This window comes from Lolium rigidum, chromosome 4 (genome assembly GCF_022539505.1).
Source record: "Lolium rigidum isolate FL_2022 chromosome 4, APGP_CSIRO_Lrig_0.1, whole genome shotgun sequence".
In the NCBI taxonomy this organism is placed as follows: Eukaryota; Viridiplantae; Streptophyta; class Magnoliopsida; order Poales; family Poaceae; genus Lolium; species Lolium rigidum.
The window spans coordinates 262164201-262235913 of NC_061511.1; the positions used below are offsets into that span (position 1 = coordinate 262164201).

General features: G+C 45.7%; 3 protein-coding genes and 1 pseudogene across 3 annotated transcripts; 3 read left to right on the plus strand and 1 right to left on the minus strand.

The window, feature by feature from the left end:
* Positions 1-11456: 11456 nt before the first annotated feature.
* LOC124707639 lies at positions 11457-12131 on the plus strand. Its single transcript, XM_047239305.1, has one exon. The coding sequence runs from the start codon at positions 11745-11747 to the stop codon at positions 11949-11951; it is 207 nt and encodes a 68-aa protein (XP_047095261.1). The 5' UTR covers positions 11457-11744; the 3' UTR covers positions 11952-12131.
* Positions 12132-21643: 9512 nt separating this feature from the next.
* On the plus strand, positions 21644-26218 carry LOC124707640 (DNA repair endonuclease UVH1). Its single transcript, XM_047239306.1, has 9 exons — positions 21644-22570; positions 22712-22941; positions 23033-23127; positions 23386-23538; positions 23717-24490; positions 24755-24865; positions 24971-25231; positions 25398-25621; positions 25711-26218. Exons 1-9 carry the CDS (start codon positions 21663-21665, stop codon positions 25922-25924), a joined length of 2970 nt encoding a protein of 989 aa, XP_047095262.1. The 5' UTR covers positions 21644-21662; the 3' UTR covers positions 25925-26218.
* A 1854-nt stretch (positions 26219-28072) lies between these two features.
* LOC124707641 lies at positions 28073-39315 on the plus strand. The gene is made up of 28 exons (XM_047239307.1): positions 28073-28889; positions 28977-29184; positions 29277-29600; positions 29815-29962; positions 30037-30174; positions 30858-30939; positions 31569-31837; positions 31920-32033; positions 32122-32360; positions 32582-32809; positions 32894-33046; positions 33600-33737; positions 33844-34074; positions 34163-34290; positions 34686-34806; positions 35022-35186; positions 35679-35826; positions 35965-36065; positions 36263-36391; positions 36697-36744; positions 36814-36921; positions 37030-37104; positions 37221-37271; positions 37335-37481; positions 37573-37703; positions 37844-37931; positions 38058-38117; positions 38218-39315. The coding sequence occupies exons 1-28, from the start codon at positions 28414-28416 to the stop codon at positions 39013-39015; spliced, it is 5046 nt and encodes a 1681-aa protein (XP_047095263.1). The 5' UTR covers positions 28073-28413; the 3' UTR covers positions 39016-39315.
* Positions 39316-41651: 2336 nt separating this feature from the next.
* LOC124648677 lies at positions 41652-43150 on the minus strand (annotated as a pseudogene).
* Positions 43151-71713: the final 28563 nt, after the last annotated feature.

Consider the following 71713-nt stretch of genomic DNA (forward strand, 5'->3'; position numbering starts at 1 on the left):
CTGTGCGAAGAACCTCACACGCATCTCGTCTGATGCTGAGATCGTGCCTAGCTGTGCCAAATATCGGCTCACATGCTCGATGGAGCTGGAACCGTCTGATCCATTAAACTTGGTGAAATCAGGGAGCCGATATTTGGGTGGTAGTGGGATCAATTCGTACTCATTGGGGTACGGCTTGGAATAGCTGATTGTCCTCCTTTTCAGCATCATGCCGAACTGGTCTTTCAGAATTGTACAAATCTGATCCGCGGTGATGGGCTGCGGGCGTCGAACTACGAAGGTTCGCCGGGGTGGCATACTTAGCCAGCCATGCTTGCTTTTCCAACTCTGAGCCAAGCTGCGGGAGCTGAGCTCCGGAGGTTTGTCGGAGTGGCGTACTTAGCTAGCCACGTCCGCTTCTCAAGATGCTGTTCCCGACGTTCCTCCTGCTGTTCCGAAGTCCCTGCTGTTGCGGCTCGGTTCGAGAGTGCCCGATTCATTGCGGTCGGCACGTATGCGCACGTGTATCCGTGCGGGATCTCCTTGGGCGCCTCATGCAAGAATTGGTAGTCACTAGGGTCACCACCGATCTTGTAGACGACGTATGCCGATGAACTCGGCACTTCCAGTGCTGCCAACGCAAGCGGCAGCGGTGGACGGGACTGGAGTGGCATCTCTCCTTGGTAAGTCCCCGAGCCGGTCCCGACGGAGAATGCCGATGGCTCATGATTTCTGGATCACGCGCGAGCGACACGCTCCAAAGTGTTCACCGAGGCTCTCGGAATGGCGGTGCAGCGAATGAGCCACCATGAAGTTGATCTCCCGACGCGGCGACACTGGTGCGTTCTTCGACGGGGTGGACAGGTCCACTCCATCGAGCGCGCCTTTAGGTGAGAACCCTTTCCACCGATGCCATGTGAGCGGGTTTTGTGAAAAGAGCCGATGAGGTCGGCTTCGAGGACTGCTTTGATCTCGTCATGCTTCTTCTTGAGCTCATCAGACCGATCCTCGTACTTGACCGGAGTGTCTTCCGCCATCTCAGATGTAGATGGCGATGCGGTTGATGTCGAAGATTGTCCCACCGGGCGTGCCAGAATGTGTTGCGGTCAGAAACCCACCGGCGGGCAGCGACGGGCAGCACCGTAGAGCCGGGAATCTCCCGGGACTGCGGCTGGCCTCTGGTCCCTCCGAGCGACGGCCCGCAAAGCCTTCGGCACGCACGGCCGATGCTGATGCAGAGGCGTGCCACCTGACCTATACCTGGTCGGGAAGGTGTTGGAGAATGCCTCGCTTAGTTTCCTGCATGGCATACACGTAAACGTTAAATACGAGCCTCGATCGGCTCTCGGGTTGTCTCGTGAATCGGCTCAAGGAGCCAATCCACCCATGATGCATACGAGGTGTACGATCAGATGGTGGTCCTGCTTGATCAAGATAAAGCTAAAACGACCTACTACGATTTAGGGTTTTCACCGCATAATCGGAACATCCTACTCGTGATCGAGCCTCGCGGCCACGCACGGTGATCGTAAACCGACCCTAGACAAGGCCTAAAAACCAACACGAGGTTGATCCTCGGAACGTCCTGTCTAGGGCTAGCAAACTACACCCTACGCGCCACTGGATCCTTCGACCCGTTTGTAAGGCCTAACAATGCAGATATTAAACTAATCCTTGAAGAACAAGGAGCAATCATAACGGATCGGATCTACTAGATAATGATCAAGCGGGGTGCCGCCCTTACACCCAAGATAGGTGTAAGGGCGGCTAGATGTCTAAGGGTTGCACGACGATAGCATATGATATGAAGAACAATGCTAACCCTAAAACATCTATGATAAGTACGCTGCTCGCCATCAAAAAGGCTTCAGTACGAGCAGCGCATGGACGACGAATAAACGTGTGCTGCCTAGATCGCAAGATGCGATCTAGGCAGCATGGTGCTTACCCGGAAGAAACCCTCGAGACGGGGGAGTTGGCGATGCGCCGAGATTGGTTTGTGGTGAACGTTGGTTGTTGTTTATTTCATAAACCCTAGATACATATTTATAGTCCGGGGGACTTTCTAACGTGGGAACAATCCAAACCGGGCACGAGCCCAAACTCTGTCTAATCGACACGCATCCTACTATGTTACAGATACACGGGCAAACTAGCCCAAATTTGGTATAGAAGGCCGATTCATGTATTTCTTCTACATATATTCTTTAAGTCCATCTCCAATCGCGGCCCACCTCTGATCCGGTCAAATTCTGGTGATAACAGACGCAAGGGTCATCGACAGAGTATTAGCCGGAGAATTATTCGGAAGCTTGTCCAGAGCCTCGGCAGGGATGTCAACAGCTTCTGCGAAGGACGAAATAAGAGGAGTTCATTAACTAGGGATTGAATTTGCAAAAGAAAAATAAATGGAAGAACGAAAAGGGAATTACTGAGCAAGGCCAAGGATGACTGGCGAAGAATATCATCCTTCTCGATCACCTGAGCTTCGGTAGCTAGCCTGGATGCCTCCTCATCCTTTAGCTTCTTCTTCAGCCCCTCGAGTTCCTCCTTTAAGGAGTCAACCTCCTGGCGAGCCTCGGCAGCCATTTTTATTGCGCCCTCTAACTTCGAGGAAGAAGACTCGACCTCCTTTTTCAGCTGGGCCTTGTCAACTTCCAGAGAAGTATATTGAGAGGCAAAAGTCTCTAGAGAAGAAATGACGGCTCGCGAATCCTTAAGAAATAAGGAAAAATAATTATCAGACGGAGAACTAGTAATTTGATCGAGGTCCACTCAGGAGATGTTGCACTGAAGCAGAAAAGACTTACAGGTTTCCTGGAGGAGAAGCTGCAACTGCGGTAGTCGAAGGAATCTCCTTCCCCTTGGAAAGAGAAGAAGTTGTCGACATCTGGGCCGTAGGAGCTGCAGCAGGGGTTGAAGCCTCGGAGGCTGCGGGATTCGGCAGAATGGAGCAAGATTTAGCCTTCTTGGACGGAGGATCGATGAAACCCTCGTCACTACAGAAGTGAAAAATTAGCAAAGTCAGAATCGGATGCATATGGAAAAAATAGAACACAGCCCTGGGAAAAAGAAGCAAGGACTTACATATCGAAAAGATTATCTTCGTCGGCAAAGCCGCCGGATGGTCTCTTCGAGGGCAGCGCCTTGGCCTCCTCCACAGCTGCATCAACAAAGGCAGCACGATCAGCGTCGTCATCATGCATTGACCCCGCTGTGTCCCTTATATCATCGGCTGAGGATTGAGGATTAATGAAGACGGCTTCAGGATTCATTGGATCATCATGTTCGTCCTTTGGACTTGCATCCTTCAGTATGAGATCCGACGGGGAATGAGGATTCCCTTTCCTCGGAAGTATTGTTCAACAGGTCTTGCAAACGTTCGGGAGCTATGGGGATCTGTCGAAGTAACAAGTAAGGACAATGGTAGTTACATTGATCAAGAAGAACAACACAGTAAGAACACAGAGGGAAAAATTTACCTCGGTTGGTAGATGATCAGCATCAAATGGTGGATGGGAAGATATCAGTGGGATTGAATCTTCCTGGCTAAAGAGAGTGAGGCGCCGGACTTCATCGAGCAGTTCCTTTTCGGATAATTCAGCGATATTTGCTCTAGTCTCGTCCTTGGGACCCGAATACAACCACATCGGTTGGGCCCTAGACATGATCGACTGAACTCGACGTTTCAAAAACACGGTGGCTACTTCCATACCTATCATGGTTTGACCATCGGTTTCCTTGATCCGAAGAAATCTGTCAAACAACTTGTCGACTGTTGGTTTTTCATTGGGAGAAAGGATATTTTTCCAAGACTTCTTAGGCTTGGCTTCTAGAACATCGGAGAATTGAGGGAGCTAGGAGACGGCTGCTGATGAATCTTTAATATAAAACCACTTCAGCCTCCACCCTTGCACATACTCTTTAATCGGGAAGTTGAAGTAGTTAACTTCTTTGCGAGCAACAAACCCAACACCGCCAATGACAAAGGATCCACCACTGCTGTTGTATCTTTTCACGAAGAAAATCTTCTTCCACAAACCAAAGTGGGGCTCAATGCCCAAAAACGCTTTGCAGAGAGTGATAAAGATGGCAAGATGAAGGATTGAGTTGGGGGTCAGCTGCCACAATTGAATCTCGTACACTCGAAGGAGGTGGTGAACAAATTTGTGGGCAGGGAGCGAAAGACCTCGGTACAAGAAGGATAAGAACATCACAGTAAAACCGGGAGGAGGATTGGGCCGTGAAATCGTACCTGTAAGAATAACATTCCCCTCATCAGAAGAAATTATCCCGAGGCTCCGGGCCCTCTTCTCATCTCTCTTCGTGGTGGTAGAAGCTGGCCAATCGCCAGGAGTAGGCCCAGCCGCAGAACTTGACGGCGCTGGCGGCGCCGGAGCTGGTGGAGGGGCATCTGATGCGCTTCTCCGTGGCGGGTTTGGAGGAGCCCTGGCGGCGGCGCCACTGCTCGGAGCGCTGGCGGCGAGAGTGGGGTTCTTCTTCTTCACCATTATGAGATCCGAGGAAGATCTGGAAACGGCGGCGGCCGAGAAGTAGCTATGAACGAAGAGGACAAATGAGGAGGAGAAGGACGCGAGGATGAAGTGTGGAAAGGGGAGAGTTTGCCCTGAGAGATTATAAAGTACAAGGAAACCTGAGGATTGAGCGGGCACGTGTCGTTGTTTCCAATTTATTAAGGGGACCTCTCTTCATCATTGATCACGGAAATCGAGGAGACACCTTGGTAACTGCACGCAAGTAGCGGTGATTTCCTGAAACAGAACCACGCAGAAGTAGGATGGGCCCGACAGGTCGCGTCCTGTCAGTCGGAACTGCAGCAACAATTACGTCATTAGTGACGTTGCAAAGCTCCCTTGAGGTACCCGAAGAAAAGCGAAAATGTCGGATGGTCAACTTGAGTCTACGCACCGATCGCAAACATCCGTACCTAGACTCGGGGGCTACTCCCATCGGGAGCGCTGGACGCGCACCCGATAAATCTGGACTCGGAGATTATCTTGCGGAGAAGAACGAGAAAAGAGTATCTGAAAAAATTGTTGGAACATAGCACCCTACTCCCATCAGGAGCGTAGATGTTGCACCCGACAAACTTTTTTGCACTCCAGGATCATGCCTGGGGACGTGATTCTGTGTAGGGTAGCGTTGTTTTTCCTTCGGCAGTTAACCAGCAAAGCTAGGCACGCTACTCAATATCCTATACGCATTAAAACTGTCAGAATTTGAAGCCCCGATGTAAATGTATCGGATGACTTATGAAGAGTTGCAGAAAGCTTCAGCAGAAGAAGACATTCGAGTGGCACAACTTGAGTCTACGCACGGATTGCAAGCATCCGTACCTAGACTCGGGGGGCTACTCCCATCGGGAGCGCTGGACGCGCACCCAATAGAAGAAGAAGATGCTATCACGAGGAGGACAAGAATTATCAAGGAAGAAGAACATTTGGTGGAGGCATGCTTTAGTCTCTACCCGAAATATCTTCGGCTAGACACTCGGGGGCTACTGACGTGGGCATTACCCTTCGGCTAACTGTTATTGCCCTATCCTGTGCGGCCCAACCGGAGGCCCATGAAGACACTCGATGGCAAGGTGGGCCACTACGGCGGTGCCGAAGAAGATTCCTTGAAGAACAAGATGAAGAAACGAATCAAGCAAGGAAAGTCTAGAACTAAGATCTTTTGTAACCTTGTCGTACCCGGACAGATCTCTCGAGACCTAGCTCCCTATATAAGGGCCAGGAGAGGGGCTGCCGAGGGACACAATCAATCTTAGTAGTTTTAGCCACAATAAGTCCAGAGCTAGGTCCCCGTAGTACTTAGCCTCTCGACGAGATCCCAGCCGAAACCTTCGGCACCCCATTGTAACCCGATATTTTCATAATCAAGATCAGACAGGCATGACGTAAGGGTTTTACCTCATCGAGGGCCCCGAACCTGGGTAAATCGCTCTCCCCGCTTGTTTGATAACCGATGTCTCGTATCAGCCTACAGGATTCCATCTACCCTAAGCCCCAAACTGAGGGCATTGCCGAGGAGTACCCTCGACACCTGTCCTCCCCATCATCGTTCGATGAAAGGGGTGCCACCACCGCCACTGGAGTCGGCATAAGCGGCGGCCTAAGGGGCGGGGGAAGGACATCCGCTAGGGGCTAGAGGCTGGGGGCCTCTGCTGCCGCCCGGGAGGGGGCGGCAGGGGAGGGTTAGGGTTAGGGGAAGGGGCTGGGCTCTCCACAATATCACATTTAGGTATACAACATTGTGGCGTTGGAAGAGGTAGTAGAAGGAAATATCAAGTGAAACCATTTGGTCCTCTAAAAAAAGGTGAAACTATTTGGTGGAGCTCTTTGTTTTTTTTCTCAAATATCGATCGATCTATTAATATGGTAGTACAAAGAGCTCTAAAAGTAATAAGAACTTGGTTCTTGAACCACCTATCGAATACTAAACGAACTAGAGCAAGCCTAAGGTGCACTGTTGTCCTCACTCCTCTCTCATCTGAGTAGGACAAAGCTTCTCGTAGTAGATTTTTTTGTAAAGATAGACACGAAGGCGTTGTGCTAAGACCCCAAAGTACTGGTGCACCAGAGAAATAATCATCGCTAAATATGTAAACAATAGATTAGAAGGGCCGGGATTGTAACCACACCAATTGACATGAACACCGACTAGGTCTTGGAAGATCTGTCAGGAAGACAACTCCACATAGCCTCCATCGGCAGTAGGTTTTCCCAAAAATAAAAGGAAGCTCCAATAGTCCTTGTCACTTCTTGTTTTTCATGCTTTACTTAAACCATGTCAAGTATATAAATTACATCTTTTTGCTAGCTAGCTAGTCTTCTCATTTATTTTCAGAAAAAAATTGCTACAAGATACCATTTTTTCTGGCGTTTGCCAAAACACACCGTTCGATTGTGTTCTTGCCAGGTACCATTACAATTTTATGACACATTTGCTAGAACATACCACCTGACTAAAAATGAAAAGTTTTGCATCTTATCTTCAAAATCAGTCATAGCATGATCATCACAGGAAAAAGTGTAAAATTTTCCATTTTTTACCCAGGTAGTTGTTCCGACAAATGTATCATAGAGTTAATGATACCTAGCAAAAACATAACCGAGCGGTATGTTTTGGCAAATGCCAGGAAATAACGGTGTCCTCTAACAAAATTTTCCTTTATTTTCAAACGGACCTAGATAGCTAACTCGGTTTCCTTCACGTCCAGTTAATCTCTTTCCTAGTCTACGTTTCAAAGGAAAATATGGATACCTATAGAAATAACATAATCTTGTAGTTATAAGCCATGACAAAAGTGATATTAGTTTAATTTTATACACATATATTGTTGTGTGTAACACTTTTTAGCTTTAGATCTCAGATGTTAAGAATAAAATCATTGGTTTCTAATTTTTAAGCATATGTGGACAAACTGGGTGTCTCGAAAACAGCCTTATATTACTTTTGTACACGTATATTATTGTACGTAGCACTTTTTAGCTTTAAATGTTAATAATAAAATCATTGGTTTCTATTTTCTAAGGACATGTGGACTAACTAGATGCCTCGAGAAACATCCATATATTTATTTTAATATATAATTGATAGATACACTTAGGCTAGCCATAGTGCTAGTATCATACCTAGTATCATGTATCCTAGCCCCACCAAAAATGCTGATGTGGCAGGTAATTATGGATGAGAGAGGAGATTAGAGTATCATAGGTAGATACTGTATCCTAGCGCACATCACGAGAAAAGTTAGTATCAAATAAATCTTGTACACAAATTTGTATTGAGATTCTACAAATCAATTAATGTAGCAAAACTATGATACTAATCTATGATACTATGCATTATAGATCTAGTATCATAGAAAAGTATCATATGCATGATACTACTATATGATACTACCCACTATGGCCAGCCTTAAATATCCCTTTAGGAGGCAATTAAATGCTAACAAGTGGGCCAGGTGGTTTCAGTTAAGCCAAAGACTGATGACGGTGCATCTAACAGAAGCACCAGATATATTCCTTTGTAAATTAACGAGTATAGGGGACTTTATTGTGAAGTCTATGTATGCTGATATGATGAATGGATATACAAGATTTCTCGGAAAATATATGGAAGCTAAAAATCTCGCTAAAGATAAAGGTTTTGTGACTCGGAGGAGACCATAGAACATCTTTTTTCTTTCATGCCCTTTCGCACATCCTGTTTGGATCGAGCATTGTTCACTTGACTTTCAATATTGCATCACCAACTAATACCACCAATATGTTTGGTAATTGCCTAAATGGTATTGACAAGAAAATGAAAGCTAGGATACATGTTGGTGTCTCGGCTATTTTTTGGTCAATATGAAATTGCAGGAATTAGATTGTATTTAATAGGATTGTATTATAATATTATTCACTTGGTTGTACATTAGATTCAGCTATGGAGTTTTCTCCTCCTGGAGGACCAGCGGGAGAATTTATGGTTACTGGATGCACCGGCTGCTGATGGTTGTTAAGGATATTTATAGTTAGACTGGCTGGCGGATTTCTAATAGGATCCTAGATGCATAGGCCATTTTTCATTTTTCATCAAAAGCTTTTTGTATCGACCCTATGTGATCCTTGAGATGTAATACTTTGAATTCTGAACTTTGCACTAAAGGGTTGTGTGCATGAATTGACGCGGAGACTAGGGTTCTATTCACCTTTTCTAAAACAGAATTGCATACTTATTATCGAAACTATCACTGCCAACAACCTGTTAATGAAATTAGGCATTGCCCAAGCATTACTTTTGTTGAAGTTGTGACAAATACGTGTATAGGATACATGTTGGATTTGGACTATGCTGGGTAGGTTATATGTTGGAGTCAAACTATGGAATATGAGCCTGGTATATAAATCATCCGGGGTAGCCAAAATAGACTAGATGAAAGCTAGGTTAGACACAAGGTCATTTTTTGGGAATGGTCCAGTGCCCGTGGCAGGGGCGATGTACCGGCGTGGTGTTTGTAGATCTAATGTGTTTGTACACAGTGGCAAACTTATATTTGACGGTACTTTGATAGTACCTGGGAAGGAGCGCCCATAAAGCACGCCCAGTAGATTTAGGCATGTATTGTTAAACTGTGTTACCAACATCATCCCTCGTCTACTTTCTGGAATGGTCTAATCACTTATTATGCTAAGAACTGCTATTAGAGCTCCGGTTCAGATTGGCTTCATTGTGCGGATGACATAGAGGAAGGTGGGGTAATGGTGGTTCTGGTGGGAGGCGGGCTTTCTGTCGGAGCGGAGGCTGGAACGAGCGAGGTTCCTTATGTGTAGCGTAAGGGCCGAGTTCTTGGTTATGGGGGAGCACCATCAACAAAGGAAGAAATTGATCACAAGTGTGACGTGAAAGGACGAGATGTCTCCTAGAGGGGGTGAATAGGCGATTTTAAAAACTATTACGGATTTGGCTTGTAAGAATGTGGAATTAAACTAACGTTTATTTTACAAGCACAAAACTTAAATATGCTAGGCTCAACTAAGTGCAACAACAACAACTCAAGCTAAGCAAGATAGGCACAAGATATATGTAACACAAGTGATAGCAAGATATAAGTACATCAAACATTATGGTTATCACAAGGAAAATAAACTCAGGTATAGAGATAACCGAGACTATTTGATGACTGAGGAACATTAGGAGGAAAACCCTGAGCTAGCATCATCATCGGATTGAAAGCAGCTGGGGGAATTTGTTGATTTCCATAAAACTGGGACCATTGACTCATTGGTACATTCCACATGTTCGGCTGCATCATGGGGAACATACCTGGAGTGGAAGCTCCCAGGTGTTGCATCATAGCTTGAGGAAATTCATTCTTGACAAAAGCTAGATCTGTAGATACACCTTGAAGCGGAGCCGCCGGCATGACTCCAGCTGCAGGAGCCACTGGAGGAACACGTCCGCCACCTGCGCCACGACCACCACCTCCGCCACCAAATCTTCCTTCACCACGACCACCTCCCGCCATCTTGACCACCTCGACGAAAGATTTTCTCCCCTTCTTTGTTCCCCACAACTCCACAAAGCTGATTTTAGTAGGAATTGGGAGGAAATTACCACGAGCAGGGTAGAAATCTTCAGGAGAGAACGACCTAGGTTGGACCAACTCTCTCCTGACCCAGAAGAGGGTCTGAGAGGCAGGTGGAACCCTAGATCCAGGCTGAACGAAGCCAGCTGATCCAGGCGGAGCTACTGCTCCTATAACCAAGGAAGGTTGCGTATTTCTAAAACCCGTCTCCCCAGGAGGAACATCAAGGGCCAAAAAATGACCAGGTGGACCGAATCAACGGCTCTCCAGGGCAGGCAAACTCGAGCGGCTGAGCAGTGGGGCCCTCCACAGGGGTCCCGCCCCTGCTCCATCTCCACCCTCTCCGGCGAAGAACACCTCGCCGGAGAAGGGTCGCCTCGATGAATCCTCTCCGCCCGTCGCCGCCCAACAGCACGCCGACCAGGACCAGTAGCCAAACTTCCAAGCCTCGCCTGCACCGGAGATGTCATCTATTTTTCTTTGAGATCTATGCACAATCTTTGTTTTTTTCTTGTTTCTCTCTAACAAAAGAGAATTAGAACTTGGAACTTTCCAGGTTAACATTATATCGAAACAACAACATAACAAAAAATATATTCAGATTTTTTTGATATCATAAAAACTTGAACTAATAAAATTATTCCATGAAATCTCCATTTTAGATGTTTCTGGTGCACAAAAAATCTGGAGTTATTTTTAGACAACTTAGTTCCAATATATCTCTTCAGCTGCAAAGTTTCAGGTTTGTACGTTTTGTCATCTCGGAAAAATGAAAAAGAGAAAAAAATCGAATGGACCTCGACACAAGAATGAATGGCCTGGATGGGGGTGTGCACCTGTCATGTTGCTGCTACAACTTTCTCCAGAAAAATACCCTAGCTAGGGGCATGACATAAACACATTTAGTGAATAGCAACTTGGTTAAGACAAGAAACTTTATGAACCAGATAGACAGTCAACTGTCCTTGTCGCTTCTATTATCCTTTCTTAATAAATCTCCTAAATTCACCCCTATTTTCCCGAAAGATCAGGGCCTTTTACCGGAATGCTACTTGACCCTGAGTGATAGTATGGCAGATGAGCTATCAGTTTTCGATATAAATATCTCTAAAGGGAAACCTGTCTTTTGCCCTCTGCGTACAAATATCTCGAAAGTTAAACTGCGTGTTGGCCTATATAACTGTACTGTGGTCGACAAAAATTATTCACTCTATCACAAATATCCCAGCATGTAGGATGAAGCAGCGCAAGTGCAAGTATCTGAATCTTCTATCACCTGGGCACCTTATTCCTGCAGATAGAAGCGAATAAGGTGCACATGTAGGCCGGCCAACTGATGAACACTCATGCGCCTATAAATACCATGGAAAAAAATAGCGCGCTATTTCGGCGCTAATAGCACGCTATAGCGTTTCTAGATAGCCGACGCTACTTTATTTCGGCGCTATTGCGTGCTATAGCGTGTTATTAGCGCGCTATAGCACGCTAATAGCGTATTTTTCGGCCGACGCTATTTTGTTATAGCGCGCTATTTTTTTCCTTGATAAATACCTCCCCACCTCCTCATCACATCCTCATCCATTCCTCAAGTGAGCACTTGGCTTCAGCACACAAGATATACATACACAAAAGAAGCTGAGAAGGACCAAGGAGAAGATCAGGGGTGATGGAGTACGAGTACCAGTACAGCAGCGGCGGCGGCAGCGCCAGCAGCTTCGCCAAGGAGAAGAGGCCTCCGGCGAAGAGGGGCCAGGTCAAGCTGCAGATGGCGAGGACGCTGAGCAACCTCGTGTCGCCGAGCGGCGCTGCTGCCGCCGACGGCTCGAAGCAAGCGAACCGCAACAGCTTCAGAAGGGAAACAAGCTACAACTGAAGGAAGGTATATATTAGGTCGGTACGGCGTGGAGGACAAAGTGGTGTTACTACTACTAGCTAGCTGTTTTTTTTTCAAAGGATTTTAGCAGGATGGCCTCTCTCGGTTTATGGAGAACCTGCTTGATCCACTGTACTGTAACTTAGCTCGAGTGGAAACGAAAGGAAGTTCCATGTGGTATACCGACTTTGGCTATACAGACATCTGGTGGATGGAGTCTTTGTTCTTTATTATGCGGATGTATCACCCTCATGGATCATGACATAAAAAAGTAAATTATCTTGCCCAAATATTAAGTTTCACGAAAGTAAAAAAATCTGTTTCAATCAAGCTAGGAAGGATGATGATCACTATAAGCAACCGTTTGGTTGTGCGGACGGAACCCTCCAATTATGTTATTGGGTACTTCATCGTAAGCTCCATAATAAGGATTGTAAGGAACTGAAAATCATTTAAAAAAAGTTGAGCAGCTAGGGGAGCAAGCTCATGTGCTACGGTGGAAGATGTGTTCTTCTTAACTTTGTACTCATTACTCATTAGTCTTCGGATGTGATGTGCCTCGTCATCGGTCTTGTGGCGTGAGTTGTTTCTGCTCTTGTTGGCTCTTTGGCTCCGACGGATATGCAATTCGCTTTGGAGAAACAGGTTGAGTTCTTTGAGGAGGTCGGCTGTTCTCTTCATGAGATTGTTATTTCCTTACACCGCTGGATGCTAGTGATTGGGAGCTTGTTCGAGCGGGCGGAAGCTATGCTGGGTAGGCTCTCTCAGACTCGTGCTGAGCCTTTGGTTCTGACTGATGTTGGCAAAGTGGACCTGAGCGGAGCAGGCCTTCATGGGTATTTCTCTCCTTGTGCTAGGACGTGCTCGACAATCAAGGCTCCGGTCCTCCTGTCGAGGAGCTGAGTCCCGGATCGCACGAGTTCTCGTGGCTTTGAGAAGTGTGGTGCTGCAACGTTGCGGCCTCTCCCTCGCCTGAGTCCGGCAGACATGTGGTTCCTATTGGTGATGGGGTTGCTAAGTCTCGGTTGTTGCCAACGGTGCTCGGAGTTATCGTCGCTATAGAGGTTAGCGACTTTCTCGCCACCTTGGTTGTTACCTTCCCTGGTTCCACAGTTGGTTGACGGGTGCCTTTCATTGTCGTGGTATGTCTCTTTCAGCACGGCATTGGAGTGTCGTGTTCGAGTGTTTGTTAGTGTCGCTTTGTGGTCTATGTGGGTGTGTTTCTTGTGTGGGCTTGGCCCGGTTGTTGCAAGTTTTCTCCGGATTTTCTCCTAAAAATTGGACAACCTCTTCTTAATAAATGTGAGGCAAAGTTTTTTGCCTCCGTTTCAAAAAAAAAGTCTTTGGATGTTTATGTTATTTACTTTCTCAAATTGGTGTGAAAGAAAATATATTATTACCGGTCCTGATTCTTTCTAGCAAGCTAATAAACAAGAAAGTTGTATTATTTATATTTCCAGATTCATAATTAACTTTATAATTTTATGCTATAACTATATTGGTTTCGAATATCACGATTTGGAGTAAAGCCTAATTATACGAGTGGAACTATGAACACCAAAATATATCCCTAATCTTGCCTCTAAGACTTGTTCATATATTATCGATAGTGTTGTTTTCGTGACTATGGGCATAAGTAAGTTGTTACGAGGATGTCGATGATATATGAGAATAACATTGTTTTGAGTAGAGCCAACCTGAGATTGGGTGGTTAGGAGGATGGTTGTATCCTTAGCCCACCAGAATTCAAACACAGGTTTAACATCTGTGTGTCTCATAAAGACGGAATATTCATTCAGTAGGAGGTGATGTTCCCGTCGACAGCGAGGCGCTTGTGGTGACTTCGTCAATTTTAAGATCCAATCTGTCGGCTCAGTCTTCCGGAGGTGCTCATAGGGGTAGGGTGTGCGTGTTGCGTTCATAGGGGTGAGTGTATGCACGCGTATGTGAGCGTTTACGTTTGTACTGTGTTTCTAAAAAAAATTGAATACATTGTTAATATTTCTATTGATAGTTTCTCATGAAAACTATTACCGTTTAAGCTAGTCTTGTTAGTCCACGAAAATAACAAGACATGAATGGAATCCACTTGGACCACTTGAAAATGCTATAGTTACCGGTAAATTTTTACGGGATAACATGCGAAGCACAACTCTACGAGTTATTTCTGTGGAGCTGCCACACCTCATTCTCCCAATGTCCTGATTCCACGTCAGTCCGTAACAATTTTTTTGTAAGGGCATGTAGTACTAGTCCATGTCATCTATAGACAATGATATAGACAGTGTATACAATAGACATCCTTCATACAACAACAAAAATGGTGTCTGTAAGCTGTGTGTAAGAAGTTACAGACTGTCTGAAACTTTACAGAAAGCCTCCTTCTCTTTCCTTATTCTCTTTCTTCCACATCACCAAAATCACCTATAACTAGCTCTTATAGATAGCTCATCACCATTGTATATGCCCTAAGAGTTTTCCCGTAGGTTTTTTTTTTTTGAGCGAAAGATCCAATCTTTATTAATCAAGTAATGTTCAATGGTACAAAGAGAGGATCAGGAGTTTGACCAAGCCACAAGTACGTGTCGGCCAGTCTCTAAAGCTAAAGCGGATCTAGCAAAATTATGAGCTTCTACATTGAGAGCCCTTCCTTCATGTATCACCCTGGACTCGTTGAAAACCGGCGTCGCTCTGCGATTTCCTTCAGCAATGATCCATATGAACACATGCTACCTTCGTTGATCTCTCGCGAGACAATTAGACAATCTGTAGCCAGCAGAACATTTGCAATATGTAAATCCTGCACCAGAGCTAACCCTTCAGAACATGCAAAAGCCTCCAACGTTGCCGGGTCGTTTATCCCTTCAATCACTCTTGCCGAAGCTCCCAAAAAGACACCATTTTCATCCCGACATATAGCACCGGCAGCACCAGAAATTGATGATTTGGAAACAGCTGCATCCACGCTCACCTTACACATGCCAGGAGGCGGAGCTACCCATCTAGTCTGTTTTTGCCTTGGCCGGTTCAGAGTGTTAGGATGATCTCCACGTCACCGATTCCAACGGATCGGTAACAAGTCCTTGACCTCGTTCGCGCCCTGATCGGGGGCGTCCAACTCTCATATGGTTGGTGGGCCCCTGTGACCTACGCTATATAAAGAGGTGGGGGCCGGGGCACACGGTACGAGATTCACCGCGCCGCCAGTCACCCCACCGACATTCCCTACCGATCTAGGGTTAGCGCAGTGCTCACGGGAAGCTCTGCCACCGCCGCCACCGCACGCTCACGCCACTCGCGCCGTCGCCATGGACAACGGCTCGAGCTCCTCCTCGAAGGGAGAAGGTTTGTCTCCCACACCCCTCTAGATCTCTCTCGGATCTGGCAGTATGCATACAGTCACAGTACTCTACCGTTAGCATCTAGCCTAGAAGATCCAACGGATAAAACATTGGTATCAGAGCTTCCTAGTTCTAGATGTTTTTCGGGTAGATTGTTAACAGCAAACCCTAGTTTTCCCTCTCACCGAACAGAAAAGAAAAAAATCACCGGTCAGGGCCTCGGGCCGCCGGCAAAGCAAGCGCCGCCGCAAGGCCGCGCCGTTCCTCTCGATCCAGGTGCGCATCGGCAAGCCGAGGCACCCGGAAGAAGAACCACTCCCTCTCCACCAGCTGTTTCTGCGGCTGTGCGAGATGGGGGCAAAGAAAAGAAAAGATTCTCACCGTGCTTACCGTGCTGCTGCGCGTCGCCGGCAAAGAAAGTACCCAGCACCGCTGCTGAGCCATTTGACGCCGGTGCGCCCACCGGGCGCACGCGACGGCAAAAGGGCTAGAGGGGTGCCGGCTGATGTCTCCTCGTCGCCGTTGACCTTCGGGTTTTGGTGGCGTTAAGGGAAAGAAAAGGGAAGGGCCGCGCCGCTGCCGTCGCCGGACAGAGAGCGTCGGGCGGGGCGAGCAGCCGGGCGGGGCGAGCAAGCGCCTCTCCACCGCCGCCGCCGCCGCTGGTCAGATAGAGTGGCCAGAGAAAGGTTTTGGGGGCAAATGAGCTAGGGTTAGGGTTTCTGTCGGTTTGGGCATTCTTTATACCAGCCGAAAGCGACGGTGGACCGTCGGATCGTATCCGACGGCCAGGAGTGGCCGCCGCGTGCGCACCGTGTGCGGGCCGCGTCGGCGCCGCGTGCGGGCCGCGTGGGCTGCGCTGGCCAGGCCGCGGGCGGGCCGAGGAAGGCCGCGGCAGCAGGCCGCGTTAGCAGGCCACACTGCGAGCGGGCCGCGTTTGCTGGCCGCGTGGGCGCCGCGTCTGCCAGCCGCGTGGGCGGCGCGTTGCTGCGCGTCGCTCGCCGCGTGCGGGCCGCGTGGGCCGCGACAGAACAGTCAGTAATTACAGTTTTTTACAGTTTTATTAATTACAGAGACATTTTTAGGCAGTTTTGGGTCATTTTTTGGCCAAAAATTTGTCTAGTTTTTTCTGAATAAATAGGACCAACGAAATATTTGTTCAGAAATGAAAAAGTAAAGGAAATGCCTCTGAAAAGTTCAAAGTTTAAAGTTTAAAATTTACAGTTTCCGCTGCAAATAGTAATGATATGTGCATTTATCTCTATTTCTGCCCAACGGTGATATAGTTTTATTTGCATTAACAGTTGCATGTTTTAATTCGGACCAACGTTGGATTATAATTTGCAATTGTACTGTTCTCACTTCTTTGTGGTTTTCAGGAGGGTTCTACTTGATGAGCTGCATCAAGGATGTTCCCACCCTTAGAGGAGATAACTACACAGAATGGAGGAAGAAGGTGGATTTCGCCTTCGTCTGTGCTGAGGTGGACTGGGTGGTTGACACACCGCAACCCATCAAGCCTACCGACCCCGTCGAGCCGACGGGGATACCGATGATGCATGGGCTAAAAGAAAAGGGACCATGCTCCCGTGGAGATGTCCTACACTCTAGAGAACGAGAAAGTGGCGGACCGCCAACAAAAAGTGCATGGCATTCATAAAGAATACAATTGAGAACGCCATCGTGGGCTCAATTACGAGTGTGCTTCTGGCTGGGGAGTACCTAGAAAAGATAAAGAGCCAGTTCATCGGTTCTTCAAAGACATATGCAACCCAGTCTGTTGAAGCAGCTGGTGATGTAAAAGTATACTGGAGGTGCACATGGCATCAGGGAGCACATCCTCAGGATGAGCAACCTGGCTGCAAAGCTGAAGCCCATAGATGCTGACCTGGAGCTGAAGCCTGCACTTCTGGTTCACTTGGTGATGGATTCATTGCCACAACAGTTTGACAACTTTGTCATCAATTACAACATGAGTCCTGAGAAATGGGACATTGAAAAGACCATTGCCATGTGTGTGCAAGAGGAGGATAGACTCAAGGCACAGAATGGAGGTACCATCAATTATGTGAAGGACAATAAGAAAAGGCCCTTCACACCAAGCAACAATGGTTCTCCTTCAAAGCCATATGCAAAAGCCCCAATGCAGCATCATCAGAAGTTCCAGCACAGACAGCACCGCGTGAACAAAGACCGATGCCTTCATCAGTCGGAAGACTCAGGCACTACAAGAAAGACTGCCCGGATTGGCTGAAAGAATTAATGGCAAAGAAAGGTAACAACTTAGTTTCCTTTATAAATGAATCCCTGTATACACGAGTTTCGAAATCTACTTGGTGGATTGACTCGGTGCAACTTGTTCATGTTGCAAATTCTTTACGGGGATTCCATTCGACGAGGACTATGAAAAGAGGCGAAGGATGCGTTGAAGTCGCGAATGGAATTCAAGCGAAGTTGAAGCTGTTGGCGACGTCTTCTTGGAGCTAGCTGATGGCTTGACTATTCTGCTTAGAGATGTCTTATTTGTTCCTTCCATACATAGAAATTTAATAAGTGTATCGCGCTTAGATAAAGATAGTTATCAATGTTATTTTGGACATGGCAAATGTGCCATATGGTGTAATAATTCTTATGTTGGGGTTGCTATACTCCATGATGAGCTTTATTTATTGTCTTTGCGTGAAAAAGTATTGTCTGTGTGTAAAGTGAATGAACAAATACCCTCGTCGGAAAAAGAAGGAAAGAAAAGAAAAAGAACCGATGAATCATCAAAATTAAGACATTATCGATTAGGCCATATTTCGAGGGGGGTATAGAAAGTCTCGTTAAAAATGATATTCTTCCTTCATTAGAATTCTCATACATAGAACAATGCATCGGTTGCATTAAAGGAAATTTGTAAAACAAATTAAAAAGGGTGCAACTCGAAGCACCGCAACACTAAAAATAATTCACACCGACATATGTGGACCATTTTCTTTGAAAAATGTGGATGGCTATGATTCGTTCATAACATTCACGGATGATTACTCCCGATATGGTTATATTAATCCAATCAAAGAAAGAACGAAGCGTTGGATAAATTCAAAATATTCAAAGCTGAAGTTGAAAATCAGCATGATAAAAGAATAAAGATAGTCGGGTCCGATCGTGGAGGGAGTACTACGGTCGACATACTCCATATGGCCAAGTCCCTGGACCTTTTGCAAGGTTTCTACGGGAGACTGGAATAGTCGCCCGAGTACTCGATGCCGGGCGAACCTCGAGCAGAATGGGGTAGTGAAAGGCGCAACCGTACCCTTATGGATATGGTGCGCAGTATGATGAGCTATTCCACCCTACCATTGGGATTGTGGATTGAGGCGTTAAAAACCGCTATTCACATTCTAAACAAAGTACCAAGCAAATCGGTGCCCAAAACGCCGTATGAGCTATGGACAGGGAGAGTACCTTCTCTAAACCACCTGAAAGTGTTGGGGAGCCTTGCTGAGGCCAAAGTATTCAATCCAAATATCGCAAAGTTAGATACCAAAACAGTCAGCTGCCATTTTATTGGCTATCCTGAAAAGTCAAAAGGTTATCGTTTCTACGCCGAGAGAAATACACAAAGTTTGTGGAAACGAGACATGTTGTCTTCTTAGAGGACGAAATGATGAGGGGGAGCATGGTAGCTCGGAAAATTGATCTTGAGGAGAAGAGGGTGCATGCACCTAATCCGATGACTCCGGAACCATTTTTTTGCGCTACCATGTGCACCTGTACCAACGATCTCTGCGATTGTGGTGCAAACGCCTGTTGTGACTCCACCCATGACAACGATGAGTGAAAGTTCGGAACCTGTCCGTCAGGAGCCGAATGAACCATTTGTTGAGCATGAAAGGGAGCAACAACAGCCACCTCCTGAAAAGTACAAAGCACGACTTGTGGAAAAAGGATTTACACAAAGAGAAGGGATAGATTACAATGAGACATTTTCTCCGGTCTCATGTAAGGATTTCTTCAGAATCATCATGGCACTAGTTGCACATTTTGATTTAGAGTTGCATGAAATGGATGTAAAGATGACATTTCTAAACAGGGATTTAGAAGAAAATGTCTACATGAAACAACCCAAGGGTTTTATCATGGAAGGCAAGGAAGAAATGGGATGCCGCCTAAAGAAATCCATTTATGGATTAAAGCAAGCCTCCAGACAGTGGTATCTAAAGTTTAATGAAACAATTAAGAGATTTGGATTTAAAGAAAATATTGAGGACAATTGCGTTTATGCAAAGTTTAAAAGTGGGAAATATATTTTCCTAATATTGTATGTGGATGATATTCTGCTTGCCAGCAGTGATGTTAGTCTACTGCAAGAGACAAAGAAGTTCTTGTCCTCAAATTTTGATATGAAAGATCTTGGTGAAGCGTCACATGTTTTGGGCATAGAAATTCACCGAGATAGGAACAATGGAGTATCAGGACTATCACAAAAGGCTTATTTAGAAAAGATTGTAAGTAAGTATAATATGCATAAGTGCAGTGCCACACCTGCCCCTATAGTCAAGGGCGACAGTTTTGGGAAACATCAAAGTCCCCAAAATCAATACGAGCTCGATCAAATGAAAGTGGTTCCATATGCTTCGGCTATTGGAAGCCTACAGTATGCACAAGTGTGCACTCGCCACGACTTAGCTTTTATCACCGGAGTACTCGGTAGATATCAAGAAAATCCAGGTTTTGAACACTGGAAAATGGTAAAGAAGGCATTGCGTTATGTGAAAGGCACAAAGAGTTACATGCTAACATACAAAAGATCTGATTCCCTAGAAATAAGAGGGGTATTCAGATGCAGATTTTGCGGGGGATAAAGATGATAGAAAATCCACATCTGGATATGTATTCACCCTCGCAGGGGGAGCTATTTCGTGGAGAAGCTCCAAACATACGATAGTTGCATCATCCACGATGTATGCAGAATTTATAGCATGTTATGAAGCCACGGGGCGAGCATTATGGTTAAAGAAATTTATACCCGACTTGAAAGTGGTAGATTGTATTGACAAACCACTAAAGATGTACTGCGACAATGAGCCTGCGGTATTTTATGCTCACAACAACAAGTCGAGTAACGCTACGAAACCGATTGAGATTATGTTGTAAAACACAAGGTCCAGGATCAAACAATAAGTTTCGAGCATATAAGGACAAAAGATATGCTTGCGGATCCGCTAACGAAAGGCTTACCACCCAGCGTGTTCAAGGAGCACGTAGCCGGCATGGGTTTAAGGGAAAGTCTTACTTATCCTGGATCATAAGAGGCCCAAAAGTAAAAGAATTTGTTTCAAAACAGAGAAGTGCACTGTGGCTGTCTGATTCTATCGGCAATAGAGCTGTGATGATGAAACATGCCCTATGGACTGATCCAAAATGAAACGAATAAAGTGAAAGTATAAAGTTAAAAGAAAAGTTGAGATCAAGGGGGAGAATGTTAGGATGATCTCCACGTCACCGATTCCAACGGATCGGTAACAAGTCCTTGACCTCGTTCGCGCCACGATCGGGGCGTCCAACCCTCATATGGTTGGTGGGCCCCTGTGACCTACGCTATATAAAGAGGTGGGGGCCGGGGCACACGGTACGAGGTTCACCGCGCCGCCAGTCACCCCACCGACATTCCCTACCGATCTAGGGTTAGCGCAGTGCTCATGGGAAGCTCTGCCACCGCCGCCACCGCACGCTCACGCCACTCGCGCCGTCGCCATGGACAACGGCTCGAGCTCCTCCTCGAAGGGAGAAGGTTTGTCTCCCACACCCCTCTAGATCTCTCTCGGATCTGGCAGTATGCATACAGTCACAGTACTCTACCGTTAGCATCTAGCCTAGAAGATCCAATGGATAAAACACAGAGTACCCCGTTCCTTTGGCAAGGCAAATGCTATTTTAAGTTCAGCCAGAAAGGAGTTGATGAAACAAACAATAGACAGAGGGCTCTGAAATATTTGCTCATGTATAGCTTTCCGTCTCGCTGTCCATATTGCCCAAAGTGTGACTGTGGACTTCACAAAATCCTCATGAGACAATGTTTTAAAATCCTAAGAGTTTTCCCGTAGGTGCATTGTTGTGGACTACTCCTTCCCTCTTGGGCGGTTTGGGAGGATGCCATGCCCAGTAGAGACGTTGTCAGTTCTTCTTTTCCTTTGTTTTCTTGCAAATTGTTGTCGAAATGAATTTTGAAGGATATCGTAGGCAGATTTAGGCAATTTCGGACGGCCCATGGCCCGTAGGCGGTAATGGCCCAGTGACGACTGAAAAGAGACGACGGGAGAAGAGTGGGCGTGGAAGGAAGGGGGGAAGCAGCTGGTCGCCGTCGCCGTCGCCGTCGCCGCCGACGATGCTTCCGTTCGAGGAACAGGTGGCGACGGACCTGGTAGAGGATCCCAATGGAGGGCTGGTGGTGCTCTCCTCCGGCCTCCCGCTCGCCTCCCTCGTCGCCACCCTCCTCCTCCACCTCCACCACCAATCCTCTTCATCCCCTTCACCCTCCTCCTCCTCCGGCGGCGGCGGGGGCGGCTGCTTCCTCATCCTCTCCGCCCCGGACACCCTCAAGGACCAAATCCGCCGCCGCCTCCTCGAATCCCAGCTCCTCCAGGTCCACGACGTGGGCCCCGACGTCCCCGCCGCCCAGCGCCGCGCTCTCTACAACTCCTCCGCCGACGGCGTCGCTCTCTTCCTCACCCCGCGCGTCCTCGCCGCCGACCTCCTCACCTCCCACCTCCACCCCTCCCGCGTCGGGGCCCTCCTCCTCCTCGCCGCCCACCGCGCCTCCGACACCTCCTCCGACGCCTTCATCGCCCGCCTCCTGCGCCAGCGCCACCTCCTCCCCGTCTACGCCTTCTCCGACCGCCCCCACGCCATGGTCGCGGGCTTCGCCAAGGCCGAGCGCGCCATGAAGAGCCTCTACATCCGCCGCCTACACCTCTGGCCTCGCTTCCACGTCCTCGTCGCCGCCGACCTCGAGCGCTCCCCGCCCGAGGTCGTCGACGTCCGCGTCCCCATGACGGGCCCCATGGCCGGCATCCAGGCCGCCATCCTCGACGCCATGGACGCCTGCCTCAAGGAGCTCAGGCGGACCAACAAGGTCGACGTCGAGGACCTCACCGTCGACAAGGGCCTCTTCAAGTCCTTCGACGAGATCGTCAGGAGGCAGCTCGACCCCATCTGGCACACGCTCGGCAAGAAGACCAAGCAGCTCGTCACTGACCTTAGGACGCTGCGCAAGCTGCTCGATTACCTTCTCAGGTCAGTTAGCCACACTGTCTGTCTTTTTGGGACTCCACATTCCACACACTTGAATGAAGAAAATAATATCACTGTGCATCTGTGCTTAAATGTATCTACATAATCCCGAGGCATCGTCTTTACGCTCTGTATCATGGATAGGTACGACGCTGTGACCTACTTGAAGTATCTGGACACCCTAAGAGTATCTGAAGGTGTCCGATCAGTTTGGATATTGGCTGATTCAAGCCACAAGATATTTGAACTCGCAAAGAGGCGTGTTTATCAGGTTATTAGACCGGATGGCACAAAAGTTAGTACAATTAACAAGGGCACACCAACAAAGAAGAGAAAGGTGGCGCATGGTAGCAGCAAGAAAGGAAAAGAAACGGGTAATTAGTCCCTTGTTTTCCATGTATCTACTCTGCTTCTCTTAAGAAGAGAACATTTATTTAATATAATAGATGATTCTTGTTCCTGCAGAAAATGAGGATTCCACTCCTAGCAAGGATGACACTCAGAAGGTAAATGCACTGGAAGAGGTTTTGGAGGAAGCACCAAAGTGGAAAGTGTTACGGGTGAGCGGTTCAGTTTTTGTTCCTCAGCTTTCTTCCATTGCAACACTATTTACTTCACACACTACAGAGAAAAAAGTACATTTGAATTCAGTTCACGCTTCTGTCCCGTTCCACTCACATTTTGCCCAGTGTTAAAAATAAACTACAATCCACTTTCCTTGTTCTGTTCTTGTAGGAATTCTCCCGAGTAGATTGTTCATCATCTATACACTCTTTGTTTATACTACAAATGTTTTTACCTGATATACATCTTTGCAGGAACTGTTGCAAGAGATAGCAGAAGAACAGAGAAAGGGAGATGGTGTTGTGCATGAAGATGAAAGTAGTGAAAGTGGCATAGTCTTAGTAGCGTGCAAAGATGAGCGCTCATGCTTGCAGCTGCAGGAATGCATATCAAAAAGCCCCCAGCAGGTAACTTGCCGCCTATCTTTAATGCAGTTGCATTAATCTACATGATGGCTGTGCTATTTATGTTCTATTTCCTGCGCACACATATGTTTTTCTTTCTTTGTAGATGCAAGTTTCTTTCTTACTTGTTAGATTAACCTTGTGAATTCTTCATAATATTACTTGACTTGTTTATAACAAGGTCATGCGAGAAGAGTGGGAGAAGTACTTGCTTGGGAAAGCTGAGCTGCATGGATTACATAAAAAGAAGAAGAAGAGACAATCTCAGCAACCAAAAGGGTTTGGTGTCCTGGATGGGGAATTTCCTGCAGGGCCTAGTGAGAATGCAGGGCCCGTAAGTATTCGCAATCTTGAGACTGATGCCTTACTTGCTGCCGCCTCTGGTATAAGCAATTTAACCAAGGAAGCTGATGCCATCGATGATTCAGTTGCAAGCTGCAGGAGTGGTTCTGTGAAGGGAAAAGGAAAGGGGGTATCAAGGAAAGTCCCAAAGAGAAAAGCCAGTAATAGAAAAACTAATAATGCTACAGAAAATGAGAATTGCCAAGGTACTGATGTGGAAGCATCTGGTAAAATAGACGAACAATCTGAAATCGATGTCTCTAAGGAGTCTGCCAAAGATGCTTCTGGTCCATCCTCCACTGCTCACAATGCTGAAGACTTGATTGATGCCAAAATGCTGCCTCCTGTGCAATTTTATGCCCTAGATAGTGACCAGCATATACTTGACACATGGAAACCATCTGTAATTATTGTCTATAATCCAGATATAACCTTTGTCCGAGAAATTGAGGTATACAAGGCTGAGAACCCATCAAAAAAGTTGAGAGTTTACTTCCTTTTTTATGAAGAATCTTCTGAGGCCCAAAAGTTTGAGTCAAGCATTCGTCGGGAAAATGAAGCATTTGAATCTTTGATCAGACAAAAGTCTCTGATGATGATACCTGTTGATCAGGTGGTGTTTCAATTGAATCTCTCTCCATTACTAAAGCTGTATGTACCCTAGGCATTATGACCTTATCGAAGTATTTACCATCTGATTGATGCTACATATAATGGTTCATGAAATGGCTGCTACGCTTTAACAAAGCAGAAATATGGTGTTTATTTGAAATTTTGAACTCTCAGCCAGCTTTGCTTGGGCAGAAAATGCTGTCTTACACTTTAAGAAATTTCATATTCTACATATACTTGACACATCTATCTTATTTCTTTTCAGAGTGGCCGTTGCATTGGACCAACTCTGGCAAATGAGCCAGAACCTATTTTATCTCAGAATTCATTAACAAGAAATGCAGGTGGTAGAAAGCCAACAGAGAAGGAGATGCAGGTGACTATAGTGATCCTTATTTTGATTTGATTTTGATGAAGGAACCATATGCTGTGTTTTTACTGGCTGCATTGCTAAAATTTTCAGCACTGTGTTCTCTTCTAGGTTATTGTAGACATGCGGGAGTTCATGAGCAGTCTTCCCAATGTACTACACCAGAAGGGTATTCGGATAATACCGGTGACCCTGGAAGTTGGTGACTATGTTCTTTCTCCTTTGATATGTGTTGAAAGAAAAAGCATCTCAGACTTGTTCCAGAGCTTTGCTTCTGGTCGTCTCTACAATCAGGTTGAGACCATGATTAGGTATTACAAGATCCCAGTGCTTCTGATAGAGTTCTCACAAGATAAGAGCTTCTCCTTCCAGGTATTTTTTTCATTCTATTTTCTTTACACACAAATGGTCTCTACAGATGACTTCCTGTCATATGGTCAAATTAGAATTCATTTCCATGGAAAGGAAACTGTAGTATTTTACACTGTTGGTTGCACCAGATGATATGCTTACTACTTCTGTGCTAATTCTCTTGCAGTCTGCAAGCGAAGTTGGGGACGATGTGTCCCCAACAAACATAATCTCTAAGCTGTCACTGCTAGTCCTGCATTTTCCTCGGCTTCGCATAGTGTGGTCTCGCAGCCTGCACGCGACAGCAAGCATATTCATGTCGCTGAAAACAAACCAGGATGAGCCTGACGAAACCAAGGCGATGAGGGTGGGCGTGCCTTCAGAGGACGGGGTTGTGGAAGATGACGTGAGGTAAGTTGCGTTTATCTGTTTGTGCAAAGCATAATAATTAATAGCGATTGCATGTTTGATTTATGGTTAAAAAACAATCTGGTTTTCAGGGCTGAGAATTACAACACGTCCGCAATCGAGTTTCTGAGAAGGCTTCCCGGTGTGACGGACTCCAACTACAGAGCGATAATGGACGGGTGTGATAGCCTGGCGGATCTGGCACTGCTACCGGTGGAGAGGTTAGCGGAAGTGATGGGTAGTCAGAGAGGAGCGCGGACACTCAAGGAATTTCTCGATGCCAAGTGTCCCAGCATGATCTCCTGAAAATGATCATTGCTGGTCTGGTGAAGTGAGCTCTAGGATGAAGAGGAGTAGTCATTCCTTGTGTGCTATATGGATGGTTAGAGTTGTGTGCTTAGGTAAGGTAGGTAGGTTAAGGTTAGGTAATCCGAATTGCAACATCACCACTAGTATGAGTCTAGGATTGTGTCATTCGGCAATAGAATGGAGATATTTTGTGTAATGGGGACCCGCAAATTGCTAGAGTGGGCAATTTCATCCAATCCAGACTATCCAGTTGCAAAATGTGATTGCTCTTTGAAAATCAAGCTTCTTTAAGATGCTGGTTTGAGGAGGCTGTCATTCCATCAACGGACCGAGCAAAAGTCAAAATGTATACCATTAGTTATTTGTAAAATTTGTCATAAAAAATCTCAAACAAAAATTGGTGATATTTGTTTCGCCATTGATGCAAAAAATGTAATTAAGTATTATAATCATAGCTCACTAAAAAATATTATGTGTACTTACATTTTTTTTGTAATATGTGTTCACCTTTCATGAAAACATGTTTAATTTCAGAAGCGCTAAACTGGTAAAATTTATTATATGTACTTCAAAGACGAACATGACCTTTCATGAAAAACAATATGCTGAAAAACCTTACTTTATTTAAAACTCCACGCATAGATTGGCTTCTCCACCCCTCCTAACGCTGGCAAGGAGGGGGGACCGATCTATAGAGGAGGTGAAGGTGAGTTGGAACCGATCTATGAAGAAGGTGAAGGTGGAGACAGCGTTGTTTCCTTAGAGGCGGCCACCGCTTGGAACGAGAGCAAAAGGAAATGCTAGTTTGACAGAGGCATAAATCCTCAAGGTTAGTTTGGCAGACACTTACATGTGCGGTTTTTTGTAAACTTCATCATTCTCCACTGGCATAAATCCACTTCTCCTCTTCATCTCCAATTTTTCTAAAAAACTATTTTCGGAAACACCCCAGGGCCATATATGTCTCCCCAAGTTCTTTGGGAGTATCATTTCTCGAGTCCTAGTTGTTTGTTTCTTATGCTAGGCCAAACTTGATGCCCCCGATCAAATCCAAATTTGAGCAATACCCCCATGGTCAACAGGTCAAGGTATGTCTAGGGTATTCCCCCAACTAAGGTGACGAAAATAGGGGTATAATGGTACAAGTGACTCATATACTTAGCATAAGATTATCAGAAAGCGCTTGACATTTGAAATAGCATTTTTACTAAGTACTACCTCTGTTTCAATATGTAGGAAGTTTATCCTACCAAAACTTCTTGTATTTTGGAACAGAGGTAGTAATATGCAAGTTATGAATAGTTTGAAGATCATGCACATAAAATATATGACCAATATGGTCAAAGTGGGTGCTTGTTTGGCCCATCAACTTAATCATCTTCAATCACTGTCAATTTCCTTGACTGAACCCCATTGCTCTCGTTGTGGTCTAATCGCTAAAAATGGATGAATAAAACACATAAATGAAAGGTACACCAAAAAATTACCAAGATGGCACTTTTAAATAAATCTTGATTTTAGATGAATTTAGGAAAAATCATCTTAATCAGATAAAAACGAGGGGGATATGATTGTCCAAAGGTTTCCACCAAGGTTACCATGTAGCATACCACAATAGGGTTTATACCATGTTGTGTTTCAATATGGTGTGCCGCTAAGAAGGTTAGGCACCAACAAGTATGGTTTTATATCCATACACATGACTGTTTTATACTAAGCCTTTCAGAACCTTCCTTGATCGAAGATTGGGATCACCTATGCGGCTATGTCTAGGAAAAAAAAGGCATATAAGTTACCCTCAATGCAAAAAATATTAATGTAAAGAAATATTACAACCGTGGTTCTTTCAAAGGGATATTTTTTCTTACCTTTTCACTAACATTTTTGTAATTTCAGGAAGCAATTGTTCTGCTAACTCGTGAGATTCATTATTATATATTTCGAAAAGCAATATGATTGATTTTTTTCATGTCGAAACAATAAGATTAAGACAGGAGATTTTTTTTGATAAGAATTAAGACAGGAGATGGAGTAGACATCGACTTTCCCGGAGGCCCGGCCCAAACCCTCCAAAACCACTCCTGTTTCTCCCTTCCCTCCGACCGGCGCCGCCGCCACCATCCATGGCGCTCGCAGTCGCAGCCCTCCAGAGCTGCTTCCGCGCCGTCCCTCCGGACGCCGTCTCCGCCGTCGTCGACTGCGTCCTCGCCTCCTCCTCATCCTCCACCTCGCCCTCCCAGCTCTTCCACTCCCTCCTTGACTCCTTCCCCGAGGTACTCCCCGCCTCCTCGGTGCAGCCGCAGGCTCTCCACCCCGGCCATGGCCATGCCGCCTCTCTCTCCCACGCTGCCGCGCTCTGCCATCTGCTCTCCCACCTCGACTCCTCCTCGTCCTCCAAGACCGCGCTGCGCACGCTCCTCTGGAGAGTCTTCCTACCGCTACTCCGCGGCGAGTCCAACCAGCTCCAGCAGCAGACCATCGCGCTCATGTGCGACACCGTCTCCGCCGCCCAATCCTGGGACCTGCTCGGAGCCACCATCCTGCCCTTCTGCATCCGGTCCTGTGCCGTCGCAATGGGTCTGGCCACCACCCATGAATACGACAACGACCACTCCATCATATGCCACTACCACTTGGATGCTGCCGACGCCGAGGATCATCACCAATCAGGCGCAGCGCTGCTGCCCCTCTCCAATGCCGCCGCACTCCTGGCGTCGCTGCTCGGAGACGCATTGGGGAGGAGACCGAAGAATACCCTCAGCCTGCCCCAGGACGCTTCCCTCGACACACTGCTGCAGAATTTGACCTGGGACCTGTCCAGGCTCGTGCTCAAGATGTTCGACCACAGCCAGGAGTACCGGTCCTGCGCCACCCGAATCCTCCTGCAGCCTCTGCTAATTTCACTAGCAGATATTTCCTGTGTAGCTGTCGAGTTTGGGGCGGTCCAGCTTAAGCTATCTAGGTTGGTCTACTTTCTTTTATGCGCCGCAGAACTTGTTAGTTTGAATTGTTTGCTCGAGCTAATCGTTCTCCTGCATTATTCGTGCAGGTCTGGTTTCCTGGAGTCCATCTGGAACTGTTGTGTTTCTCTGTTCTCTCTGGGCCGTGCTGAGCGGCTCGATGCATACGGTATACTTTCTATATACTTCTCGGCGTTGAAATCGGGATGTCAGTATGCTGTCCCAGGAGCTGATGAGGCCCACAACTTTGATCTTAGGAATGTCACTGGATTTTGGGATGAACTGCGCAGGGGACTGGTAAGCCATCTAGTTGATTACTTTGCTACGCTGAAAATCACCTGTCAGGATTCCCATTGGAGTTAACACACTTGAATTTTTCTATGCACCAGGTTGACAAGGACACTGTAGTAAGGAAACAGGCTTTCTACCTCCTGAAAATATCGCTAAGCATATTTTCTTCTGGAAATGATGGGAACCAGCAATGCACTGGCAGCAGCCCAGCTGCTTTGACTGGTCAAGCCACATCAAATACCTCTGTGACAAAAAAGGAAAGGTGGGCTAACAAAGAGGCCAAATCCCTAGGTGTTGAAGAAATCGCGCAATCAGGTGAGCAATGCTCAAGTGGTCAAGACCGATGGAAGGTCTTCCTGTTACTCTACGAGATGCTCCAGGAGTTTGGTACACATTTAGTCGAGGCAGCCTGGACGCACCAGGTTAGTTTGTCCATGCATGTTTCTCTTACGAAACTATTCACTCCAAGATATGTTCATTGCCAGCAATCCTGAATTTAATACATGTTAAAGCCTATGTAGCTGAACACTCACTCGGTAACAGTGAAAACACAGCACTATTCACCTCTTTGCTTTTATTTTGTGGGAGCTTACTTCTTTGCTTTAACTGGCTATTATGTTAAAACATGATCCGCAGGTAGCGTTATTGTTTGAGTCTACACCACAGAGTGACCATATGGGTCACATATGCAGAGCTTTTCATGCTCAGATGGAATCTGTGGAAGGGATTTTCCACTGGATGACGGTGTTGTGGGAGCGTGGGTTTACTCATGATAACCCTCAAGGTCAGCACTGTTACGTACATGGCATATATTCTTAGAATTTTTTCTTAATCTGCCTTTATGAATGCCCTTTGCAGTACGATGCCTGGTAATGCAATCCTTTTTGGTTATCACATGGGAACACTACAAAGGCTATGCTCAAATGGTCCCTAGAGGATTTGTTCTTGGCCCTCTCATACGTGGCCTGAATGATGTAGTTCATCACAAGGATTTTGGTTAGTGTTATTTGGTTTTCATTTAATTTGATAGAATATGAACAGTTCTGCTATGAGAAATACAAATTTGTTCTGTTTACTTCAAATATGTGCTTTCGTTTGCACTTTATGATGCAGTTATTTCTTCTTGGTACAATTTTTAGGGACCTCCCTAGATACAGAAATACTATTATCTCAAAAGGCCTTCCAAGGAACACCATATTACCTCCCTAGATACAGAAATACTATTAGCTCAAAAGGCCTTCCAAGGAACACCATATTACCTTAGTACATTTTCAATGTAAACAAAGATACGGAAATTTCAAATGGCATATGGTTTTCAAACCAAATGGATGAACCTATTGAATAAGCATCACTTGGTATATGTTTGTCCTTTGCAGCGAATTTGGATTAAAACTTTGTTAGATTTCAAACTCATATTGTACATGGTGGGAAACTTGATTGCATGTGGCTAGTTTCTCTGTTCTTAGTTATCGATTTTGTCCTTGGGCAAGTATTTTGCATTTTGCTGTTTGTATTGCAACACTGCCCCACCTGCTTTTGTTTACTGATCCCCGATGGTCATGCAATTTTTTTCTTTGCTTTCCTATCTTTAGTTGTCTGGTATATATACTTTTATGTGACATACTGTTCAACTGGTCATTCTCTTTTACATGCTGAGCTATCTGCATAAATTTGTCTAGGTGTTGGTGGTGTTTATAAGTCAGAAACCATAAAAGGTGCAGAGAGGTTTTTCAGCAATTATGCCCGGAAATTGACGACACGGTACTACTTCTTGGACAACTACTACCTTCTATCTCAGTTTGTGGTGTTGTCGCACTTCATTATAGATATGAGATCTGATACTTTGGACTCTGGAAATGAGTTTAGTTCTGCAACACTTTCTGTTACAGTATTTAGTTTTGCATTAATTGAAGGATGTCAATATGCATCACAATGAGTATCAAACTAGACTCTTGCAGTATTGTGTGTTCTTTGTTTGAAAGGTTACTGTGTACTGAATTTACATGTGTTGTAATATATAGTTCAGAAACATAACTAGATAGAACTTATGTGCAAATGCTGGAGCTGCAAGGAATAACACATATTGAATCATATCATGAGCTACATGAACTCAGTACCATTTCAAATGAGAGTATTTATGTTGTTTAGCGGTAAGATATAGCCTATCTTACTTGGTTAGGGGAGTGGATTTACAACCGAGCCACCCGGGTTCAGGTCCTCACCGACACGAATGTGTTCTTATTATTTTAAAAAAACTCGTTGTGGGGGCCTCCTTCGCTGCTTTGCTTTAAAAAAAATCCGAACGCATACTTTAAGTTAAGTTTGTTTTCAATAGTACGACCTGCTTCTTGTGGTGTCCTGATACCTTTTTTCTCTCCATATATTGCCAGTGACCGTTTACATCTGGTTTGGAATTTGGCGTCTGCTGCTAAACAAGATTCATTTGGCCGAGCAGGATTAATGACTCTTGCATTTTGTGTTGCGTCATGCGCTTGTCAATCAGATACACACGACTTACCATGTGCTTCTGCTGTGAGTGACTTGGCAAAATGCAATGGAGATACTTATATTGCAGTCAATACTGCAGATTTATTAGAGGCCTTATGGATTCTTAGTGAGAGGAGCAAACACCACTTTAATCCAAAGTATCGTCTGAAAGGTTAGAAATCTTTCTGATAGAAAAACTTGGAGCTAGTGGTAAGTAATGCATTATCACTTTGTTAACTTGAAGTCAACTGCAGTTTGTGAACAGGTTATCAAAGCCGCAGTATCTTTGATAAGTGCAGCTGAAATTCCACTCAATCGGCTTTTGTATTTCATTTCTACAATACCTCGAGAGTTTACTGATTATACTGGTGGGTACATGCAAATATGGTGAAATGTTTGTATGCAGCAACTCCACCGTTGAGGATAACTAACAGCCATATTTGCTTCTCCTTGTAGGACCACTGAGGGCTACAGTTCAGAAATGGTTTCTTCAGAAAAAAGAATGTTCTGAGATGAACAATTTGTTGGATGAGCTAATTGATTTCCCAACCACCTTCATTAAACACACATGGGTAGAAGGATCGTATTTGTATGATGATGAGGATGTGGGTGCATGGGAAGCTGAAGCACAGAGGTGGGCAAGGACCCTTGTTCTTGTAACCTTAGAGGAGCAACATTTCAAGCAAATATTTTCGGTATGTTTTGCTTGCCACCTGCTTTCAAGTCTGTGGAAAGCATTAGCATTGCTGTTGACTATTGACTAAATAAGCACCCTGTGGATATTTATATTGTGCTAAGGTCTGTAACCTTAATTTCTCTGGCCTATCAGTAGGCGATAATAGTACGCCCACACTGTAGCTTTTTCCTCTTGTGTGATTGAAATCAATTTTGGTTTGAGATATCCCTTTGTTTGCAGTTCCTGGAGAAATGTGGTGACAAGCTTTCTGAAAATTCTCCTGCTAGAGAATATCTCTACATAAAGTTCTTTGTCATCATTATAAGTTTGATTGAGGAGCTTGAAGTGAAAAAGAAAAAGCTTGTTCACCAGAATAATACCATCGCCAGTGGAGGTTCAGATATGACAGATGGATTAGAGCACCGAGCTATCAACGAGAAGCTTGCAAAATCATTGCTTTTAGTTTTGGTAACCTATTTTTTCTTTGTACTGTGACTGAAGGCTCTTTATCTAATAGCCTCTATATATCACCTTGCTTATGTCTTAATTCAGGAAAATATGGTGGCCTTTAGCAAGCAATCTTGCTCAGTTTTCTGGTTAAAAAATAAAGACAACATGGATTTACCATGTTCTGTTAAAGGAAAGCTTGGTGGTCCGAGTCAGCGTCGTTTAGCTACCTCCATAACCTCTTCAGTGCTGCAGAGTGTATGCCTCTTTCTGATGATTTCATACCACATTATTGCATTTGGCCATCTTAATGAGTTGTATTTAGTAAAAGGTCCCATTTAGTCTGTTTTATGTTGCTTTTCAGAGACATTGTTATCTTAATTAAGCAGCAAGTAAGATATGGAAAATAGTTTTCCAGTGATCTGATGGATTTGGACATTTGGTTGATTTGATAGAGGATTGCTACATTGCTGGCTAATAATCACATGCAGATGTTTTTGTCTATTCTTTTCTTTTGAACCATGTAATACTGTCAAAACTTCTTTTTTGCCATGTAATATTATGAAAATTTGTAACTTCTCATACCCCCTCCCCTCTAATCTGGAGAAAATTATATAGGTGGGCTGTTACAAGCTGCTTATTGTGCTTTCAGCCCATCTACCACCGGCTGATTATTCCCGTGTTCGTACTGTTGTCTTGATAGCTTCCGAAGATCTCTTATTATAGGGCAGCATATATTACCTTCGCTTTAAATTTCCTCCCACCATTTTATGATGTAAATGTGATAACTTCCTATTGTAATATTTCGCAGATTTGGTCTATAAGGTGTGTTAGCTCTGTTGTTACATGGTGTAACCACTACACCTCTGATGTTTCTCTTCATTCAGCATTTTCATTCCTGTGGGAGTTCTGTTGGGAAGTTATCCAACATTGTACTTATGCAACAGAGGTTGGTTACTTTTTTTTTCAGTGTTTGGCTTAATATTTATATGTCAGTGGCTTGCAGTTTGTCCATATTAGTTTTTATGCCTGATTAATTATTTTTCCTGGACAAGACTGGAGCTGAACTTCACTTGGCAGCTTATGAAGCTCTAGTCTATGTACTGTCCGCTCTATCTACTCCTGCCATTTATCACTTTCTGGTTTTTGTGGAACCAAAGCAATTAAATGGCGATGTCAAATTGCCATTGGATTTTTTGGCCACTACTTTTCTTGGTAATATCAACAGCCTCCTTACAAATGGAGTTCTGACACGAAGCAGACGAGCTGTTTTAATGTGTTGGAAGGTGAGTCCCTTCGTAGTGTCCATGGCTCAGTTTTGTATATTGACAAGTAAATTACTGAAGCAGCTCCTAATTATTAGTTTTGAGTTAGTGGCTTTGTGTAGACTCCCTGCTATCCATTTCTCGCTGCTGTGATGAGAACAAATCCCAGCTGAAGAGTTTAGATCCATTGTTTTCAGATTCAACCCTCCGAACCATCTTTCTTGATATTACTGAAAGGTGAGTACCACATGACTTCAGATTCTTCATATATGATTGGCAAACCATAGGAGTATTCCCTTAGAAAATGTTCAAACCGCAGTGACTACTTTACCTGTGTATTTGAAGGATCCTAGCATGTTTGATAGTTGCAACATTTTCAGAACTTGTTTCCATAGTGTAACTTGTTGAAAATTTATAGCATTCCTTATCAATTTTGTATGGGAGTTATCTAAAGGAGTGACTAATTGCTCTCAATTGTCTTTTTCTAATAGATACAGGTTTTACATTTAAAGTTTAAGCATGGTCATATTTGCTTTCTTTCTCATCTTGGTTGAATACATCAACTTATATTTAGGTACTTCTTGATGTATGTTCTCCTTTTGACCTTACTTATTTACTTTTAATCGTTGCAGTCTTGAAAATGCTGGTGAGAATTCTGTTGTATCCATCCTTAGGTGTGTGAGGTCTGTTTTGGGGCTTTTACAGTTTAATATGAGCCACAGAAATTTATCCTCTTTGGGCATCAGTTATGAGGTACTATTTAAAGTCCTGTTACTGTATTCATATGAACAACCTAAATGGTTTTGCACAATTTGTTGTCGAAGTTATAAAATTACTGTTTGACAGCTCAAGTTTTAAAACTTATAATGTCATATATTTCTAAACGGATGGGGTAACTTCTCCTTCAGATTTAGATCATTATTATGGCTTGTATTTTGGCATTGATGTTTATTCTCTATTTGCTGCAGATGATGATGCAATTGGTAAAATCTTCCTGGATCTTGCACCTTAGCTGCAATAAACGCAGAATTGCACCAATTGCTGCACTACTATCTGCGATATTGCACCCATCAATCTTTCCGAATTTGGAACTACATGAGGCAAATGAAAAGGGGCCAGGCCCTTTGAAATGGGTCAGTTCTAACATATTCTCTCTCTATTACTCTACTGTTTTTAACGTGAAACCTTTTTCTTGTTCTTTACAAGTGCTAGAAGAAAAAATGCCTACTTGCTGCTGCTATCTGTTTGTCCATGCTTTGCCTATTCTACTAAAGTAGTGCTGCTTTTTATATGCTTGGCCTGCATTGTGTACTTAGTTACAGGCATATAGTTCCATATGGTTCTCGTTATATTTTATGGATGACTAAATGAAACTTGATTACTGCAAAGTCCAGCCTGTGCTAGAGAGGGTCAGAGGAACCACCAGATTGCTGACTGACAAACAAAGGCGGTTAACAAATTTTTGTGACCTCAATTTCGCCTGTCTGCTTAACCTTGTTGTGTTTTGTACATACACTGCATGGTATCTTTATGCAATTCATCAATGTGGGAATTCATTTTAGCACCACTGTCTTACATGCTATATAAGACATGATGCAACAAGTAACTTGTCCTTTTGTTTCCAGTTTGTCGAGAATCTCCTCAATGAAGGTTCAAAGAGTCCTCGAACTATTCGCCTAGCAGCTTTGCACTTGAGTGGTTTATGGTTAATGTACCCAGATACTCTTAGATTTTACATGGAGGAACTGAAACTATTAGCATTATATGGATCTGGTAAGGTTATGAAATCTTTTTCTGAATAGTTTCTGTATGTTCATCATCTTCTATCTTACACTACCTTTCTAACAAATCCTGCCAATATGCTGTTGTACATTCTAACCTTCCCAATGGAACTTCATGTAAATTGAATAGTGGCATTTGATGAAGATTTTGAAGCCGAACTCTCTGAAAACCATGAGGCAAGATTTGAAGTTTCAATGCTAGCGCAAAGTCCAGATCGTGAATTCACAGAGGTAAAACTGCACCCCTCTGCCCTCTGGTTCTTAAAATCTTGAATAATGAACCATGCTTGTCTATCTACTGTTCCTTTCTCAAGAATAATACTTATTACAATGTAAAAGAAATCACTTGAACCTTCTCCATTTCCTTGAAAGTCACCAACAAATCAATTGATTCACAGTTCTAAAATGCATTGCCAATGCTATTGCAGGTCTTCATTAATACAGAATTGTATGCACGCGTTTCAGTTGCTGCTTTATTTCATCAGCTAAAGAGTTTGGGGACTGAAGAAGCTCTTCAATCTGGCAAACTATTTCTACTGAAACTTCTTGATTCAGCGGTAACATTTTCAGACTCAGAACAGTTTAGCTACTGGTTCAGGGTTTGCCAACTCAGTCAATGCTGTCTTGGCTTTTTATAGGCTGTTACTCTTTTTTACTCGATAAGTAGTATGGTTACCTTTTATAGTTTTGGGAAGTTTTTATACATAGAGTTTCGGATGAGTTTCATGGGCGAAATACCAGTTCAGTATGACTAAACTGTGAAACTTATCTGATGCTGCAAACTTACCTATCATGCTGACTTACAATTGCATGTTTAAATTTAGTGGATATTTGACATTTCGTATTTGCTCTGTTTGTACAGGTGAACGACAATGACCTCTCGAAAGAACTTTACAAAAAATATAGCAGTGTAAGCCTGTTGCTTAGTATCGAGAACCTTGCTATTTTGCACCTTATTCTGAAATATGCCTATTGTCAGGTACATAGGCGTAAAGTTCGTGTGTGGCAGATGATATGTGTTCTTTCGCACTATGTAGAGGAAGACATAGTTGAGAAAGTGACATCTAGTGCTCACATATGCCTTTATGTAAGGACATTTTTAATCTTGCGTATTACGCTTTTAAGCTATGCCATTTGTGTACATCTGCCTTTATGTATTGATGCAAGTTCAAATGGCACACTTTTGTTTCTGCAGAGAAACAATCTACCTGCTGTTCGGCAGTTCCTGGAGACATTCGCTATACTTATTTATTTAAAATTTCCAACATTGGTGAGAGCTCATTCATGTCAATGCCTGTAGACCTATGTGATCAATCACGCTTTTTTTTTGTCAGTAGAATCTTCTTGCCTTTAACTATCCTTTTTGTGATGAATTATGATTTGCAGGCTGAAAAACAGCTTGTTCCTATTTTTCACGACAATGAGATGCGGCAACAGGTAAGCATTTGGTCAGATGTGTTACTATTTTGATGTGTTTATTTAACTATTTCCTCTCTGCAGGCACTATCTTCTTATGTATTTATAGCAGCAAACGTGATGCTACATTCAAGGGAGCTGTCTGCCCAGAGGAACCATCTGAATCAACTGCTTCCTCCAATAATTCCCTTTTTAACATCCCATCACCACAGTTTACGTAGTTTCACTCAGGTAAAATTATGTAACTTGAAATTATGTGGAGCTACATTCTTTTGGAGTGTTACATTGTTCTAATCAACTGAAGATCTATCTTGTGTTGCAGCTACTTGTCCACTGTGTTTTTTCCAAGTTGTGGCCTATTTTGCAACTCGAAAGCTCAGAAGAGCCATTCATCGAGAGGAGGTGCTTTCAAGATTTGAGACAATATCTGGCAGAGAATACTGACTGTGCAAGGTACATCCAGTTTCCTTCTATTTAGCTAGTCTCAGTGTCTTCTTTCTTAGTACAACTAGTCCTGTCAACTAGAGACTGGATTTCCTTTTCTTTTTAATCTGATAAGATGTAAACTATAAAATCATGTATTTTGATTTCAGACTGAGAGTCTCAATTGAAGGTTTCCTAGATGTTTTTGACCCGGATACATCTGGGACTCCTTCGGGCATATTTACCGCTCGCCCTGAGGTTTGTAATATTCTTGGTCTCTAAAATTTAGGGGCACTGCTCATTTTGTCAGAAATGACTAGCATGAAAGGCAGTGAATGTTTCGGCATTTCTGGTGTAATTCTGAATATGCTGTTTTTTATGCAGTCGTCTGGCTTTGAATGTGTTCCAGTGTCAGTGCTGGAGCGAGTGAATAATTTTTTGAATGTAAGCACTTGAAGCTTGAGCTGTATTAAGTTTGTTGCACGAAACTGCACTTGGAGCCAAATTAACTATTATAACTCCTCCTGGATGTATGTAATGTCAGGACGTGAGGGAGGAGCTGAGAGATTGCATGATAAAGGATGCAGCAGCAATCAAGAACGAGGATCTGGCGGCAGGAAAACACGACCAGGAGGATTTCGAGAAGACGATAACGACAAAAGTCAGTCAGGATTTCCAGAAAAAGATCATACCCCAGCGGGACTCGGAGCAAGCGTCGAGCGCAATCATGGGCAACAACGACATCTCAAGGCTTCTCTTCGAGATAGAGGAAGATGATGGCACGTTCAACCTGGCGGTGGAGTCGAGGAAGGAGGCGGCAGAGACGGTCCGGCAGAGCCAGCAGGAGCTGATCGTAATGGCGTCACTGGTGGATAGGATCCCGAACCTGGCGGGTCTGACTCGGACGTGCGAGATATTCAAAGCGGGGCTGCTGGCGGTTTCTGACATGGGCGTGGTGCAAGACAAGCAGTTCCGGCTGATCAGCGTGACGGCGGAGAAGTGGGTGCCAATGGTGGAGGTGCCGGTGGAGAGTGTGAGGACTTTCCTGGGGAGGAAACGGGCGGAGGGGTACACGGTAGTGGGGTTGGAGCAGACAGCCCACAGCGTGGCACTGGACGAGTTCGTGTTCCCTGAGAAGACGGTGGTGGTGCTGGGGCGGGAGAAGGAGGGGATCCCCGTGGATGTTATCCAGCAGGTGGTAGACGTGTGCGTTGAGATCCCACAGCTTGGGGTCGTCAGGTCGCTTAATGTTCATGTCAGCGCGGCCATCGCCATCTGGGACTACACGCGCCAGCACCGCGCGCGAAGAGCGTCCTCACAATCTCAATTTCCTCCTCAGTAGCTAGTTTATTGTTTCTAGTGAACAGGAGAATCTTATGTTGTTGTAGCATGACATGAAGGGACCTCACAATCTCAAATTCCTCCTCAGTACCTAGTTTATATTTTCTAGTGAACAGGGGAATCTTATGTTGTTGTAACATGGCATGAAGGGATGGGTACCGATTGTTCTCCGTTGAGGATTTTAGCAGGATGGTATCTAAGTCTTATGTACCTAGAAACCCTGTCTGGTCTACTGTACTGTACCTTGGCTTGAGTGGAAAGGAAAGGAAGTTCCATGTGGTATGTATGCAAACTTTGGCTATACCATGTCTACATGACATCACGGTGTTGCTTGTTGACTACTTTATCTTGCTCTCTAAGGTTGTTGAAAGAGCTAAATTCCAAATACCTCACATTCAGGGAGAACGGTATTTGTTCGGATGATTAGTATTTAAGTTGAATTTGAACCCAAGTATCCGAAACTTCACAAAACATAGCGTACTCTTGGAAGCACCCAATAGTTTTCCCCTAAATCAACCAGGCACCTGATATAATGGTTTAAATATTCCTCCAGTCAAGTGCTAAATCATTATGATTCCAGTAAAAGAATGATACTCCCTCTATCCCTGTTTATAGGGCTTGTGCGAATATCTAGGTTGTAAATTTAACAATGATAATACAAGACATATATATTAATATATATTATTAGAAAGCTAAGATGTTATACATTCTAATGATAAAGTTTTTGTGTTGTACAATTGATATTATGTTAGCAAAATTAACAACCTAGAAATACATGCAAACCATATGAACTGGGATGGAGGTAGTATTCCATCCAATCCAAATTAATTGACTCCACTTTATCTACAGGTCGAAGGGAATACTCTATTTCTTAATTAAGAAGATGCCACTTCATAAAACATCTGGAAGTATCAAGCTCACGATCAGGTTTTTTTTTTTTGGATAGACAGAAAAGATAAACCCCCGATTAAGCTATTGAAAATCTTTCTAGACCAAATGCAAGGACAAATTCCTTTTTCTTTCATAAGCTTGCCTTCTGAATTTATGATTTCACTTTGAAAACCTTCACGCACATAAAAGCTTGTAGCTTTGTTTCATGGTACATGAAAGAGTAGTTTAGGACAAGGTTTTGATGCTACTCTATTTTATATACCAGAAACAGTGGGTGAGGCTCCTACTGTGGTACTATATTAAAATCATAGGTATTTACATTATTTTTATCATTTTCTTCGATGATTACTTGCTGCTCTTCTATCTTTAATGAAACATTATGCATATCATATGAGTAGAACTTAGTAGTTATGAAAAATTATGCATGCATTAAGCTTCAGGATGTTGACACGTCGAAAATGTACCTATGTAGTTTGAAGTTTATTATAATATTACCCATGACACTTGCAACATTTCACCACCATTTTTAATGAATTACGGGATTTTCCACGATATCCCATTATTTGATCTCTAATGCTAGAGAATAAGAAAATCTTACTTTTTTGTGTTTCGGGAACCTTATGAGGCCCTATTAATTCGGGAAAAATCCGACATCAATTTTTTTGCGAAATTAAGAGTATCAGTCAAAGCTGGAGAACAAAAGGCAAAGGAGGGGACTAGGAGGCCTCTCGGCACGCTCAAAAGTCCCAGACACCCCAAGGTGGGCCCTGACATGGATATACCATATCGGGTACTGAGTATTAACATCCGTGGAGCAAAGTCCAGGATGGAATAGGCGAAGGCCCATGAACAAATCTACATGAAGCCGAAGCTCAAACACTATGTAAAATAGGAAAGCTAGGCCCATATCGGATGAACCGACATACACGATGTAAACAACCTTGAGGTGGACTCTGAGACCTAGCCCACTATATAAGGGCTAGAGGAGCCACCGAGCGGGGACAGATTCAATCACACGATACAATCTGTAACCCTAGATCTTGAGTAATATAATCTCGGCGATTTAGCCCTTGATCATACTTTTCATCGGCTGCCTAGTTTAGCTGACCGGTTTGTTGATTCTCCAGTGTTCTCCTTCCTAAAAACCCAAGTCCATCGTTATGGGTATTGACAAGGTTAACCCTTTGTGAGGCCCCACTCCGCTCGATGCCTTGATCCAATCGATACTTGCGGCGCCATTGGGTCCACCTACGACAAAAAATGGTGGGTGAAACATCGCCAGAACCTGTCCCGGCCGGTCGCATCTCTCCAACCTCTCCAACGGCTCCATGATGAATAGAGAGCAGTCTACCCCGGAATATGTGTTTGTCAAAGTTCTTTAATTAGATCTCTCTATGTACTCTCATTGATTAGAATCACATGAGCCGCCCTACATGATTATGATCTTATTTGTATATCCATGATGGTGGACATTTTGTTACGAGACAACTTATGTGGTGCATGGTTCAAATTTTCCTTTTTAAGATACATATTATTATCCAGTGTTATATGTTTATTCTAATCAAACTAGTTTGCTACGGCATGTGTAGGGAAACATGTATTTTTTTTTGCAAAAAGTCAACAGAATCTGTACTGGAACATAAACAGGACAACTTGGTTTCCAGATTACATACAAATACCAGTAAAGTGCAAAAAATATGGTCATTACAGCCAAGCTTGCCATCAAACACACACTTCACAGTTTAATTACCAATCCTTTTTTGCTTGAACCAGCGAACATTTGGGGTATCCAATCTTTGCTGAATGATCCGACCTTAAAACTGAACCAGAGTGGATTATGGCAAAGGTCTCAATCCCCACGGTGACTCTCTTCTTCAGTGAAATCCTTTGTCTTTTAGTCCAGGGGAACCTGATCGGCTTCTCATCCTGACAGCTGCTACACTCCAACCTACAATACAGGAAGACATCCTCGAGATTCACCGCCGCCTGCATAACTCGTCTAACATAACTCAACATGTAATCTTCAGATTCAAAGCCAAATATGACGAGTGCGACCAAACTGTGGTGTTTGAAATCAGCTGCAGCTGAGTTCCACTCTACACCCTTGTTCTCGCTGTAAAACTCTTCTTTCCTCCTCTGCTCATCCGTTACCATTGTACACGCATGATCCCATACTGTCATGTATAGCTCCTTCAGTAAGGGCGCAGCTTCAAGAATAAACATTGTCCAGGTGAGATCGTATCGTACCCTTCAGGAAGGTTAACCAGATTCACAAACCTTAGTTGGCGGAACACAAATGCAAGACTTCCCGTCGGGCATTCTGGCTGCACCCAAATCTTTTCAGATTTAAATCCCAACCTCAGATCTCGTACAGAGGTACCACTAAGAAACTCACTTAACTTGACCATCCTGTCAAAACTAACGGCAGCATTTGTGAGGCCCACAGCCTCGAGCAATGGGACATGACCAAGAACCAGTGGATCTTGGAACCCTATCCAAGCATCAAAGACCATCTGTTTGAGTTGAGGGAGCCATTTCAGCTTAACTTGCTCGAAAAGACAGCTGACGATACTGAGTTCACTGAGATGTGAGTGCTCAACTTGCAGCGTGCTGGGGTCACCTGAATCACAATTGAACAAACGTAGATGCTTCAACCGCTTGCAAGTGCTGAGGACGTTGCATATGTCTGATTCACCAAATCTCAAATTCTCTAGGTCCAGGGCTCCAGGCTAGTCAGACCACCAAATGCATTTGGACAGGCATCAAAGAAGCGCATGAATTCTTTCCCATAGGTGACTAAATCATCATCATCGAGGTTATTGAGGCCAACCTTCTGTGTCATAACACTGAATTTGGCCATCTCAACCAAGTGCGTCGCCATGGCATGATCAACAACAAGTCCAATTGCTGTGGGGAAATCATCTCTCAAGTAGAACGTTGCGGACAGGAGGCGGATGGTGTGCCCACTCAAATTTCTGCGTGTCAGTATGCTCTTTGTAGCTTCTAGTGCAGCTGCATTCATCCGAACAAAGTCATCAGCAGACACGTTGGAGCTCGACACACCCTCAGGCGCAAAGTCCTGAGCATTTATTATAATTCGAGAGAGCTCGGCAGAAAGCCGACTCCACCGTCTAGAGAGGATGCTGGTTCCTGCAGCATCGGTGATATTCAAGTCGGTCAAGAATGTTGACCAGAATGTCATCAGGCAATGCGCTGAGCCTATCATCTCTATTGCCTTTACCCATGGCTCCCGCGTTGATCTGCCGAGGCTGAAATCTGGCACTTGATGGAGTTGCTGGTCTCGTCTAAAATCTGAAATCCTAGGAATCACTGGCTTCCGCTGGAAACTGGCGGTTTCCCTGGTGTCCGGTTGGAGATTTATAGCGGCGGTGCCAAGTCGGAGATTGAAACCGGGAAGGATATGAACTCCTTCTAAAATCTAAAAAGAAAGAGGGTTGAAGTCAGACTGCAGCTCGTTTAAAACGATCCGCTTTGATTGCGAATTGCGGATCTTGATTGCTGAATGCCGCTCCCAAAGGAGCCGCTTGATTGCAAAAGTATTCGAAGGAAGGCAGCTAGGCATGCAACATTTGTCGTAGTTTTTCACAAATTTGGAAAATTGCCAAGTTTGAAGAAGTGGGTTCATATGGGCAATATCATCCGCAGTGCCATGGTCGCAACCGGTGTGACACAACAATTGTAATGATATGTTAAATATTTTTCTAGTAATGGAAAAGATGCAGCGATAAAAAAGGAACACTTTGTCGTAAGTGACCCTTATGCGAACTTTCAGCCACTTGCGGCCCTTTGAAAAGCTTTCAGCCACTTATGGCCTTCTTAGAGTCCCGTCGATCGGACTAGATTGTTTAGGCCACTTTATATGCCAGTTGGTGCACTCAAATCATTGCCCGTTTCTTGCCCAAATTCAATTAAGACACGCTAGCTGGGTTGGCTAGCTTTTAAAGATTTTGGACGCTCTAGAAATAATTTTGAACCCTCTAGATAAAACTGCTACGCTACTTGGGGTTGTTAGATTCAAATAACTCCATCATTTTCAACATAGATCTTAAAAGGCCAACCCAACTGATGTGTCATGGACTTCAGATAATAAGACAAGGGTGTGTCTATGTCTCAGTTGACTGAGATTTTCTTAAGTCTAAGTCACCTCAGAAAAGTGCAACTGTAGTTCAAAGAAAAGTGCAACTTGGTCCAGTTGCACATTTCTGGTAGAAAAGTGCAGTTACACTTTTTTAACAGAAAAGTGCAACTTAAGTACTTTTTTGTAAGTGACTTAGACTTGACATAGCAAAACCGATAAGACAATCAAAATGGCGTGATTGCGAAGGACCATAACTGATTAGAAGTTTTTCGAAGAGGCATAAGTGGCTGAAAAGCTTATTGCTTTAGGGCATCTCCAACGGGGTGACGCATTTCGGACGCGCAAAAGTGGTCGCGAGCGTCCGTTTCCGTCGCCCCGCGGACATATTTTGTCCGACTGTCCGTTTGCGTCTGGGCGTGCGTCCACCGGGGTGACACATTTTTAGATTTGCAACGCATTTAAAAATATAAAAAGTAGTACATTTAAATGCATAAAAACTATACAATGTAGATCTAGATGACTAGACTACTTGCTTCCGGACGGGCCGACACCGTCGTTGCATCGCTCCATCGCCTGCTTCTTTGCTGCCTCCCGTGCGGCTGCTATGGCTCGGTGCGCCACCGCGTCCTCTTGCAGGCACTGCTCTAGCCTCGCGTTCGCGGCGTCATCCTTGAGCGTCTCAAAAGACTCGACGATAGCCCTCTGCTCCGTCGCCCTCTCCTCCGGCGTAGGCGCATCAGGGTCATCGGAAGACCAAGATATCTCGGAGTCGGAGTCCTCTGCGACTGCGGCGACCGCCAGCCTGCGCTGTTCCAGCTCGGCGTCCAACGTCGCGTGGCCCGACAGCTCCTCCTCTGCTTCCTGCGCCGCGAGTGCCAAGGCCTTGGCGTCCCTGGCCGGGTCGAGGAGGTCGCCCGTGCTGTCGTCGGAGTCGAACTCCTCGTCGGAGCTCGAGGCCGGGGGAGGTGGAGTGGGAGGTGTAGGTGGAGGCGCGGCAGCCTGGCCGCGGCCGGCGTTGCTCATGGTGGCTGTGGTGGAGTTTGAGCGGCAGCGGAGGTTGTGCGGCGGCTAGGGTTTTTGTGGGGAGGAGATGAGATGCTGACGCCCTGTTTATATAGATCAAAGGCAGGGCGACGGCCGCGGCACGCGTGGCAATACCATTACTTCGTGCGCAGAGGTAGGCGACGACCGCGCGCCACGCGAGGCATCGCCATTTACGCGGCCGCAGACTGCCGAAGCGACGCCTCGGCGCCAGTACTGGCGAAGAAGACGCATCGACGCTGCGTCACTGCCAGGTGGGCCAGACAAAACGTCCGTCAGACGCGAGCGGACACTTTCCGCGTCCGCGCAGCGTCCGCGGAGACGCATCCCATGTGCATATTTGGGCCAGGTTTGCGTTTCCGCGGATGGCCTGATCACTTGCGTTGCCCCACTGAAGGTGGTACCAGACGCATTTCCGGTCACGCCGTTGCGTCGCGCCGCTGGAGATGCCCTTGTCTTATCGCAAGTACTGATGATGTGTAATGTGAACACCACATTCCCCGAAGTGCCAAAATTGGGCTCCCCATCGACGACTTTCGAGCTGGTGGCGAAGCGCAGGAAACACCCGACGCCCATGAGATCCTCCTCCAAATCCAATCTGCTTCCCCTGATCTGATATCATCACTGCGAGCATCACAGGACTTGACGAACGATGACGCGCGAGTCCGTCGTTTCCGAATTTCTTGCCATCCAATCCAAGCCGGGCCGGCTGGCGGCGGCTGCCTGCTGGTTACTCGCAGCAAGTGGGCCATTGACTGGAAAGTGCACGGCGGGCCCAGGATCGACCGACCACGTGTCGATATCCACGACCATCTGACATGTGCCCACGTGCTCGTATGCTGCTGAGCGACTGGAGATGGGTTCGGATACTGGCCTACCCCACTTGTCAATGAGAGCGCATGCTCCCTGGGAACACTCTCGAACCCCGCCAGTGGGACCGGTGCTTTGGGATCCACCATCCGTCCTTTTCCCGGCCTGCTCTGCCCACGGCCACGGAGGTCGGAAGCCATGGCATATATACTGCCCTCTGCTGCAAAAGAATCCACACAGACACGCAGGGTTACACCCTTCCCTACCTCGTCTCCCCCACCAGCCGGAATCGCCTAGCTCCACGATGTCCACCAAGGGGTGCCAGCCTCAAGCTCCCATCGTCGCCGGCAACAGGGCGCCGACTGCGGAGAACACGCCGCCGCCGCCGCCGCCGCCGCCGCGGCGTGGCCAGATCAAGGAGAAGATCATCAAGGACGTGGTCGCCGCCGTCGCCAGCATGGCCGCGGGGCTCGTCGCCCGCGCCGACAAGAACGGCTCCGGAGGCCTCCCGGCGGCTGACGACGCCGACGGCAAGTGAACATCCCCTGCACCCGCTCCTGTGCCGCTAATCCGTGCTCATTTTAGTGCGCGCAGCAGAGGACGGAGCAAAATAATCGACAACCTCCTACTGCTACTCTGCTAGTAGTATTACTTTTCGTCGCGTCGTCGGTCCTGTACGGATTCAGTTGCCTTATTTGAGCAAGCAACTGGCCCATCCCTAGTTTGACTGTCTTCTGACTCCTGGTGCAGCCGTGCAGGTGGTGAAGTCTCCCAGCTAGCATCTCAGCAGGTTGCGAAAGTTTTTGAGTGATAACCTCCTGATGTTTGCTGCTGGGTTTTCAGTCATCTGGAGCTGGTCGATCGTCAGTCTTCAGGTTTACGTGTTGTTTGCTTGTCTTTGGATGTGTATCTACGTAGTAGTACGGTACTGTAAATGGATGGACGGATCAGCGAGTTTTATGATCTGGTCCGCCCGTCCCTCGCTCCTTGCTTTGTTTCATTGTGTGCTCGAGTCTGTGTACTTCCGCTCTTGTCAGATCAATACTATTTCACATTTCGTGCTTGAAGCCTGTTTGACGAGGTGCCGCTGACGATGTTTGCCGACCGATGTACGCCCAGGGTCACCATCGGCACAGCCCTACGCCGACGAGTTTCAGACCTACACCGACGGCAATCACCGTTGGCACAACGTCGTTTTCCTGTAGTGAATTCTGCTTCAAGTTATGTTTTCTTAATCTGATTTTTTTTTTTGGAACCATGTATATATAACTGGCTAGCGAGCCGTCTCATTAAAAACCTTCCAGCCCCCTTAGGTATTCTGGAAGGAAAAGAGTGTGTCTGAAACTTGCCGCCCCAAATCAAAGTATTGTTACATCGTCAAGCAAAAAAGGTAAAAGAAAGCTAGAGGGCTCATCGTCCCAATTACAAGAATTTGCATTAGAGAAAGAGGCCCTAGCTAGCTCATGAGCAACTTTATTTGCTTCCCTCGGGCAATGGTGGAAGCTCACAGTTCCAACAGCTGTGGTAAGATCCCCACAGTCTGCGAATATTGCGGTAGCTTCACTCCACCAACTGTCCCCTCCAGAACAAGCATCTATTGTCTCCAAAGAATCAGATTCAGCTTGAATTCTATTACAGCCCAGTCTATTTGCTAACAGTAGCCCATTCTTCATAGCCATTGTCTCAGCCATCGCCGCAGACGCTACATGCGGTATGATGTATTTGATGCTGCTATAAAACGGCCTTCATAATCCCTCAAAACAGCTCCTGTAGCACATGTCCGCTGATCATCATGATAAGCTGCATCTACATTTAGTTTAATGTATCTAGGTTCTGGCTTTAGCCACTTTACAATCTCAGAATTACCTTGCACCTTCGTAGCTCTTGCTGAATTGGCTACAATAGAAAGGATTGACATCTTGCATCTAAACATTGGTGCACCGATTCATTGTGCGTGCACCTTCTTCTTATCCACCATAAATACCAACAAGTAACCATAATAGTTTTTTTTAAGCCCACATTTTCAAATCCTTGTAGCGTATTATCCTGTCTTCTTAGCAAATCCTCGAGAACAACTGAGCCAGAACGATCTGTTTGCACTGCATCAGTAATAATGTCTAGAATTCCAATAGCTTCCCAAAGCTGTGTAGCTGCTGGGCAAAGGAATAAAAGATGCACCACATCCTCCGGGCCAACCCACAAATCGGACAACTAGCTGAGGTACCAACATGGCGGTTTGCAAGAATGCACTTGAGAGGGATAATACCGTGTAATGCTCTCCAAATAAAGATTTTAACTTTGCTGGTACTTTGATCTTCCAAAGGGTCTTCCAAACCGGATTTGTAACCGACGATCCAGGTAATGCTAGTTGTGTCGCCGAGGGACCAAATTGATGCCGCCATTGTAAATAATATCCCGACCTTAATGTATATCTTCAATGAGAAGTAGCTCCCCAAGCAATAAAATCATCAAAACCATGACTATGTAACGGAATTTGCAGAATACGCCTTACATCTATATCAGCAAAGATGCTTCTCAGTAGGTCCTCATCCCATTAATTTGTCGTAGGATTAAGCAACTCACAGACTTTGGTGTAGATCACTCATCTTCTAGATGATAATACCTTCCTCGACGGACTACTGGGGATCCAGGGATCACGCCAAATATTTATTTTATCTCCGTTGCCGATTCTCCAAATGTAGCCTCGCTTAAACGTGGTTACACCAGCTAGGATGCTTTGCCAAGTTAGAGAGAACCACATTTAGGGCCCGCTGCCAAAATATTTCCATCAGGGTAGTATTTGGCCTGAAGGACCCGTGCACACAAGGAATCTGGAGTATCAATAAGCCTCCCCACCTGCTTTGCTAGCATGGCTAGATTAAAAGAATGAAAATCCCTGAATCCCATACCTCCTTCATTCTTGGGGTAGCAGAGTTTCCACCATGCAAACCAATGCATTTTGTTTGAATTATCGTCATCGCCCCACCAAAATTTGGAGATTGCATCCATCATACCTTTACAAACCCCCTTTGGTATTAAGAAGACCGACATAGCATAAACTGGGATAGCCTGAGCCACTGCTTTTAATAAAACTTCTTTGCCACCAATAGATAGTAGCTTTTCCTTCCAGCCATTGATACGTTGTATAATCCTTTCAATAAAGTGCTTAAAACAATCACTCCTGTCAGCCCCAAGTAAAGCTGGGAGACCCAAGTATTTATCCAATAATGCTTCTGTATCAATATGTAGAGCCTCGCATATTTCTGCTCGAAGGAGAACATTAGTATTTGGAGAGAAAAAAATACTTGATTTTGCCAAACTCACCATTTGTCCTGAGTTTGCACAGTACGTGTCCAAGACCCGTTGTAAGGAAGTTGCATTGTTCATATCAGCTTTCATGAGGATAAGAGAATCATCAGCAAATAAAAGGTGTGAAACTGACGGTGCATTTCTGCACACCCTAACCCCATCGATGCCACCAACTTCTTCTTCATACAACAACAGACTTGATAACCCCTCTGCACACAACAAGAACAAGTAAGGTGATAGAGGGTCCCCTTGGCGGAGCCCTCTAGTAGGAACGAACATATCGGTTTCTTCTGAATTAAATCTCACTTGGTATCTAACCGATCTAACACAGGCCATCATAATAGAAATCCATCTTTCAGAGAATCCCATCTTTCTCATCATATTTTCAAGAAAAATTCATTCAACTCTATCATAAGCTTTGTGCATATCAAGCTTGGCTGCACAAGATCCATTACTCCCCGATCTCTCATTTTTTATAGTGTGAATGCTCTCATATGCCACAAGGACATTATCAGTAATAAGGCGACCGGGGACAAATGCACTCTGAGTAGGGGAGATAACCTCAGGTAGAATTTGTTTAAGTCGAAGGGCCAACATCTTGGATATAATTTGATAGATGACATTGCAAAGACTTCTCGGACGGAATTGAGTGATAAGCTCAGGATTTTCTACCTTTGGAATAAGAACCACAGTAGTGTCATTCCACCCATCAGGAATCTGCCCAGAGTTCATAGCTTGCAAAATCTCTTGTGTACTATCCTCCCCACATATATTCCAGTTATAGAAAATAGCATGAAGCCCATCCGGCCCAGGTGCTTTGTAATCACCAATACTGAATGCCGCTCTTCTGACATCCTCAGCAGTAAACGGAGCATCCAAATTTTCATTCATTAAATCAGTAACTCTCGGTTGGATTTTTTCGAAGACAGTCGGGTCTGTATCCTGAACTTCAGATGTGAAAAGATCAGTAAAATAGTTAAGCACAAGTGGTTTAAGATCATTTCTACCTTCCACCCAATTATTGTTACCATCTTTCAACTTAACAATAAAATTCTTTTTTCTTCTAGCCGAAGCATAATTGTGAAAAAAAATTGTATTTCTGTCCCCATACTGAATCCAATTAGCTCGGTAACGCTGCTGAGACCAGTACACTTCTTCTTGCTCGACAAGGAGTTCAATAAGATTTGCCATCTCTTTTGCTTTAGCCTCATTCTCATCCGTAAAACTGTCGAGACATAGCTTCTTCTAATTCACATTGGGCTTTACGTAGCCTGTTTTTCGGTTTTTTCAGAATATTTGAATCCCACTCATGCAAGGCTGCATGCATACAGTTGAGTTTGGCCAGAAATCCACTCTGGTTTGATGAAGCGTCTTCCCAGGCTTGTTGCACAATCTGCCGAAACTCGGGCTCACGTAACCATTTTGCTTCAAACCTCCGTGAACCTTCCCTGTGAGTGGATATATCTGGTTTATATTCCGTGTCCAATATAATGGGATGGTGATCAGACTTAATATAACCCAAATGTTGCACCACAGCCCCCGGATGCATCGTAATCCAAGCGGCATGGTCCAAGTGGCTCTACAACGAACATTAAGACGGTGCCTACTGCTACTACCACCATGGTCCTAGGGAAACACATGCACCAAGAGCCCCTTCTTCTCTGTGGTGGAGCTTCCTTAGGTCGAGCCAAGGGGGACAATTGCCCCCCCCCCCCCGCTGTCCGTCCCACCCCACCCCATAGACTCTTAAAGATATCTATAATATTTTTGCTAAAACTTGATATTACTCACGGTTTTACCATGATTTGTGTTCTTGAGCCCCTAAACAATCTCACACACAAATACTTTTAAAATGTTAGCATTTCACAAGAAAATATAACTCTAATGCAATAGAAAATTCAATAATATGTACATATGATAGACCCATGGCCTTCAGATTCTCACTGAAGACATTTAAAACTACTTATTTTTATTAATCGAGCAAACTATATACCATGTTACATATTTCTAACAACACCTTCTTCATGGACATGACCATGGTCCCTGTCACTCCAGCTTCCTTCGCTTCTGGTCCAGGCCTCTTCATGTTCGGTTCTCCAAGTACGGGCACTCCGGTGGCTGGACATTTGGGACTGTCAACTTCCACCACACCCTCATGGCATGAGAACTGGGCTCAACTTCATCATTAGAATACCCTGTTGCTGCCATCTGATGTTATAAGGGCAAAGTTGCACAAGATGTGTGGAGAGGTTGCCCTTCGTCGCTAGCCTCTCCCTGCTTTCGTCTTGCTGCTGGTCGGAACATGGTGTTGGGGTGAAAGATGTTCTATCTAGTCTGACTAGAGTTTAGCTTGGCTTCAGTTAGTTTTCATGTAATTTCCTTGTTTTTTCAACCGGAATGTTTTGTCTCCTGGTTTATTAATATAATGGGACCGGGGCTTCCTTTTGGGAGCTCTCTTGCTCTAAAAAATATAATCTCTTCCAACACTGGTCGCAAAGCGAGAGGACCTTTGAAGGGATCTCTTGTACAACACATTGCACAACACAATAGGCCGGTATTGTGTCAAATCTTGGGGTTGCTTCCTTTGGTATTAAAAACAGGACATTATTGTTAATGCTTTCTGGCATCTCCCCTCCTTCTAGAAATTTTCTAATAGCAGCGCATACATCCTTCTTCGATAAATCCCAATATTTGATATAGAAACCCGCTGTAAAGCCGTCCGGGCCTGGTGATTTATTGGGGTGCATCATAAAAAAAGTGTTAGATTCTATCTCCAAATCTGTAAAAGGTGCTCAAAGCCTCTCATTCATCTCAGGAGTCACTTTATTCGGGACAAAATTAGTGATCCCTTCTGGTACCGTAAAATCCTGAGCGGTAAAAAGACTGGTATAAAAGTTAATAGCCAAACTTTCTAACTCATTCTGAGAGGAGGCATAAGTACCATCTTCTTTTTGGAGAGATACAATCTTAATGGTACTTGATCGTTCCCTTGCTTTAGCGTGAAAGTACCATGTATTGCGGTCTCCCTCCGCCAACCCTTGCACGCGAGAGCGTTGCTTTGCCATTGTTTCTTCTCGTGATAGCATCTCGGAAATTTTGGTCATCAGATCTTTTTCTTCGCGAGTAGGACTAGAACCAAGTGATCCCCGTCTAATACTTTCTAGCTTCTCCCTCATCGACCGTAGTTGTTTTTTCACGGACCCAAATTCCTCATGGCTCCACTTTGCCAGACCCGCGCTGAGTCGGCCCAAAGCAACATGGATATCACGAAGATCGCTATTTCCAGACTGCTAGCTCTTACCGATAACATTAGGGTAACACTTATGTCGTGCCCACATATTTTCGAACCGAAACGGTCGACCTCTATTTTATCCTCTGAGCCTCTCCGATCGGCCTATTGAAACCAAGATACTAAACTTTGAGTCATCTTTGTGATGAAAAACTATTTACTGCAACATTGTGTTTGGAGTTCCAATGAATTGGTATATACATAGTTTGTTGCAATCACCACTCGACGTATCAATGACAATTTGATTTTCTATCCTTTTTTCGCAGTTATGTTTTGATTTTTGCTCAAGTTGGTTGGCATGGAACAAAATGTAGGCATTTGATAGAACCATGATTGTAGTCTTCCTATTACCAAATTTTGCACATGGCAAATACTCATGCTCTGTTGAAAAATTATTCGCAGGTAGGCACCTAGGCATGCAACATTTGTCGTAGTTTTTCAAAATTTTGGAAAATTGCCAAGTTTGAAGAAGTGGGTTCATATGGGCAATATCATCCGCGGTGCCATGGTCGCAACCGGTGTGACACAACAATTTTAATGATATGTTAAAGATTTTTCTAGTAATGGAACAGATGTAGCGATAAAAAGGAGCTCTTTGTCATAAGTGACCCTTATGTGAACTTTCAGCCACTTGCGACCCTTTGAAAAGCTTTCAGCCGCTTATGTCCTTCTTAGAGTCCCGTCGATCGGACTAGATTGTTTAGGCCACTTGATACGCCAGTTGGTGCACTCAAATCATTGCTCGTTTCTTGCCCAGATTCAATTAAGACACACTAGCTTTTGACTAGGTTGGCCTCCCCCTCTCCCCCCACCGCTTCTGAAAGTCTTCCCCTGCCGGTCTGGCCAATCCTGAGCCTTCTCCGTCGGCTTAGCCGGCCGGAGATGGTGGAGGAGAGGCGCCGGAGTAGATCTTAGGTGTAGAAGTAGGGTTTTTAGCTTTTTGCCGGTTTCTAGGAGTAGGGCATCTGGATCTCTGGCCAGGATCTGGTGCTTCTGGTGGTGGGTTGGCGGCGGCGAGCCTTCTACTCCAGAATCTCCTTCAATAAAGGGCCTTGCAGATGTTTCTTTCTTTACAGGTGTTCGATGACTGTCTTGCTCCTCCTGGCTGGCCGTGGCGGCAGGGGGCGAAGCACGGCGGTGTTCAAGATTTCAGCAAGATCTATTCCCTGGCCGGCCATGGTGGTGAGGGGGGAACTGGCTTGCTTGCTCCTGCGAAGAGTGGGACTAGTAGGGCTTGCTGGTGATGTCTGCTCAAGGGCTGCACAGCCCTGTCTCTTTCTCTGTCCGGCCATGGAGGTGAGGGGAGAAGAAGGGGCGATGCGGTGCTTTCGACCAGGCGGCACCAGCTTTATCTCTGGTGGTTCTTCTACGAGCGCAACCACGCAGTCGGCACCATGGCCGCTGCGATCTTCTGCCGACAAGACGGCTGCTACTCAACCTCCATGACAGAGGCCTCTCCCTGTCCCTGTTGGAGCTCGACGCCACCTCGCAGCCAAGTGATTCGTTCCCGGCAGCGTGGAGGTAGCCAGCGGGGGTGGGTTCTCGCCGGAAGGAAGAGTTCGAGCAGCTTCTCTCCATTCCTTGGCGGCGACGCCTCGAGGATGTCGGCGAGCAGCAACGATGAACCTCCAGGACCTGATTGCTTTTTCAACTACTGTTCTGGGGTGTGTTTTGTAAATTTGCAGGCCTTATCTTCAAATACTAGGTATTTTAGGGCGAGTGTTGTAATGGGCCTGTCTGCAATTTGTACCCGTCACGTGTCACTTTAATGGAATACCACCTTCTGTTTCAAAAAAAAAATTAAGACACGCTAGCTGGGTTGGCTAGTTTTAAAAGATTTTGGACGCTCTAGAAATAATTTTGAGCCCTCTAGATAAAACAGCTACGCCACGGTGGTTAGATTCAAATAACTTCGTCATTTTCAACATAGTTATTAAAAAGAATCTGGCCACCCCAACTGATGTGTCATGGACTTCAGATAATAAGACAATCAAAATGGCGTGATTGCGAAGGACCATAACTGATTAGAGTTTTTCGAAGAGGCATAAGTGGCCGAAAAGCTTATTGACATATCTATACTCCTATATAGTGTACGAGTTTTGAATTGCGCTTAGAGCATGAATCCTAACCGTTGAACTGTTAAATCTAACGGCTGATGGCAGCTGGATTCGCTATGAACAGTGAATCATAGCTGTTCGGGATCAGTCTGGAACCATCGCGTGTTTTTTTCTGACTAAAAGACTTGTGCATGCACCATGTGGCCCATGTTGCAGGAGACATGTGCAGCTGAAGACATGATCGTGGCTAGAGTGAGAAAGTACAGACCGTGGCTATAATGAGAAAGTACAAAGTGTAATATGTTGTCTGTAGGTTCCACCGGGTAGATTTTTTAAGGTGTGAGACAAGGATTCGTACCTTGACTCACTCTTGTGCTGCCTTTACCTTATGAATAATCTTGTACAGTCGTTGCGCTCTCTGAAATTTTCTAGCTCTCACATTCTCACATTAGAGAGCTTACATGCATCACTACTGTAGCTAGCGACTAGCTTCATATTTTTTTATCTGATCGGGACTAGCGACCAGCTAAAACGTTGGTTTGACCAAGCGACGATAAAAATGCACGCAGCCACGGCAAAGCCGCGGAAATAATTGAGTATACAAAACAGACAATATGAGAAAATCGTTTTAAATTACATGGATCAGCTTGTATTTTCATAAATCGCTCTTACTAGATTGCAATTTTTTCCTTAGATTTTTTACAAATAGTTTATACGAATAAAATATGAGTAATCAAAGTTTAAATAGTTCTTTAATTTCTATCGATGAGCAACCTCCAAAACGGAGTATTATTTTTTGTATGGAAACAATGAGTAAGTTGTTCATAGTTGTCATCTTTTTTTATAATGTTATGATTACCATAATTATCATTTTTAGTAAGTGGAACGGATCCATTTATCATATTTAAAATTAAAATGCTTATAATTTAATTTCTGCAATAAAAGACAATTAGAGTATTGTGTTTGCCCTAGGTTAAAACAAAATCGAATGTGACTGTTTGTAGAAAATTAGGTAAATATATGTAATGTCAAATCTATAGTACTAAATAGAGTTTACAAAAAATCTAATAAAACTAAATTACTGTTCTAGACGTTGATATGTTTTTCTATATACTCGGATAAACTTAAATTGACTAACGACGGTCCCAAATATTATTCATCTTGAAATGGTGGAATTAATATTTATACACATTTCCTTTGACAAGAAAATTCAAGAGATTATCATATTTAGGCACGTGATAACATAAATCACTGGGGATGTGTGTGTTAATGTATGCATCTTGCTTAGAAAATAAGTTTAAAAATCACTAAATACCAGACATTTATCTCACGAGTTATGGTACTATCTCAGCCATTAGATTTTGCAGTCCAACGCTTAGGATTCATGCACAATATATAATTCAAAATTAGTAACAATATTTATTTATTTGTTGATAAATTTTTATTATTTTAATTTGTAATAGTTGACGTGCGTTGCACGTGCAAACTTACTAGTCTTATCTCAAGTACTGCTGATGTGTAATGTGAACGCACCTTTCTCCGTTCGAAATGCCAAATTGGGCTCCCCGTCGACGACTTTCGAGCTGGTGGCGAAGCGCAGGAAATACCCGACGCCCATGAGATCCTCCTCCAAATCCAATCAGCTTCCCTTGATCTGCTATCATCACTGCGAGCATCACAGGACTTGACGAACGATGATGACGCGCGAGTCCGTCGTTTCCGAATTTCTTGCCATCCAAGCCGGGCCGGCTGGCGGCGGCTGCCTGCTTGTTACTCGCAGCAAGTGGGCCACTGACTGGAAAGTGGACGGCGGGCCCAGGATCAACCGACCACGTCTGGACATCCACGACCATCCTACTGAGTCACTGACACGTCCCCACCTGCTTGTACGTTGAGCCACTGGAGATGGGTTCGGATACTAGCCTACCCCACTTGTCAATGAGAGCGCATGTTCCCTGAGAACACTCTCGAACCCCACCAGTGGGACCGGTGCTTTGGGATCCACCATCCGTCCTTTTCCCGGCCTGTTCTGCCCACGGCCACGGGGGTCGGAGGCCATGGCATATATTACTCGGTGCAAAAGGATCCACACAGAGTCCCTTCCCTACCTCGTCTCCCCCACCAGCCGGAATCGCCTAGCTCCACGGATGAAGATCATCAAGGACGTGGTCGCCGCCGTCGCCAGCATGGCCGCGGGGCCCGTCGCCCGCGCCGACAAGAACGGCTCCGGAGGCCTCCCGGTGGCTGACGACGCCGACGGCAAGTGAACATCCCCTGCACCCGCTCCTGTGCCGCTAATCTGTGCTCACTTTAGTGCGCGCAGCAGAGGACGGGGCAAAACAATCGACAGCCTCCTACTGCTACTCTGCTTGTAGTATTACTTTTGGTCGGGTCGTCGGTCCTGGACGGATTCAGTTGCCTTATTTGAGCAAGCAACTGATCCATTCCATTCCATCCTTAGTTTGAGTGCCTTCTGGGTCCTGGTGATTCGGCTGCAGGTGCAGGTGGTGAAGTCTCCCAGCTAGCATCTCAGCAGGTTGCCAAGGTTTTTGAGTGATAACCTCCTGATGTTGGTGCTGGGTTTTCAGTCATCTGGAGCTGGTCGATCGTCAGTCTTCAGATTTACGTGTTGTTTGCTTGTCTTTGGATGTGAATCTGTGAAGGATCGACGGATCAGCGAGTATTATGGCCTGGTCCGTCCGTCCCCTCCTTGCTTTGCTTGCTTGTATGCTCCAGTCTATGTACTTCCGCTCTTGTCAGATCAATACTATTATACATTCGGGAGTGGAGTTTTGGAACATGGGAGCATATGCTCCCTCTATTTTGAAATGCATCTTACACATATTTTGAAGTTCAAAAAAATTGAAACCAAAAATTCGCATGTAAATCTTCTCGTGCTACACGCTTAGAAAGTTGTTTCATAAAAAAATGACTTATCATGTGACGTGTGTAAAAAAGATAAAACTCGGTGCTAGAAATAATGCTTTTCACAAGATAAGTTTTCTCTTTTTTATATAGACCACAAAAAATATTGATTTTTCGTGAAACTTGATGAACGAACATATATTATGAAGATGTACATGTAAAAAAAAAATTGTTAAAAAATTTCGACGTTTCAAAATATAATTTTTTGGTAGAGGGTGCATACGCACCCGGGAGCCGAATTGAATTTCCGTGTACCTTGCCTCTAAAGTTACAGTACTTATCCGATGTCTAAGTTACATAACATTCAAAAACTTGAGGGCTTCTTGGTGCATTTTATTTGAAAACTTGTCATTTTTGCCTAAACTACATATTTTCGATTTTCAGTGTGTACTTTGACACACACATACATATGTGTATCCTTCACATGCAAAAAAAAATTATCCAAATTTTCAGGGACCTGGAAATACGATTTCTTTAGCCAGCAGAGTGCATCGATCGGGTTTATGTGTACCCATTACCCGGCGTGTATTTTCGCAAGCAATATGTCATAGAAGGTATGCATCTTAGTCTTCGCCGTCATGCATGTCTCAGTTTTCTTCTTATCATGGCCGACTTGATGTCCATGACTCATGCGGCCGTAAGCAGGATTTTTTGCTTGGGCATGTGGTGTTGGTTCTGGGGGAGATTTTGCAGGTCACCGAAGTGAATTCCAGAACCCATGTGCGTACATCTAAAGAAAGAGAACTCAGGTGCGTATTTGTTGCGTAATTTTCCTAAACCTTATGAAATTATGATTTTCAAGTTTTAAGATGTGTGTTTATATGGGCATTTTTTTATCAGGTCATTGATGTGAAACTGTATTTATATGTGTAACGAGTCACTTTTGAACTAATCGAAGTTGTAGTTTTTTTACTAAGTCGGACTGCATTAAATTTGACGAAGTTTATTAAGAATATATAAACATGTAGAAAACCAATTTAATTTCTTTATATTCATCATAAAGTATATTTTTGTACCATATAGAATTGATTGGAAATATTTTTGTACTTACACGCATGTGTGTAGGTGTTTTCGTCACTGTTTGTTTTACTTTGAGATTCGGATAAAATGAGTAGAGAGGTATTTTTTCACCTAGCACGGTGAGATAGAATTGATGTTGTAAATATTACTAGCAACTTTTCTATAATCATGGTCAAACCTAAAATTGTTTGACTCATGATAAAATTATAACTTCAATTATTTTAAAACGGAAGGATTGGTACTTGTGGAGTTTGTGTCGAATATTAGGTACGAGTTGGGCAACGTTTTGACTTCGAGTTGTATTAGGTGTGGATAGTTATGGGTAGTGCTGGAGTAAAACTCTTGTAGCAATGTCATCATATATAATTTGGGGGTGACATACAATGTAACCTATGACGAGGTGATAGCAACAGGCACGCAGGGTGGCTTGTGTCAGCGCCTGGGGCGGCCAGGTGTTGCAGTATCAGATGGGAGGAGCACACCTAATCATGCCACGAGAAGTAGGCGTGCTAGTGGAACCTCGTTAACAAATCTCGATGTCATCATCTTATTGTGATTGCTTGATTCCTCGGTAAAACGACTGCGCATCTACGTCGGTAACACGTGGTATCAGCACTGGAGCTCAGTGGGATGATGAGAGGCATGTAGCGAAGTGCATGGTCGTATATTATGTGATGTTCAATGCACATGGCAAAGTGCATGTGATGGGATGCGAAAGGAAGCAGGGTGTTGTTGTTGTGAGACGTGTAGAAGATTATCTGAAAGGATAAAACTATTGTGGATTTGACTCAATGTGGTACAAGGGCGAAGGTGAAATTCCCACAAAGTTGGAAGCACTTTCACAGATCACTAGTCGGTGTGTGATGGTGTTGAACGGAAAAGGGACTACAGTTGTAGGTGAAGTCACATGGAGTCCGGAAGTAGCGACGAAGTTTAGAATGCATGGGATTTTGATGACCGGGTGAACTCGAGGTGGTGAAGAAATATTCGCCAAGATGAAGTTGTTACAAATATTATGTATTAGATTATATGTTTCGGTTAAGCTAGACTTGTAACGCAAGCTAGGGTTTTAGGCTTAGTCGGTTGGCTCTACTATTTATATCCCTTGTACCCCAAACAGTTTTGTATCAATTGTGAGACATAATACAATCTTACATGGTATCAGACTAATCGATCCTGACCTATGGCGCCGCCGCCTAAGCCGCCGCCGCTGCCGCCACCTGGTTACTTCGACCAGCACGCCAAGGCCGCCGCCGCCGCCGAGGCCTCGGCCTCTTCTACCCCTCCCACGGCTACTCCTCTCTCCTACACAGACACCATAGTCGATGTCACCCCCTTCATACCTATTACTTTAGATCTTGCCCAACACAACTACTACCATTGGCGCCACCTCTTTGAGGTTCACCTCGGGCGCCGCAACCTCCGTCACCACATCGCCGCCGACGCCGCCCTCGTCCCGACGACGCTCGGCTGGATCACGGATGATCTCGCCATCATCCAATGGATCTACACACGCGTGTCCACGGAGATTTTCAATCTCGTTTCCGTGAGGCCGCCACCGCCGCCGCCCTGCGGGCGTCCCTGCGCCGGCTCTTCCAGGACAACGCTGACGCCCGGATCAACAACCTCCACTCCGCGATCCGCAACACCCCTCAGGGGGACTCCTCGCTCAGCGTCTACTGTCAGCGCATCTAGACGATGGCGGATGAGCTCCGCGAACTAGGCGATCCTATGCCTGATCGTCAGCTTATCAACATCCTTCTCCAAGGGCTCGGCGACCGGTTCAAGACTCAAGCGGCCATGATTCCCTTCATGCAGCCTCGCCCTTCCTTCAAGGAGATCCGGTCCTCGCTGGCGAACGTCGATGATGACCTCACACGGCGGGAGGCGCGGCCTCACGTCTTCGCCGCCTCCACCCGGCCGCCCCGCTGCCTACTCCTCGCACCGGCAGGCCCGACGAGCCAGCCCACCGCCGCGGCGGGACCCCGGTACCGTTTCCGGCCTCGGCCGGGCAGCCTCCTCCCGGGCGGCGTCCCAGCCCCAACTACAAGGGCAAGAATCCGATGTGCGGCCGCCGCGATCCGCCACTCCACCGGCCGCCTCGACGCCCGCGCCGGCGCCGCCGCTCCTCCCGCTTGGCGCCCGCCACCGGCGGTACCGACGCCTGCGCCGGCACTCGCCGCGCCGCCTACCCGGCGCCCTCCTCATGATCCCTGGACCGGCATGGTTCGAGGCTTGGTCCATGCCCCGGGTGGCCCCCTCTCCGATCGGCGCTCCTCCGAGCCTACACGGGTGCATAGGCGCCGGGTCTTCGCCCCCACACCTGGTTCCCCTGGACTCCTCGGCCAGCGCGCCCCGCCGAACGCCTACCACGCCGCCCCGGCCTACTACGACGGGGGATGCCATACATGCCATATCAGCACCCCGGATGTTTCAGCCTTCGCTCTGTCCTCATGCCGCCTGCTCCAACCGCCCCGCTGCATCAACCGACCTCCGCTCCTTCACCGAGCTGGGACCAATCTGCGTTCTTGCGAGGCCATGAACAACTTCGCTGCCCGGGGAAACTCGGTATGGACTGGATTTTCGATTCCGGTGCTTCTAGTCACATGTCCGCTTCTAGTAATATCTTGTCAAATTTTTCCACCACACCACTTTCATCCATAGTCCTAGGAAACGGCACTACTATACCTATATATTGCACCGGCCAAACCACCATACCTACACCCACCAAACAACTCCTCCTACGTGATGTCCTTATTGCACCCGCGCTAATCAAAAACTTAATTTCTGTCCGTCGGTTCACCCGTGACAATCTTGTTTCTATGGAATTTGATCCGTTTGGTTTATCTGTGAAGGACTACCAGACCAAAGCGGAGATCGCTCGGTTCAATAGCTCCGGCGACCTCTACACTCTTCATGGCGCCGCCACCCACGACCCACCCACCTCCATGGCGGCGTCCGGTCGACCTGCGGCATCACCGTCTCGGCCACCCCCACAACGCTACCTTGTCTTCTATACTTAGCGAATTTTCAATAAATTGTAATAAGGATAGTCATAATACCTCCATGTGTCCCTCTTGTCGGCAAGGAAAACATGTTCGCTTGCCCTTCGGTTCCTCTACTACTGTTAGTACCTTTCCTTTTGAACTTTTGCACTGCGATTTATGGACATCTCCCCATACTAGTGTCTACGGCTTTAAATATTATCTAGTCGTTCTAGACGATTTCACACACTTTGTCCGGACTTTTCCTTTACGCAACAAATCGGACGTACACACCATTTTCCTAAACTTTCAAAAATATGTCGCCACACACTTCTTTCTTCCCATTAAATTTATCCAATGTGACAACGGCAAAGAATTTGATAACTTTCAAAACCGAAACTTCTTTCTTCAACATGGCATTCTTCTCCGATTTTCATGCCCATACACTTCACCTCAAAACGGCAAGGCAGAACGCTCGCTTCGCACAATAAACGACATCATTCGCACCCTTTTAATCCACTCCTCAATGCCACCAAAATTCTGGACCGAAGCCTTACGCACAGCCACCTACTTACTTAACATCCGGCCTCACAAGTCCAACACAAACTCTACACCATTTTACTCTCTTTACCTTAGTCATCCCAACTACTCTGAACTTCGCGTTTTTGGCTGTCTTTGTTTTCCAAACACTGCCGCCATCTCCACCAACAAACTATCACCTCGCTCCATTCCCTGTGTCTTTCTAGGATACTCGATGAACACAAGGGTTATCGCTGCACTGGATCTCGTCTCCGGCCGCGTCCACATCTCTCGGCACGTTACTTTTTCCGAGCATATCTTCCATTTCTCCACACGGACACCCTCCCAAACTCCCATTGACCCATCGCCTACCCTATATCATCCCATAGCTCACCCCGCTAGGTTTCCTCACCACTACACCGCTCCTACCGCCACCCCAGTGCCCTCCTCGCTCGCCGCGGCAGACCCTTCCGCCGACTCCACTCGCCGCGGCAGGCGGGTCGGCTGCTTCCTCTGCCGCATCCGCAGCTCCACCCGATACACCCATCTCCCCCGCCGCTCCTTCTCCACCTATTCCACCATCTTCGACGTCTGACTCATCCGCTACGCCTGACGTCGTTGTTCATCCCACTCCACCTATACCACCCCATGCTGTTCCTACCCAAGCTCCCACAAATGATCCCACAATGCGCACTCGGGCCAAAACGGGATTTCATGTTCCAAAAGGGCCGCGTCTCAATCATCATGCCACCACTTCTCCGATCTCCCCCATCCCTAAAACCTACAAAAGTGCTCTTCTCGATCCTAACTGGGCTGCCGCTATGCGTGATGAGTTTTCTGCTCTCATTCACAATGATACATGGCGCCTTGTTCCTCGCCTGTCGGTGCAAATATTGTTTCCGGCAAATGGGTTTTCCGCCAAAAATTTCTCTCCGACGGAACTCTCTCTCGCTACAAGGCTCGCCGGGTTTGTCGTGGTTTCTCTCAGCAGCACGGCATCGACTACGACGAGACCTTCTCTCCTGTTGTCAAGCCTAGCACTATTCGCACCTGTTCTTAGCATCGCCACTTCCTCTTCTTGGCTCATTCACCAACTCGATGTCAAAAATGCCTTTCTTCATGGTGCTCTCCAAGAAACTGTTTATTGTCAACAACCTTTAGGCTTCGAAGACTCCTCTCGCTCCCGATCATGTTTGTCTCCTTCAAAAATCTCTTTATGGTCTCAAACAAGCCCCTAGGGCTTGGTTCCACCGTTTTTCAACTTACATTCAAACAATCGGTTTCACTCCCTCTCTCACCGACACCTCTCTTTTTGTCTATCACACTTCCACACACACAGCTCATCTTCTTCTTTATGTTGATGATATCATTCTCACTGCTTCCACTACGACTTTTCTTGATCATATTATTACACTACTTAACTCTGAATTCTCTATGACTGATCTTGGTGTGCTTCATCATTTTCTTGGCATCACTGTTACACGTGACTCTAATGGTCTTTTTCTTTCCCAACGTCGGTACATTCTAGATCTTCTCAACCGCGCAGGCATGATTGACTCGTCGCCCTGCTCGTACACCTGTTGACACTAGCGCCAAACTCTCTGCTGATGGCGAACCATTCTCAAACCCAACTCTCTACCGTAGCATTGCGGGTGCACTACAATACCTTACTCTAACACGCCCGTAAATATCTTATTCCGTCCAACAAGTCTGCCTATATATGCATGATCCACGGGTTCCTCACTACAATCACATGAAACGCACTCTTAGATATCTAAAAGGAACATTAGATTATGGCCTTCACATAAACACCACTTCACCTACCGGTTTGACGACGATACTCGATGCGGATCGGGCTGGATGCCCCGACACTCGTCGGTCCACGTCCGGATACTCGTGTTTTTATGGGTAACAATTTGCTTTCATGGTCTTCTAAGCGACAGGTTACGGTTTCACGCTCGTCTGCAAGGCGAGTATCGAGTCGTTGCACATGCGATTGCTTGAGACGGTTTGGCTACGGCGGTTGTTGGCTGAACTTCATCGTCCCATTCGACGAGGCCACTATTGTTTATTGTGATAATATTTCAGCGGTTTACATGTCCAAGCAATCCAGTTCGAGCATCGGAGGACAAAGCATATTGAGATAGATATTCACTTCGTCGGGAGAAAGTTGCTTTGGGCCAAGTTCGAGTTCTTCATGTTCCCACTACTGACGTGGTTCGCCGACATCTTTACCAAGGGACTGCCGACACGGCCGTTTCATGACATTCGTTTTAGTCTCAACGTGATTGAACCTCACGTTGACACTGCGGGGGATGTTAGATTATATGTTTCGGTTAAGCTAGACTTGTAACGCAAGCTAGGGTTTTAGGCTTAGTCGGTTGGCTCTACTATTTATATCCCTTGTACCCCAAACAGTTTTGTATCAATTGTGAGACATAATACAATCTTACATTATGTATAAGGTGTATTATGTTTGGAATTCGAGTTGTATTATGAGTGGATGGGTAGGGGTAGTGTTGGAGTTGCTTATATTGTTAGCCTCTTATCGCAAGGTACACGCGTGTCACCTTACCTTATCGCGAAGTACACCAGGCAGGCAAGCAAGCAAATGCGCACGAGATGCCCAAGATCCAATCTGCCTCCCTTGTGATTGATAATCATCACTGCCAACATCACGATTTCACGAGAGATGACGCGAGTAGCTAGCTCGCTCCGGATATGTTCCACAAACCAAGAACTATAGTTGCCATCCAAATCAGCCGGCTATAGTTGCCACTCGCAGCAAGTGGGTCATTAAACTACCTGGAAAGTACATGGCGGGCCCACCGTCGACCGACCACGTTTTGTTATCCACCAAATCCCACTGAGTCACTGACACGTCCCCACATGCATGCACACTGACGCTGGGTCCAGATACTGTCCTGCCCCACCTGTCACTGAGAGTGCATGCTCCTGGCGAATAGCGCCCGTGGCCCGACTCGCACGCCAGCGGGACCCACGCTGCACGCTTTAGGGACCCACCGCCGGTCATTTTTCAGGCTTGCCGAAGTGCCGTGCCCACGGCGACGGAAGCCGTGGCCTATATATCACTCGAGTGCAGCCGCCTCTACAGCAAAAGAATCCACAGAACCACACAGACAGAGTGCACCTGCCCTCCCTCTTCTTCCCCCACCAGGCCACCACCAGCACGCGCCGCCGGAATCCCCGCCAGAATCGCCTAGCTCGACGATGTCCACCAAGGGGTGCCAGGCTCAAGCTCCCGCCGGCGGGGGCGGCGGCGGCGGCGGCAACAGGGCGCCGACTGCGGGGAGCACGCCGCGCCGTGGCCAGATCAAGGAGAAGATCATCAAGGACGTGGTCGCCGCGATCATCAGCATGGCCACGGGGCTCGTCGCCCGCGCCGACAAGAAAGGCGGCGGAGGCCTCCCGGTCGCCGGCGACGCCGACGGCAAGTGAGCACCGCTCGGTCGATGCGCTCCCTAGTCCTCTGCTGCTAATCTGTGCTCATTTTTAGCGCGCGCAGCAGGGGACGGAGCCAAAATTATCAACTACCTCCTGCTGTCCTGGACGGATTCAGATGCCTTATTTGAGAAGCAACTGATCCATCCCCGAGTCGATCCCGTTAGCGTTCTCCAGGTCTTGGTCTGCTGCGATCTTTTGCTGTTGGTGGTGAAGTCTCAGCTGGCGTCTCAGGAGGTTGTCGAAGGTTTTTGAGTGACAACCTCCTGATGTTGCCGCTGCGTTTTCGTCATCCGGAGCTGGTCGAGCGTCAGTCATCGATTTGTGTGCTGTGTGCTTTGTCTTTGGTTGTGTGTGCTTTGTCTTTGGTTGTGTATCCATGCCGGTACTGTAAAAAGGATGGACGGATCAGCAAGTATTATCGCCTGATCCGTCCGTCCTGCCGTCCTTTGCTTTGTGTGCTCTTACTGTGTACTTCAGGTTCCCTTCTTGTCAAATCAATACTATACTATATATATTGTGCATTTCGTGTTTGAATCCTGTTTGCCGATCCTAAAATTCTGCTTCAAGTGTTCTAGCACATTTTTGCTAGACCTCTGCGTGCATGATGAATGAGCAGGCGCTGCTCCCCTAACAAAAAGGTCGTTCCCTTTCTATATCATGTGTGCGTGATGCAAGAAAATCTTTTATTCTGCTTTGTTTGAGGGACAATCGTCACAAGATTCCCAAAGGGAAAAAAAAAGATTGTTTCTTGCGAAGCAAGTGCAGCTATAACAACATAAAAGCGTTCCAGCTAGTCTTTAGCTCTGAAGTCACTAGCCTCCAAGCTCATCGGTCGATCGACACATCGCAGAGAACTCGCCAGTCCAATACTACCTCCATCTTAAGGTGAAGGCTTATATTATTTTTAGAAAGTCAAACCATGTCAAGCTTGACTAAGTTTTTACCAAAAATCATTAACATGCAAAAATACAAAATTAATATCATTAGATATATAATGGAATATATTTTCCTATCGTATCTACAAAATATTATATTTGTTGATAGATTATTCTAAAGGTTTGGTCAAACTTTATTTGGTTTGACTTTTCAAAACAAATATAAGCCTTAAGCTATGGGATAGAGGTAGTATTAGGTACAAGTTGGGTTACGTTTTAAGTTCGAGTTGTATTAAGTGTGGATAGATACGAGTAGTGTTGGAGTCGAATTCTTGTGGCAAGAACCTCCTATATATATATTTTTAGGAGGGGGGCGTCACACAATGTAACCTATGACGAGGTGATACCAACAGGAACACAAACGGAGTCGGTGGCTTGTGTCAGCGCCCAAAGCGGCCATGTATTATCAGAGTGGAGGAGTTACCGTAGTCATGCCCCAGGGAGTAGGCGAGTTTGGCGAACCTCGTTAACAAATCTCGGTGTCGCATCTTTTTTATTGCTTGATTCATGCGGTATATCGGATGTGCACATATGACGTTAACAAGTGGTATTAGGGCTAGAGCTACTGGGACGACAGGAGGCACGTCACTCGGGCTAGATCTTAGTGGTCTAGAGTAGATGTAAACTCGTCACCGATCAGGTATGACATGTGGTTATCTGCAATGGGTTTGAGGTGGTGTGAGTTACCTACCTAGTAGATCTTGGCCAAAATTGTGGGTATTCGACATGATAATAACGACGAGGTGTGCGGTAGCATGAGACACCGCGACAGACAAGGGCACTAGCCAGTCGACATGTGTGCGGGGTTGCCAAAGCAGTGTTGACGAGTACCCAGTTCGAGCTGGTGACTGGGTCTATCAGGATTGGCCTCAAGTGTTGGACATGAGTTGGTCATGGAAAATCTGAGAGTCTTTTGTAATATCTGGAATGTCTTAGGCTTATAGAGTGCATGGTCGTATTATGTAATGTTGAGTGCACATGGCAAAGTGCATGTGATTGGATGCAAAAGGAGGCGGAGTGTTGTAGTTGTGGGACATGTATTAGACCATCTAAAATTGAAACCACTGTGAATTTGACTCAAGGTGACACAGAGGTGACGGTGAAATTCCTTTAAAGTTGGAAGCACTTTTACGAAAATCAATGGTTGATGTGTGATGGTGTTAAATAGAAAAACGACTGCAGTTGCAGGTGAAGTCACATGAAGTCTCGAAGTAGCAGAGAAGCTCGGAGTACATGGTAGTTTGATGGTTGGAAGAACTAAAGGTTCGACAAGGTGAAGTTTTTTTAGATCTGCCAAAGTGAAGTTTGTGTCAAGTATTGTGTACGAGTTTGGCTATGTTTAGAATTCGAGTTGTATTAGAAGCCGATAGGTACAAGCAATGTTGGAATCGGACTTTTATAGCCTTTGGTCTCCGATATAATGAGGGAGAGGTGCCACGCGATGTAACATGTGACGACTCGATAGTGACAGACACGCATGGAGAGCCGACGTCTTGTTCTATACCTGGCCATGGGCAGCCCGACCCGGCAAAGGTCCAAAATTCCCGGGCCAAGCCCGGCCCAACCATACCTCTGGGACAGCCTGGGCCTAATTTTTTGGCCCGATGGCTAGGCCGGGCTTGGGCCTTTATTTTACGCAATTTAGTGAAACGGCCCGGCCCGAAGCCCGACATACTTTCCATGTGATGGGCCGGGATTGGGCCAAGATTTCTGGCCCGACAGTCGGGCCAGGCCGACCAAAGCCAATGCTCAGGTATAGCTTGTTCTAACACCTAGGGTGGACAAGTGTTGCGGTATCACATACTAAGAGTAATGGTCATAATCATACCCCGAGGGTAGGCTAGTTCGCTAAAAATCTCGGAAATTCAATTCGGCTCCCGGGTGCGTATGCACCCTCTACCACAAAATCATATTTCGAAATGTCGAAAAAATTTAACAAATTTTTTTACATGTACATCTTCATAATATATGTTCGTTCGTCAAGTTTCACGAAAAACCAATCCTTTTGTGGTCTATATAAAAAAGAGAAAACTTATCTTGTGAAAAACATTATTTTTAATACTGAGTTTTGTCTTTTTTACACACGTCACATGATAAGTCGATTTTTTATGAAACAACTTTGTAAGCGTGTAGCACGAGAAGATTTACATGCAAATTTTTGGTTTCAATTTTTTTGAAATTCAAAATATGTGTAAGATGTATTTCAAAATAGAGGGAGCATATGCTCCCATGTTCCAAAACATCACTCCCAATCTCTGTGTCTTTACCATGACGTAGATTGGTTGATTCCTCGGTAGGCCGACTGCTTATCACCTTATCTTTTCGCAAAGTACACCACGCAGGCAACCAAGCAAATGCGCACCACATTCTATCTGCTCTCCCTTGATTGCTATCATGACCTCACGAGGCCACGAGGGATGACGCGACTAGTTCGTCTCCGGATTTCTTCCAGAAACCAAGTGCTACACTCATACTACTGGCCTACTGCAACGATCGATCTCTTGCCATCCACATCAGCCTGGCTATAGTTGGCACTCGCAGCAAGTGGGCCATTAAACTACCTGGAAAGTACACGGCGGGCCCACGGTCGACCGACCACGTTTTGTTATCCACCAAATCCCACTGAGTAACTGACACGTGCCCACATGTCTACACACTGACGCTGGGTCCATATACAGTCCTGCCCCACATGTCAATGAGACGTGCATGCTCCTGGCGAATTCCGCTCGCGGCCCGACTCGCACGCCAGTGGGACCCACGCTGCGCGCTTTAGGGACCCACCGCCGGTCCTTTTTCAGGCCTGCCGAAGTGCCGTGCCCACGGCGACGGAAGCCGTGGCCTATATATGCGCTCGAGTACAGCCGCCTCTACAGCAAAAGAATCCACAGAACCACACAGACACAGTGCAACTGCCCTCCCTCTTCTTCCCCCACCACCAGCACGCGCCGCTGGAATTCCCGCCAGAATCGCCTAGCTCGACGATGTCCACCAAGGGGTGCCAGGCTCAAGCTCCCGCCGGCGGGGGCGGCGGAGGCAACAGGGCGCCGACTGCGGGGAGCACGCCGCGCCGTGGCCAGATCAAGGAGAAGATCATCAAGGACGTGGTCGCCGCGATCATCAGCATGGCCGCGGGGCTCGTCGCTCGCGCCGACAAGAACGGCGACGGAGGCCTCCCGGTCGCCGGCGACGCCGACGGCAAGTGAACACCGCTCGTTCGATGCGCTCCCTAGTCCTCTGCTGCTAACCTGTGCTCATTTTCAGCGCGCGCAGCAGGGGACGGAGCAAAAATTATCAACTACCTCCTGCTGTCCTGGACGGATTCAGCTGCCTTATTTGAGAAGCAACTGATCCATCCCGTTAGCGTTCTCCAGGTCTTGGTCTGCTGCGATCTTCTTGCTGTTGGTGGTGAAGTCTCAGCTGGCGTCTCAGGAGGTTGTCGAAGGTTTTTGAGTGACAGCCTCCTGATGTTGCCGCTGCGTTTTCGTCATCCGGAGCTGATCGACCGTCAGTCATTGATTTGCGTGCTTCTGTGTGATGTGTGCTTTGGTTGTGTGTGCTTTGTCTTTGGTTGTTGTATCTATGTAGTATACGGTACTGTAAAAAGGATGGACGGATCAGCAAGTATTATCGTCTGGTCCGTCCGTCCTGCCGTCCTTTGCTTTGTGTGCTCTTACTGTGTACTTCAGGTTCCCTTCTTGTCAAATCAATACTGTACTATATATTGTGCATTTCGTGTTTGAATCCTGTTTGCTGATCCTAAAATTCTGCTTCAAGTTCTATCACAATTTTGCTAGACCTCTGCGTGCATGATGAATGAGTAGGTGCTGCTCCCCTACAAAAAGGTCGTTCCCTTTCTACATCAGGTGTGCGTGATGCAAGCAAATCTTTTATTCTGCTTTGTTTGAGGGACAATCGTCACAAGATTCCCAAAGGGGGAAAAAAGATTGTTTCTTGCGAAGCAAGTGCAGCTATAACAACATAAAAGCGTTCCAGCTAGTCTTAGCTCTGAAGTCACTAGCCTCCAAGCTCATCGGTCGATCGACACATCCCAGAGAACTCGCCAGTCCAGTCCAAGTCAAGCAAGACTCCACCCAGAGCACACTCGCTGCCGATGCCAAACACTTCGTTTGATTGAACGCTTCGCGCAAATTAGCAGTAAACTAATAAACGTTTGCCGGGATTGACTTTGCTTTCTTCTGAAAGAAACCACCAACAATCCACCCACACGGTATCTCTGCTCAAGTGCCCAACTACTGAAATAGACAGTCCGTCAGCCCATCTTCGGAAATCATTTTATTCCGAGCGCAGAAAGTCAACTTGATCATCGGAGAGGAGGAACTTATCGACTGATTTCGAGTTTTGAGAAGTCTGTTCATATAGGCATTTTTTAATCGGGACATAGATTTGAAGCTGTATTTATAACACGGCTTGTTTAACGACTCTGTTTCAAACTAATTGAAATTATATTTTTTTTACTAAGTCAAACTACATTAAGTTTGACCAAGTTTATTAAATATATATATAACCAACAAAGTTTGATTCGTCATAAAATATGTTGTTCGTACCATCTAGAATTGACGTTGTAAATATTAGCAAATTTTCTATGATCTGTGGTCAAACCCAATAATATTTGACTTAGGATAAAATGACAACTTCAATTATTTTAAAATGGAAGGATTAGTATTTGTTGAGTTTGTGTCCAACACTAGTGAAGAAGAGGCCTTTGGTCCCAAGCCCCTGGGAGCAAATATCCCAGTTCTCAACCAAACCGGGACCAATGGGGGGCATTGGTCCCGGTTCGTTACGCGCAGGGCGACCCCACTCGCTGGCGTCTGTCCGTTAGCGGCCTATGGTCCCGGCACAAACCGGGACTATAGGCCCACCCTTTGCACCTGGTTTGTATTACAAACCGGGACAAAGTCCCCAATCTGCCTATATAACCTTGCCCCTGCCCAAGTGTGAGCCACACTTAGCCATTTTTTAAATATAGATGATACGCCTGCGGGACACTCTCATAACGGAGGATCGCATATGAGCAATTCAAGAGGAAATCGCGGGATTCTTTCTTATCGAGGTCATTGCCCCAACTGGAGAGCACTATGGGAAGGTCATAGATCTTGAGCAACTTCGTAAAGGAAAATATATCTAGTAAAGAGATCCGACTAGCTTTATATTGTAAATATGCATACATTACGTGTACTGTTTGACGATGTCTATATATTCACGACGATATTTTGTGGTTTCTTGAATGATATATGTATGACAGAGAAACGCTGCTCCACCCTAAACCTGTGCCGCGGCAGAGAAATGGCAATTTTCTGCCGCGGCAGAGAACCTCCAGGCCCGGTTCGTACC

Coding starts and splice junctions, on each gene's coding strand:
- LOC124707639 (XM_047239305.1), top strand. CDS start 11,745: ATGGAGTACGAGTACCAGTACAGCAGCGGCGGCGGCAGCGCCAGCAGC.
- LOC124707640 (XM_047239306.1), top strand. CDS start 21,663: ATGCTTCCGTTCGAGGAACAGGTGGCGACGGACCTGGTAGAGGATCCC. Junction 22,942..23,032: donor CAAGAAAGGAAAAGAAACGG/GTAATTAGTCCC, acceptor TTGTTCCTGCAG/AAAATGAGGATTCCACTCCT. Junction 25,232..25,397: donor ATAAGAGCTTCTCCTTCCAG/GTATTTTTTTCA, acceptor ATTCTCTTGCAG/TCTGCAAGCGAAGTTGGGGA.
- LOC124707641 (XM_047239307.1), top strand. CDS start 28,414: ATGTGCGACACCGTCTCCGCCGCCCAATCCTGGGACCTGCTCGGAGCC. Junction 33,738..33,843: donor ATTGTACTTATGCAACAGAG/GTTGGTTACTTT, acceptor TTCCTGGACAAG/ACTGGAGCTGAACTTCACTT. Junction 34,291..34,685: donor TTTCTTGATATTACTGAAAG/GTGAGTACCACA, acceptor TAATCGTTGCAG/TCTTGAAAATGCTGGTGAGA.